The sequence below is a fragment of the Erythrolamprus reginae genome, chromosome Z (genome assembly GCF_031021105.1).
Source record: "Erythrolamprus reginae isolate rEryReg1 chromosome Z, rEryReg1.hap1, whole genome shotgun sequence".
Taxonomy (NCBI): Eukaryota; Metazoa; Chordata; class Lepidosauria; order Squamata; family Dipsadidae; genus Erythrolamprus; species Erythrolamprus reginae.
This window is the reverse complement of record NC_091963.1, coordinates 100,720,423-100,792,511: the sequence shown is the minus strand read 5'-3', so window position 1 is coordinate 100,792,511 and position 72,089 is coordinate 100,720,423. Positions and strand designations below refer to the sequence as shown.

Here is a 72,089-nt window from a genome sequence, read left to right as displayed (position 1 = left end):
CCTGAATACCCTGCCCTTGCCAAGAAATCGAATGCCAATTATATAATATTCCAAAAAGTGATAATTAAATAAGCATTTATAGCAGGGAATTCTAATTAGTGGACTCTGCAGAAATTTAGATTTTATGCTCCAATTTCGATGCCTAATTTCATAACTTTTTCCTATTGTCAGGTAATATATATTTTACATTACTCAGTAAAACGTCTATGCACACATACATATTTTATGTACAACTGATTTTTTTGAATATAAAATGAGTAAAACAGTGCAAAAGAGAAAGATAAGATTTTTGTGAAATGCTTTTTCCTTTTTTGTGGGGGGGGGGGAAACTTAAAAAAGGAAATAAAAAGTCAGCCCAGTCAATATAAAAATGATGCTTCCATTTTGATAGAGGCAGAATAGAAAATCTAGTAATGCATCACTGTATCAGCACAATCTGTTTTCTCTAAGAAAAAGAGAGTGTGAATACCAGCCAAAGTTGAGACATTTCTGACTCCAGCAATTGCTTAACAGCCAATTCCATTCAAGAGTAGTTCTAAGTTGCAAATCTAATTTTAGGGCAGGAGTAAAATCATATTCTTCTCAATGGTAGAATTTAAATTTTTTTACTATCAGTTCTGTGGGCATGGCTTGGTGGGCATGGCAGAGGAAGGATACTATAAAATCTCCATTCCCACTCCACTCCAGGGGAAGGTTACTGCAAAATCCCCATTTAGATGTTCTTATGTCTGCTACATGAGTAACCATCTTTCCATTGCCTGATAATTGTTCTTTCTGTGATTTTCAATTTGTACACTGTTTATCTTTGAGAAATTGGGCAACTTTAGAATTATGAATGATAAACAAAGGCATAAATAATTTTTCGATAAGGATGCAAAATATTTGTATCTGTAAGACTGTCTTTAAAGGAAATTTTATTGCCAAAGTAATAAAACAAAGTAAGCATAGTTTATAAAATAAAAGGGTCCCTTATTTTTTAAAAAGGAAAGAAAATATTTGTGATAATTGCTGGATGTTTACATTATGTTTGCTGTTAATATTTAGAACATGTAACTTTTTTTCTTAATTCCTTAAAGCAGAGAAGTTCTGTAAGTTCTCACTCACTAATTGGGTTTACACTGCTCTGGGAACCTTTTGGCTGAAGCTTGGGATAAACTTCTTCTTTTCATAAAGCATAAGCCAGTCTCATTTTGGGGTTCACTGTAGCTCTAAGGATATACTACAATATTTTGCAACAATTCCTAGATTTTTATTAACCAGAAATCATACATTTTTGGTAGATTTTAAAAGGTGTTGTAAAAGATGATTTGAGATTATAGTGTTCCCTCGATTTTCACGGGTTTGAACTTCATGAAAAGTCTACCACGGTTTTTCAAAAATATTAATTTAAAAATACTTTGCGGTTTCCCCACCTATACAACGGTTTTTCCTGCCCGATGATGTCATATGTCATCGCCAAACTTTCATCCGTCTTTAATAAATATTTTTTAATAAACTTTAATAAATAAACATGGTGAGTTATAATCTAAATGGTTGCTAAGGGAATGTGAAATTGTAATTTAAAGGGAAGGCTTGTGATACCGTTCATAGCCAAAAATAGTGTATTTACTTCCGCATCTCTACTTCGCAGAAATTCAACTTTCGTGGGCGGTCTTGGAACACATCCCCCACGAAAATTGAGGGAACACTGTACTAAGTAGCTACTTAGATATCATGTTGTGTTTTCTGCTACAAGACAATATGTTCTCCAGTATAGTTGTGGGAGAGTCCTAGAATGAATGGGTTAATAGTCCTTTCTTGCCCAGGGACTGAGTCATCAAATTGCAGCCACGTCCCCTTGCTGCTCTCTCTGGCTCCAGTTTTCGACCCAATCTAGCCCAAGAGATTGTGGCTAGTCAATCATCTACACATTCTTGGACTCTCCAGAACGTTATCAGGTTTTTTTCTCTCCATCATTTAAATCGTGATCATGGAAGAAGTGGCAGCTGCTGCCCCGTGTTTCTCATCTGCTGGAACAGCGAATGCCTCGACAGATTGAGCTGTCTACTCCAGGCTCTCTGGCAGAGCCACTGACTGTCTGTAGGCTCTAGACAACAATGCCTTGGCTGGCTCCCCTGGGTCTGTCCCAGAATAACTGCCTGAGTCCACGAGCTTCCTTTTGAAGCCACCGCTTGTGTGTTGGCTCACCCAGTTTCATCCAGTGAGCTGCCACTGCTAACAGCCCCCCTGCCACCTCTGTGACCGTTAAAGCAGTGAGAGTCCCTGCCTTGGAGTTCCTAGGCGTACTCCTCATTCTGCAGCAATAGCATTCTTGTTGAGATCGTGCTGCTTGTAAGGGGCTGCAACAAAAAATGGCGGACCATTCTGAGTCTTCAGGGGAAACCCCAAAATGGTCAGAAATGACTAGCAAACAAACCTGCAGCCAAGAAACAGGTCTCAAAGAAATTTTCCAAAGTGGAAGAAAAGGGTGCCAAGAGAAGACAAAAAGCCCTGGAAAAACAGGTGAGCATGACTGAGGTGGAGTGGAGGAGATTATCAGATCCCTCCTTATGAGTCCCAGGATTTCCCACCCTTTATTGCCTGAACCATTGGTTCATTCCAGTTATGTAATTCCACAGGCCTGGTTATCAAAGGATGCTGGTGAGTTATCTCCCCAATTAGCTTTGCATTGGGAGTAGATTTATTATCATTTCTCTTGCCTAGCTCCAGCAAGATGGCAGCAGCCTACTTCTAGTGGCAATTATGCTCCTGTGGCCATATTTATACCCATGGCGGTGACTCTGCCCAAGTGAGAACCTTGAGGTTCAGTTACTGGAGAACATGAAACATTTTATTTCACAGGCATTTAAAAATGCATTGACACTGGGTTACAACAAAGACACCAACCTGCATCCTTGGCATCCGAACCATCTATATTTCTGCACCAGCAAATCCAAATTCCTGCAGATCTGTCAATGTTGCAGACGCATCGTTCTCCCAGCCCGTCATCAAGGTGCGAAGAATTGCTCTTAGGTGATGATGGTCAGAGGAAGTTAGACCTCTCCGATGATGAAGGAATGACTCCGGACCCCCAGCCTTTACTGACCTGTTCACTCCTGTTTATTTAAGTCATAGATAGATAGATAGATAGATAGATAGATAGATAGATAGATAGATAGATAGATAGATAGAGTCATTTGAGAGAAGAGACATCTCCTTCAGAAATTCCCTTGGGGCTCCATAATTCCAATGAAAGTCTATTGTCCAAAGTCGCAAAGCAGGAGATCCCCTAAACTATCCCTGGATATGGTCCAGAAACAATGGACCTACCTGGTGTCATTTACCACTGCTGGTGGGAAAGACAGATCTTTCTGACTTCTCCGAGACATTTCAGCTGCCAACTATGAATAGGCCGATGGTGGCTTCCCCCTCTTCCTCTACCCTCTTGTCAGGAGACATAGCAGAGGGATTGAAGGCTGAGGATAAAACCTCCAAATTATCTATGCACAAAATGCACCAAGCAGCTGCTTGCCTTTGTTAGATACAATTGAGAATACCCCCACAAGAGAGCTCCACTAGGATGTGGAGCAGCAACTCAATTCTCGGCAGACACCACCTTAAATGCTAAAAATGCCTCCAGAGCCCTCTCATCCGCAGTAACATTTAGACAGATGCTGTGGCTCTGCCAGTGGCAAGCTGATGCATGAGCCAAATGGAGGCTACCCTCTGCCCTTACTCAGAAGGCACACTATTTGGGGAGGCCCTGGAGCCTATCCTTGTTGAAAACAAGGAGTGAAAGAAGGTTTTGCCTTCCACACTCAGGCAGGTGGATCGTCGCCTGTCGCCTTACTACCATAGATCTTCATTTTGGTCTAATGAATCTGAGCCGGGTTTCATGACTGACCCACTTTCAGACCAGACAGCCATATCGTGGAACAGGAAGTCATTCTTCATGTAAATCAAAGTGGCGGTCAATCTGATCCTCCCATTGGCTGTCTTAGCTCTCTTTGCAGACCAGTGGGAGGAAATCACTATGGACAATTGAGTACTCAACATAGTGAGACTAGGCCTCACACTGGAATTCTTCTCCACATCCCCAAATCACTTTGTTTGTTGTCCTGTCTCCAAGAATAAGGTAAAAGGTGCCTCATGGAGTGAGTCATCCGACATCTGATCAATATTCAGGACATAGAGCCAGTCTCAGAGGACCAAAAGAGATAGGGATTTTATTCCATGATTCCATGGAGTGGAGGGTGATTCTAAATCTAAAATCTCTGAACACTCATTTGGCCTACAAGAAATTCAAGATGCGCTCCCTTCAATCCATCCTTAAGGGCATCTGGGAGGGTGGCTTCCTTGCATCCATCAATTTTGACAGAGGCATACCTCTGTATACTGATTCTACTAGCTCATTGTCAATTCCTGTGCTTTTTTTTTTTTAACAGGGATTCATTACCAGTATAGGGTGTTGCCCTTTGTTCTGGCCTTGGCACCCAGATCCTTCACCAAGGTACTGGCCACATTGGCAGTACACATCAGCACACTGTAAGACTCTAATGTTATTTAGACCAAAGGTCTCCAACCTTGGCAACTTTAAGACTTGTGGACTTCAACTCCCAGAATTCCTCAGCCCAGCTTTATTGGCTGAGGAATTCTATAAGTTGAAGACCACAAGTCTTAAGGTTGCCAAGGTTGGAGACCCCTGATTTAGCCGACATCATTATACAAGCCTCCTCTGCCTCACAAGCGACAGAAGACCTGCAAATGACAATTTGAGCCCTGAAGAGCCATGGCTTTTCAATGAACTTCAAAAAAAAAGCCACCTGATTCCATCCACTCGACTATTGCACTAGGAGCAATTGACATCGGGTTGGGCAAGGTGTACCTGTGCCAGGAACCGTCAGGACAGCCTAGTGGCCCTTATGGATATAATCCAAGAGGAATGCAATGTACCCCTAGCTCTCCTATCACAGCTACTGTGAAACTGATAGTGTGTGTCAGTCAATCCAAATCAGCCTGGCATCGTTATGGTACAGAGTCCAGAAGCACTAATGGCCCAGAAAGACTTCATATTTCATAGCCGCCCCTAGTTCTCGGAGAGGGGCAGCATACAAATCCAATTGATAGTAGTAGTAGTAGTAGTAGTAGTAGTAGTAGTAGTAGTAGTTAAAAACGAGCCAGAGAGAGGGGCAACGGGGCATGTTTACAATTTGATGACTCAGTCTCTGTGCAGGAAAGGACTGTTAACCCATTCTTGGACTCTCCTCGAACTCACAGAGAAAGAGAGTATCAGGTAAGACCAACATCCCTTTTCTTCAAGAAAAAGCACTTTCCATTGTCCAATATAGAAAGAGTAGACATCAATACCCACGAGCTCTATCAGAACCAATGCTTAAAAATGGACATCTAATGTTCTTTTCCTGGGTTTGTCTTTTAGTAACACACAAAAAATAAGAGATGGCAGTAATAGAAATAGCTTGCCAGGACCGTACAGATCCACCTCCTGGATCTCCAAAGGATCTCCCAATGGGCAAAGGGCCAGAAGAAGTAGTGAGTGAAAAGAAAAGCAGCATTTGCAAAGTAGAAGAACCAGATGAAAAGCTATTCCATGAATCATGGAAGATCCTGAATGATGTGATTGCTAAAGGAACTGCCAAGGAAAACAGTGGACAAGGGAGCTTAACCTCAATCTCCACCATTGCCCAGGCAGAATGTAAGTAGAAAATGATATATTAATGAAAGGAGGAGGAACTGAAGATGTGTGTGAGAGAGGGGGGGAGGGGGGAATGTAAGTATAACTTTCTGTTCTGGAAAGATATTGGTAGCCTTCCAATAGATTTTCAGTCTTAATAAGGACATTCAATTGGATACCATGACAATTAAAGTAGGAGTGCTTCCTGATTATTAACTTCTCTTAATTCACCTTTCTTTTCCATTTCTCCTGTCATTTCCATCTCTCTCTGTCATTATAAGTCTTACTTCTGGTAGAAACCTCAAAGTTTGAAAGTGTAAGTCACATAGAGTAAATACCATATTTTTTCGCATATTAGACACACCAGAGCCTTCTCTGTGGCGGCCCCGACTCTCTGGGACCAGCTCCCCCCAGAGATTAGAACTGCCCATACCCTCCTTGCCTTTCGCAAACTCCTCAAAACCCACCTTTGTCGTCAGGCATGGGGGAACTGAGATATCTCCCCCGGGCCTATATAATTTATGTATGGTATGTTTGTATGTATGTCTGCTTAATAATGGAGTTTTTAAAATATTTTAAATTGTAAATTATTAGATTTGTCATGAACTGTTTTATTGTGTTGTGAGCCGCCCCGAGTCTACGGAGAGGGGCGGCATACAAATCTAATAATAATAATAATAATTTTTTTAAAATAATAAATCTCGAATGTGTTGGGCCTTGTTGACAACAGACCTGGCATTAAACAGCAGCAGCCTGAGGCCAGGGCCCTGACATCTCATGTCACCAGATATATTACTACTACTACTACTACTACTATTATTATTATTATTATTATTATTATTATTATTATTATTATTATTATTATTATATTATTATTTATTAGATTTGTATGCCGCCCCTCTCTGTAGACTCGGGGCGGCTTACAGCAATGATAAAAACAATATATAATGACAAATCTAATAGTTAGAATCTAAAATAACAATAATACATTTAAAAATTCTAAAAAAAACAAGAAACCCCAATATATGAAAAGATACATACAATCATATCATACACAAAAAAACTACATAGGCAGGGGGAGATGTTTCAGTTCCCCCACGCCTGACGACAGAGGTGGGTTTTAAGGAGTTTACGAAAGGCAGGAGGGTGGGGGCAGTTCTGATCTCTGGAGGGAGCTGATTCCAGAGGGTCGGAGCCGCCACAGAGTTGAGCCCAATGAACCAGAATCAGAGGGGTCAGAACAAGTAATCACTCTGAGAGTGATTCCTTGAGAGCCACCTACCCATTAAAAAGTGGTACCTAGTTCCAGGCTTTGGTTAACGCCTCCTTGAGTAAGGGGTTCCTCCCACAATCATTAAAGGAAAGGGTCCCCTCAAGAAGCCTTCCCTGGATCCAGAAGAATTAAAGAGCTTTTGTCCAGTCAACACCCTACCCTTTGTGGGAAAGGTTGTAGAGAAAGTGGTTGCACTCCAGCTCCTACGGTCATTGATGAAACAGATTATGTAGACCAGTGATGGCGAGGGGAGGGAACTCCACTTCTCTCTTACAGCTGCTTCTGCCCGGTTCCATCTTCTCTGCTCACCCGCCTATCAACACTTCCATCAATGTGGAAAATGAAATCTTTCTTCAAAAGACAAACACTTATCAATATTGGGCAATATTTTTGTTTATGAAGCGATCCCCACTATAAAGGACAGCAGACAGCTCCTGACACCAGGATGAGATAGTTTATGATCTTCACACAGAAATCATTGTACTCACATCTACACCAAAATCACAGAAGTTGTTTACATCTGTTGCAAATTCATAAACTGCATTTGGTCGTTACTGAGTAACCACAACATTTTTAGATATTCATTCATCTTTAGCCAAAATTCTGAAGAGAAACAGTAGAAAAAAAATCTAGCCAAAGAAATAGACACCACCAAAATACGAGCTTAAAGGCACTGTGATTTAACTTCCTTGATTGAAAAGGTACACTTAAGCTTCATTAGAGTTACAACTTCATTGACAGTTAAAAATAACACCAGTCATTCTTAATCTGCATAGAATCGCAGATGATATATATTGTGCTTGCATCACATCATTATTTATTTATTTATTTGATTTTTATGCCGCCCTTCTCCTTAGGCTCAGGGCGGCTTACAACATGTTAGCAATAGCACTTTTTTTAACAGAGCTAGGCTATTGCCCCCACAATCCGGGTCCTCATTTTACCCACCTCGGAAGGATGGAAGGCTGAGTCAACCTTGAGCCGGTGATGAGATTTGAACCACTGACCTTCAGATCTACAAGTCAGCTTCAGTGGCCTGCAGTACAGCACTCTACCTGCTGCGCTACCCTGGCTCATTATCCACAATTAATAAAATTTACTTTTCTGGACTGAAACAGCACACTGAACCATAAACTAACATAGCACACATCTTTTCAGAACCCACCAGACTAAATATAGCTGGCAAGTTTATGGTTCAGTGCATCACATGAACATAATCAGTGATTTTCATTTAAAATGTACTTATTCTTGCTTTCCCCTCTCTCCACCCTCCATCAAAATATATATTTTAAATTGAAAACACTTTTAATTGAAGTATTAAGAACACAGTCTGGAAGGATATTTAGGCCACACTGGTTACGTCCCTGATTTTGGCAAAAACAACTCCAGTCTAAAGAGCTGTTGCAAATACAGTATTACCCCTAGATACGAGCATAATTCATTCCATAAGGGAGCTTGTATCTCAAGGCAACTCGTATTCTGGAACAAATAACTTTCCCCCCCTCTGAGATAACCAAAAGCAAGGATTCTTGCGCCACCTAGTGGACGCTCGGCTCGTATCCCGAATTTCAGCTCGGGAGTAGAACAGAAATGTCTCTCCCCTCCTAGCTCGTATCTGGAAATACTCGCATGTAGAGCAGCTTGTATCTAGATGTACTACTATAATTATTTCATTCCATTAATTTTAAAAGGCTTTGTGGCATTTTTGAAGTTGGACTGGAAGGGAAAGAATCTAAGACAACAAGTTGAAGGGTTTCTAGTGTTCTATTTCTTGGCTTTTTTCAAAACCAATATAATTTTAACATTGAAAAAAATGGACAAACTTTTAAGCTCATTTTTGCAAGCAAATTGGTTAACAATTTAAACACTGAAAGCAAGGAAATTAATAAATTCTCCACACAGAAAGCTCACATAGAAAGCTAATATTTTAGTCTAAATTCTCTAGAGTTAAAAAAAAAAGTTCATATATTGCTCCTAAACACTATGGCCAAATGATTTTCATCATTTGTTCAATATGCCATTGGGGCGTGACTTGATGCTACACAGAGTTGATTTATATATCACAGTAAAAAAAGAAATCAAATTAAATTTGCAAAAAAAATTACTGATTGGTATATATGCTCCAAATGATAACCAAGAACCTTTTTATTTAAAACTACACAAGAAAATTAACGAATTAAACTATGAGAATTTTTGCATATTGGGGGCTTTCAATGCGAAAGTGAAACCTGACTTGGACTATATGACTAACAAAGGAAATAGACAAAAAAAGAAGACATTGCCTAAATCATTCTTCAATATGGCTGATGAATGGAGTTTGATAGACGTTTGGAGATATAGATATTTGAACAAGAAACAGTATGCTTTCTATTCAGCGAGACATGCTTCTTGGACCAGAATTGATATGGTTTGGGCTACTCTAGACCTACTTAACTGAATTCAAAAAGTTGACATTGAAACTAATGTCTGGGCAGATCATAATCCTATAATGATGCAATGGAAAGGGAAAGTAGAAAATTTAGATGGATATTAAGACGGGAAATATTACTAGAAAAGACCTTGAACTATATGTAAAAAAAAGAAATGGCTTTTTTCTTTCAAGAAAATAAAAGAGAATATATTTCCTTGCAAATACTTTGGGACACATCTAAAGCTTATTTTAGAGGCTTGGTTTCTTCATATACGAATGTTGTGGTTGGCTCTGGCCCAGCTCCTGCCCCAGGGAATGGGGAGGTGGATGCAGGGGAAAATTCAACATATCACAGGCCTGTGTTATTGCCGACAGAATCAGTTCAGAGTTTAGTTTCCTCAACGAAGAAGGTGGGAGTGACTCGGCAGAGGGGGGCTTGGCACACAGCCCAGGCAGTCAATCTCCCTTATCTTCTGTTGATTCAGATGATGACATTTTAGACCCACGCAACTGCAGAATTATGCATAGAAGAGACCAAATAAGAACATATTACAGGAAATAAGGGAGGCCACCTGTGTTTGGGTGGGGCTCCAGAAATTAGGGCTGCTGCTATGTGGGTATGGCCGTTGTGGAAGAATATATGATCGGAGTTCATCAGGAATCTTGTGTTGCTGGACTTCGTTGCTCTTTCACGCCTTTGAAACCAAAGCAGAGCAACGTGTGTGTGTGTCTCACTTCGTTGGAAGAAGGGGTGTGAAGTTTCTTCACAGCTGCTAGCTAAGTTTAATGACTGCTTAAGGGAAATTGTACAGACTGCCCGGTTGTTTTGGGAAGAGTGCTCTTTGCAATACAAAATGTGCTTTGTTTATTTTGAATTTTGTGATAAAGAACATTGTTTTTGAATTTTCAAACATCTGTGTGTCTGTAATTTGTACCCTTGAATTTTCAGGATGCTCCTATCAGAGAGCCCGGCAGAACAACGAATAAGAGGAATAGACTAAAAATCATCTGCAAAAAAGAGCTTGAGCTGAAACATAAAAAATTGAAACAACAATTGCAGTTGAATCCAGCTGATGCAAAAATTCAAAAAATGTTGGATCTAACCAAACATAAACTAAATCTATCAGAGGATGAAGAAGTAGTTAGGAAAATGAAATAAAACTTTTTGAACTGGCTAATAAACCCGGAAGATGGTTGACATACAAAATACGAAAAGATAAAAAGGAAAAATTGATAAAACAACTACAAAATGTCAAAGGCGAGTTGCAACATAAGAGGATAAGAGACAAATTGTCTGAAATTATTATAGGGATTTATATAAGGAGGAAGTAGTAGATGATAAAGAAATTTGTGACTATTTGGAGAAAGCAAATTTACCAAAAATTCCAGAGACTTTCAGGGAAAGTCTTGATGCTAGAATTTATTTATTATTTATTATTTAGATTTGTATGCCGCCCCTCTCCGCAGACTCGATGGGGTTATTGGAGGCTATTAAAAAAAAAAAAAATTAAAAAGCCCCTGGGCCTGATGGATTACCAGCCAAAGTGTATAAAACTTTCTAGGAAGTATTTGGATTTTTCATGCTGGATATATTTAATGAAGTTTTGACTGAAGCTAAGATACCCGACTCATGAACACAGGCTTTTATTTCCCTGATACCAAAAAAAAGGGGTAGATATTCTGAAAGTGAAAAATTATAGACCTATTTCACTTTTAAATGTCGATTATAAAATATTTGTATCCATAATAGGAAATAGACTGAAAAAAGTATCAATTTATTCATACAGATCAAAGATAAAAGACAAATAAAAGATAATATGCGGATAATTTTAAATACTATTGAATATTATGAACAGCATCCTGAGAAGCAAATGGCATTGATGTTTTTAGATGCTCAGTAGGCATTTGACAATGTAAACTGGCAATTTTTGAACAGGCAACTACAATATATGAATTTTGGTAGAAGATTTCTTCATGTTATTGAAGCAATCTATTAAAAAACAATCAGTTGAGATGTTGATTAATGGAGAATTCACTCAAAAGATGGAAATTACAAAGAGTACGAAGCAAGGATGTCCTTTATCTCCATTGATATTTATTCTGACTTTGGAAACTTTAAATAGAAATATTTGACAGGATCATGAGATCAGAGGACTAAAGACAAGGAATCAAGAATACAAACTGCAAGCTTTTGCATATGATTTGATATTTATACTTGAGAATCCACTAATATCAGGATCAAAGCTTTTATCACAAATTGAAAGATATGGAGAAACAGGACTTAAAATTAATAAAGATAAAACTAAATTGATTACAAAGAACATGACAGAAAAACAGAAAACACAGTTAAAAAGACAGTTAGATGTCCAGATTGTAAAAGAAGTAAAATATTTGGTGTTGTGGTTAGCTCTGCCCCAGCTCCTGCCCAAAGGAATGTGGAGGTGGATGCAGGGGAAACGTCAACATGTCATAGGCCTGTTTTATTGCTGACAGAGTGAAGTTTCCTCGGAAGAAAGTGGGGGTGACTTGGAAGAGGGGGGCTTGGCAGACAGCCCAGGAAGCCAATCTCCATTATCTTCGGTAGATTCGGATGACGAATTGCTAGACCCACGCATGCAAAGAGTTATGCAGAGGAGAGAACAACTGAAGAACTATTACAGGCAATAGAGAATCCACCTGTGAATGGGTGGGGCTCACATAATTATAGCAGCTGTTATATTGGCAGCCAGGTGCCTTGGAAGTTCACTAGAGCAGTGTGTCAACTCTTTCTTTCCACTTGTGCCCACAATGCTGCTGCCCACAATGAAGTAATGCCAAGTAAGTTTCTTATACCAATTCTTATTCTCTATAATGAAGAGTTGCATTTAACTCTATCAGCTACTGAGAAAATACGGTACCAAATGATTTTACAGATGGCAGTCCCAAACAACAATACTTATAAATTTACCGTATTTTTGGAATATAAGATGCACCGGAGTATAAGATGCACCTTAGTTTTAAGGAAGGAATTCATCTGGCTAGCATCCTTAGTCTGGTCAGCTTCAGCACATTATTTTATCCCCTAGTTAGGGCTTTAAAAAAACTTTATTTGGAGAGAGTAACAATGAAAGAGCTTGCAAGCCAATAAGTGATGGGAACATCATTAGCATCTGGAAAGAAACATTCTGAGCAAGTAGAGCAATGGAAAAAACCCTGCAAAGACTTAGGGCTTGGAAAACATTCTTCGCAGAGAGTAACAATGAAAGAGTTTGCAACCTGGTAAGAACCGGGAATATTGTTAGCATCTACTTAGGGCTGGAAGGAAATATTTGGAGCAAGTAATGAACCCCCCCCCCAAAAGATAGGGTTTTGAAAACATTCTTCACAGAGAGTAACAATGAAAGAGCTTGCAAGCCAGTAAGAGCTGGGAATATTGTTGTCACCTGGTTAAGGCTGGAAAAAAACTTATTCTGAGCAAGTTAAGAGCTAGAAAGATCGTTAGCAGCTAATTAGTGCTGGAGGGAGGGGGAAGCTACATTAAGAGTATAGGATGCACCCAAATTATCAGCCTCTTTTAGGGAGAAAAATGGTATGTCTTATACTCCAAAAATACAGTACGTTTTCAATGGCAAAATGGCCCTTTTCATCAACTATCATGGTCCTGAGGAGATATTTAAACCATAGTGTCTCCCAATACTTGTAATAATTTTGTAAAGCATGAAATTCAAAAAGTTCATTAGGTTACTGAATTGCAAGAGCTGGGACTGTTTGTTGCAAAAATGGGATGGACAGAGGGTCTGAGAAGCCTAGAGAGAGCTCCCGGGTGCTTGCAAAAATACCTCAATTTTGTGAAAAAACAGGCAAAAAGCGGCCCGTTTGTCATAAAAACAGGGTCATTTTTGCCATTCCACAGAACCCTGGAGCTCCCTGCAGGCTTCTGAGACCCCTTTGCCTATCCCATTTTTGCAAAAAAAAAAAAAAAAAGTGTGTTTTTGCCTTCTAATTACTTCATCTAGCATGACTGGGGAAGGAATTCCAGGAGTTGAAGTCCACTAGTCTTAATGTGCCAAGTTTGAAGACCCCTGGGTTAGGGGTGCAAGGGTCTTCAAACCTGGCAAGTTTAAGACTTGTGGACTTCAACTCTCATTCCTGAGCTAGCATGACTGGAGAAGGAATTCTGGGAGTTGAAGTCCACAAGTCTTAAACCTGTCAAGTTTGAAGTTTGTAAAAAGCATACTTGTTTTTAAAAAGTATTCTGCTACTCTGGTATTTTATTAAATAATATATTACACCACCATTTGCTTCAGAATACTATTTTCCTTGTTTTCCACCTCTAAAATCTAGGTGCGTCTTATACTCAGTGCATCTTATAGTCCAAAAAATAAGATAAATAGGGAGCACAACATGGATTTCAGACAACTGAAATGATATACTATCATAAACACTCAGTGGCCTATTTAGCTTTCTGTTGTACCAACTGGGAAGATATTGCCTCTTAGAGCAGGGGTCTCCAACCGCCGGTCCGCGGACCGGCACCGGGCCGCTGGGGGTTTTCAGCCGGTCCGCGGTGCCAGGGCCCCCTCGGCCTTTCCGCGCTGCCCACCGCCCGCCCGATTTGCCCCCTCTGCTCCTCTGCCACCTCCTGCCTTTCACCGCAGCTCCTCCCGCACCCGGAACGCACGCCCTGCCCGCCTCACATTTGCCGAGAGGACTTTCGCCCCGGGCTCTCAGCAAGGGGGCTGCATGAGAGGCGGGGCCGGCGGAAGGTGATATTCAATGTCGGGGGCGCACGGGCGGTCTTGCGCGCGCTCCCTATCTCCCTGCTAGCCCACTCGGAATACTGTATTCAAAATAAGAAAAGCCTTCGCCGGCAAAGGCTTTTCTTATTTTGAATACGTATTCCGAGTGGGCTAGCAGGGAGATAGGGAGCGCGCGCAAGACCGCCCGTGCGCCCCCGACATTGAATATCACCTTCCGCCGGCCCCGCCTCTCATGCAAACCCCCTTGCTGAGAGCCCGGGGCGAAAGTCCTCTCGGCAAATGTGAGGCGGGCAGGGCGTGCGCGCGTCACCGCTGAGAAGAACGGAGAGAGAACGAGAGTGAGTGAAAGCAACAGACAGCAAGATAGAGAGAAAGTGAGAAAGAGAGAGTGAGAGAAAGGGGGGAGAGAAAGAGATAGCAAGAGAGAGAGAACAAGAGAGAGAAAGAGCGTGAGAAACAAAACAAGAGAGAAAGAGAGAGAGAGAGAAAGCAAAAGAGACAGAAAGAAAACAAGAGAGAGAAAGTGAGAAGAAGAGAGAGAAAGAGGGGGAGAGAGAGAGAAAGAGAGAGGGGGGAGAGAGAGAAAGAGAGGGAGAAAGAGAGGGAAAGGGGGGAGAGATAGCAAGAGAGGGAGAGAGAAAGAGAGAGGGAAAGGGGGAGAGAGGGGGGAGAGAAAGAGGAGATAAAGGAAGAGGAGAGAGAGAAAGGAAGAGAAAGAAAGAAAGAGGGATAGAAAGAGAGAGAGAGTGAGAGATGCTCAGTGAGCCTTTCTTTGAAGTTGCCTTTCTTTCTTTCTTTCTTTCTTTCTTTCTTTCTTGCTCTTTTTCTTTCTCTCTTTTACCTTTCCTTCCTCTATTTCTTTTCTTTCTCCTTCCTACCTTCTTCCCTCCCTCCCTCCAGTCCTTCCTCTCTTACTCTCCCCTTTCATAAGTTTCCTTGCTTCCTTCCTCTGTTCCTGTCCCTTCCCTCTTTCCTTCTTTCTTCCTTCCTTCCTTTCCTCCCTTCCTTTCCTCCCTCCATTTCTTGCTTTCCTTTTCCTTCCTCCCTTCTTTCCTCCCTCATTCCCTTCTTTCACTCCTTCCTCTCTTACTCTCCCCTTTCACACCTTTCTTTGCTTCTTTGCACCCTTCTTCTGTTCCTGTACCTTCCCTCTTTCCTTCCTTCCTTCCCACCCTCCGTCCATTCATTCACCCATTCCTCTCTTGATCGCCCCTTTTACGGCGCCGCTGACAGCTAGCTCCCCCCCCCCCCACCGGGCCATGGAAAACTGGTCTAGTTGAAAGCCGGTCCCTGGTGCAAAAAAGGTTGGGGACCTCTGTCTTAGAGCACAACTACAATTGCAGGACATCCAAGCAAGATTTCAAATGCAACTTAACTCAGGTTGGTCTACTGCCCTAAAACACAAATGTCATTTTCCTTGAGAGAGGAATAACAATCACACATTTTAAACCCCACACCCCAATTTTGTCAACTGGATATTTTTTTTCCCATATAATTTCAACAAAAAACAATTATGAGTGAACATACTCTAGATATAACTCAGAACATGCTAGATAAGGTTTTGTGAACGTGTGTGTTTGTGAGTGTGTGTGTGTAAAATATATAAAATATGAGTCACTGTAAATTGTACAGGAATAAAATTAAATAACATATGGTAAAAGAGTTTCTGTGTGAGTGATGAAGATGTTGGTTATGCACTCATTGCACACTGGCTATTATATCTGGAGGTCATATATTCCTCTAAGGAATTCAAAAGCTGTATTCAGTGTTCAAACTGAAAAGGGCACTTTAAAAGATGATCACCCCAAAAATGCACCATTGGGATAGTCCTTGTTAGTGGGATTACGGAAGAATGTTTCCAAACTTCTGAGGTTGATTGCAGTTCAACCTTTCAATTCTGCATAGACGTTTATCCCACAACACCTTCCGTAGGCATTGGATGTGGCAAGCAAGGAACCTATAATCTCCTTTAGCAACCAGCTGTCACCAATCAAATTTCTTGATTGATTTTTCGTCAGAGTCACATTTGCTTCAATATAAGTCGCTTCTCTAACTGACCATGTTTGACCCTCCACTTCCAGCCAGAACTGCAATCAGGAGCCAAAGTGCACTGAAGCTCAATGCCTGAGTCAGGGACCACCATATCACAATGAACGGGATCACCTTCTTTTGTGAAGAAGCTGAATGCAGGGGCTGGTATCTAAGAAAACAAAACAAAACAAAAAGCCGGTAAACGAAACCCACTCTACTATAGGGATGTATTACTATATACCCAATTATACTATAATTATACTATATATACCTAATTAAATCTGCTAAATCATCCTGTGAACCCACCAGATCCCTGTTTTGTGACCCATGGCACACCTCTGGATTATTACATATCTAGGCCTGGAATGGGTTTAAGGATGAAATAATTCATGTACTATGTTTTAATAAAGTAGTAAATAGGATAGTAAAAATACGAATAAATGGGCATTTTAAATATTTCAGAGGCATCCTGCCCCTCCCCAATCAAGACTAATTTTCCCAATTGGGGCCGAGCTACGGCATCTCAAATCCTCAGATTGGACAGAAAACTGTAGTCCCACCCACTTCAAAATATCTAAGAAATAAAAAATATTACTGAGTACCCTCTGACATGGAAAAGTTGCTCGCCTTTGCAAAATTTAAATTTCCTTCACCAAAAGCTGTTTTAATAGATAAACACTGTTCAGCGCAACACCCACCTGGCTGCTGATTCCAGTGGCAACGTCTCCCACCTTAGTTCCACGGAATTCTCTGATGTGGAGGCTTTCCCCACTAAGCAAGCAGATCTCAATTTTCACCCCTGAGAGCAAATAAAATAGAGAGAGAAAAGAACTTTTTGTTCAGATTTTATTGCAAAGAACCTATTCTGTAGAGATTAATAGCTCTCAATTTTCCTTCTACCCATCCTTGGATTAAACTCCCTTCATTAAATATAAGATGCTCCTCAGCCCAGAGAATACTAGTGCAAAAAGATGTGGCTCTCAAATCACAGCATGATGGCTGGAAAATCCTGCAATTCGAACTCCAAACATGTTTAAAGTTGGTAAGACTGAGAAATATGGATTTAGACTATAGTGTTCCACCGTTTCTGGCTTCTCTGAATTGTACCTAGTGAAGATGAATTTTAGGCCATGCTTAAGATATATAATATAGTTAATGTATATATTGTAAGTAACAAACTTCCTTTATTTTTTATTATCTCCTGGGGCTGCATTACTAGCTGTCCAGGGCTGAATTCAGATCATGGGTTGGGCAAACCTGATTCAAATCACCTGGTCCAAATCCTGGTTAGTGTAAGAATGAGAATCTAAAGAGGTTGAAAGCCACAAATATATTTTGAGCAACTCATTTCATTTCATTAACTTTTGTTGTGGCATTTTTTAAATTCTGCTAAACATACAAATTTTACAATTATTTTGAAAATGCACAGTATGCGCAATTTATAGGCAAGTGAGTATTTTGATATTATCATTTTTATGTATATTTTCCACTTCCAAGCTGTATAAACTAGAATACTTAGTGGATATAAACATATTAGGTGATGTGTTTTTGTGTAATGAGGGAGGGTGTGGCGTAAGGAGATCAACACCCTATATCAAAGTATACATAATTATTAGGCAGCTTCTTTTCCTCAGGCAAATAGATACACACACACACACACACACACACACACACACAAGAGATTTAACTGATTCTGAAAAGTCAAAAAACTGAAAAGAGTCTTTCAGAGGAATGTAGCACTCTTGAAATGTCTAAGATATTGGGGTGTGATCACAGAACCATCAAACATTTTGTTGCAAATAGTCAACAGGGTTGCAAGAAATGTGTTGAGAAAAAAAAAGATGCACATTAATTGCCAACAATATGAGAAGAATCAAATGTGAAGCTACCAGGAATCCATTATCCTCCAGTGCTGTCATATTCCAAAACTGCAACCCATCTTGAATGCTCATCAATACAAAGTATTCAGTGCTCAGGGATATGGCCATGGGAAGGGAGGCTGAAACCTGACCATCACTGAATAAAACACCTAAGTTGAAATGGCAAGTCTGGGCCAAGACAAAATTTTCAAAGGTTTTATAGATTGATGAGATGAGAGTGATTGGACAGATCAGATGGATGGGCCTGTAACTGGATCAATAACAGAGAACTCCATTTCTACTCAGATACTGGCAACTGGATGTGAAACACTGGTATGGGCTGGTATTATGAAAGATGAGCTAGTTGGGCCTTTTGGGGTTGAAGATAGATTCAAAATCTACTCCCAAATCTACTGCCAGCTTTTAGAAGATACTTTCTTCAAGCAGTAATACAGGAAAAAGTCTGCATCTTTTAAAAAGACCATGATTTTTATGCAGGACAATGTTCCATTACATACATTCAAATGCTCCACTGGGTGGCTAGCTAGTAAAGGCCTTAAAGGTGAATGAATAATGACCTGCCTCCCTCCCACTTCCTCGCCTGACCTGCAACCTATTGAGAACTTGTGGGCCCTTTTTAAATGGGAGATTTACAGTGAAGGAAAACAGTACACCTCTCTGAATAGTGTCTGGGAGGCTGTGGTTACTGCTGCACAAAATGATGGTCATCAACAGATCAAGAAACTGACAGACTCCATGAATAGAAGGCTTATGACGGCTTACTGAAAAGAAAGATGGCTGCATGAGTCACTAATATTTTTTGTGAACTATCAGAAATGTTTATTTGCACATTCTGAGTTGTTTATTATTCTCACTCTAGCAGATGCAAATAAACAAATGAGATGGGCAAATTTTCATTCTTCTTTAGTTGCATAATAATTCTGCACACTAATCATTTCCCAATAATTGTGCACGCATAGATATTCTCCTAAGAAAGCCAAAATCTCACTTTTACTTATGTTCAGGCATGAGGTTTATTAACGTACTGGATTGACCAGGAATATTGTAATTGTTCTATAATCAAATTAATCCTCCAAAATACAACTTGTGTAATAATGGTGCAGAGTGTAACTGAACATACGACTTTACCAGATATATCTTTGAAAGCTCATGGTGCATTTTTAAAATGTCTTTCAAACAGCCAAATTCTTAACCATTTAACTTTATCAAATAAACATTTTCCAGAAACATAAGTTAGATTGTTACTAGAAAAAAATTGTAAATATTAGGAAAGAATAATTATCTTCCAAGCTGCTATCCTATTGTTCTAGCTCATAATTCAAGTAGTAACTAGTTTGATTTTTTAAACAATCATATTTGACAAAGTCTATTCAATAATTTATGGCTATCATCCTATAACCATATCTTACCGTTAACATAAGTGGGCATATCTGTATTCCTGCTACGATTCAGCCAGCTGTTCCAGCTGGTGCTCTGGTCATCTGCTTGGCTGTTCCAGGAATGTACACCTGAACTCATGGTGTCCTTCAGACTGTGGGACATTTTCAATGAACCCTAAAGAATCAAAAAGGAGGAGCAACTACAGTTTTGGGGGTCTTGGCTACCAGAGGTATCTCTTTGTTACATTCTCTCTCTCTTTTTTGCATTCCTTTCTTCAATCTGTATTCCCCCCCCCCCCCCTTGCAATAACTCCAAACACACACATAAACTTCTCAAGAAACGCTAGAGATTGGAAATCTGTACATGGGCTTGCATTTGACACCTAATATATGGAGTAAAAAGGAAATGTGAATACTTTTAAGCATGAGAAGGAATGTATTCTGCTGAAGAAAAACTATGTGTGAGAGACACACAAGCAGAGAGAGGACAAAGGTTTTATTTCAGTATGCACGTGTGTTTTGTTATAGTTATGGCTAATGGAACATTTAACCAATTGTTCATGAAGTTGATCATATGTCCAAGTGCCGGGCCATGCCTCAATACTGAAACATTCTAAATGAGAAAGATGCACCAGCCAACATTTATGCATAGGCAGAGGAGAAGGGGGGCATACAAAGAAGAATAGCTCGGTTTTGTTTGTAAGATTCTGGGGTAACCAGCTCAACGATTGAAGGGTGATGTGATATAAAAGAAAAAATGTGAACATTCCCTAGGAACATCTATACCTTTTTATTATAGGATACTATTTGTTATATTTGGTTATACAGTGATCCCCCGAGTTTCGCGATCTCGATCTTTGCAAAAGGCTATATCGCGATTTTTCCACCCGATGATGTCACTCCCTTCCTTTCTCATCTTTCTTTCTCTCTCTCTTTCTCTATCTTGCTTCTTCCTCTCTCACACTCTCTTCCTCCCTCTCTCATCTCTTTCTTTCCTTCTCTCTCTTTCTCTATCTCTCCCCCTCTTGCTCTCGAGCGGCAAGCGAGCAGCCGGGCGGGCGGGTGAACGGGCAAGCGGCAAGCGAGCGGCTGGGTGGGCGGGTGACGGGCAAGCGGCAAGCGAGCAGCCGGGCGGGCGGGCGGCCGAACGGGCAAGCGGCAAGCGAGCGGCTGGGTGGGCGGGTGACGGGCAAGCGGCAAGCGAGCAGCCGGGCGGGCGGCCGAACGGGCAAGCGGCAAGCGATCTTGGGGTTTCCCCTTTGCCTGGGCGGCGGGAAGACCCAGGGAAGGTTCCTTCGGCCGCCCAACAGCTGATCTGCTCCGCAGCGCGGCAGCAGCGAGGAGCCGAAGATGGGGTTTCCCCGTTGCCTGGGCAACGGGGAAACCCCATCTTCGGCTCCTCGCTGCTGCCGCGCTGCGGAGCAGATCAGCTGTTGGGCGGCCCTGGGTCTTCCCCGCCGCCCACACGCAAACTCCACCATCTGCGCATGTGCGGCCATGGAAAAAGGGGCGCGCATGCGCAGATGGTGTTTTTACTTCCGCACCACTACATCCCGAAAAATTGATTATTGCGAGGGGTCTTGGAACGGAACCCTCGCGATAATCGGGGGATCACTGTATTTAGATTACAGTTATTATGGCAGATCTTTACATTTTGGCTGAGATTGAGTAACTGGCCAAAATCAACCCAGTTGATTCCACAGTTGAGGATTTGAACCCATTTTCTCTTTCCCAGTCCAACAACATAAAACTACACTGTACTGATGCAATTGAATTGCAGTGAGCAGAGCTTGTAGTTTTCCAGAAATTCACAAAGTCCTGGGAATGATCTGAAGTGAATGGGAAAGAGACTGGAAAGAAATGCTGAAGTTTATGATTATTCATTCAGTGCTCATTTGAAATTACAACACTACTGAACAAATGGACTTATGACTGTTCCCTGAAGTTATGGCCACTGCAGTATCCCATGGTCATGTGATCAGAATTTGGATTATTGGCAGCCTGCTCACACAACTCCCCACTGACTCCCACTCCTGCTTATCTCTTGCCCGTCTATTCTTTTGCCCACCTTGCACAGTACTGGGCAGAAGCATCAAAGCAGGGGCTGAAGTAAAGGCTCAGGGCCTTCAGCTAGCCAGCTACTATTATCCTCTAGGACAGTGATGGCGAACCTTTTTTCCCTTGGGTACTGAAAATGCATGCAAGCACACTATTGTGTCTGCGCGAGTGCCGACACCCATAATTCCGGTCCTAATTGTGGTTGTCAAGTCAAGGACTACTTGTCCCTTCTTTGACCTGGAAGATTAAGTGAGCAACTGAGTATATTACATCAGTCACTCATTTTATTATTTATTTCTTCTATTATCGGGTGGAGAAAATAAATATGCTTTTCTCAATAGAATCTAGATTGGCATTCTATTTTTTTTTAAAAACAGTTTTCCTTCGTAGCATGGACAGGACACAAACTTGAAGCAGGAACACACAGTGAAAGATATGAATGTACAAGGCATTCAATTATTCTCAAATTGTTCTGAATAGAAATTTTTTACAATCCGTCTTGGAATATTCTGACTTGGACAATCTGCTACAATTTCAAAACAGCAATTGTCCAATCTCATGTAAGTTACCTTTTCACTACCATCTGATGGGAGGAAGCTATCCAAGCTGAAGCATGACAACATTTGTTCCTGTTCTTCCAGTGAAAAGGGTTGAGATAGGTTGTTCAGAATCAGATCTATGGAAACAAGAATGGACTAAAATGAAGATGTTGAAAATTGTCTACAATCAGCATATATGATTACCCACACCAGGGGTAGGCAAAGTTGGCTCCTCTGCGACATGTGGACTTCAACCCCCAGAATTCCTGAGCTAATCATGCTAGCTCAGGAATTCTGGGAGTTGAAGTCCGCATGTCATAGAAGAGCCAACTTTGCCTACCCCTGCCCTAAACTGATCTCGAAAAACCATCATCTTGTTTCTGAATTCGTTACTAAAGCAGACTAGGACTGCATTATCCTCATCATTATCATTTCAAAATTACAACGATTATAGTTTTGATTCTGCTTCCAATAATAAATTATATGTAACTGAAAAAAATTGAACAATGGACATAGTATTTTTCCCATTGGCATATACTAGAGCAGAATCTGATTCTTCTGAATCCTGCTAGAACAAGACGTTAAATATAATAATAATAACAACAACAACAACAACAACAACAACAACAGAGTTGGAAGGGACCTTGGAGATCTTCTAGTCCAACACCCTGCTTAGGCAGGCAGGTGGTTATCTAACATCTGCTTAAAAACTTCCAGTGTTGGAGCATTCACAACATCTGGAGGCAAGCTGTTCCACTAGTCAACTGTTCTGACTGTCAGGAAATTTCTCCTTAGTTCTAAGCTACTTCTCTCCTTCTCTCCTGTTCAGTTTCCACCCATTGCTTCTTGTTCTTTCCTCAGGTGCTATGGCGAATAGGTTGACTCCTTCTTTGTGGCAACCCCTGAAATACTGGAACACTGCTATCATGTTTCCCCTGGTCCTTCTTTTCATTAAACTAGCCATGCCCAGTTCCTGCAACCGTTCCTCATATGTTTTAGTCCCCTAATCATCTTTGTTGCTCTTCTCTGCACTTTTTCACAGATGTTATAACTAAGAAATTCAGGTGCTTCAAAAAGACAGGCTTTAGATTTCATGCAAGCATGAGCAAAGCACCTTCCTACTATTCAATATTCTACGACATTGAAACTTAAAAATCAAAGATATGTTTTAATGAAAAGTAAGAAGGTATTATGCCAAAGCAAAGTGTGAAACACTTCTTCCAAATAATTTCTGAAACACTGAGTTACTTTAATCATGAATCCTTTTCTCAACTTAAATAAAAGAGTGAAAATAGATTACCAATTTTTCTTATTGACTCATCTAAAGAATATTTTGCTTACGCTAACTTTTTTTAACAGAGATTCTAGCCCAAGGTTTTCAAAGGATCCTTTCATTTCCTGATTCTACTATTAAATTTACATATGCCCACTCTATAAAAAGCCTACCATAAGAAGTCCCTTGCTACTTTCACATTCCAACATACTCCATTTCCTTCATGGAAGTCTGGGTATTTGCAGGTTCCTTTTATTCTGCTACTGTCATTACCCTTTCCTTCCTTTAAACTCACAAGTATTATATGGCTTCTTCAACTAAATTAATAACAAACTGGTAGAAATGCTATATACAGCATCATTCAGAAAAAGCTTCTATGATGTGGGCAGCTGTACAAAAAGCTTGGGGAAAAAGAAAGGTCAGTAAAATAGATAGCAAACCAAAAAGCAGTTTTAATTATAAGACAGCCAGTTTGGTCTGCTGATTAAAGTATCAGGCTAGAAAACAGGAGATTGTGAATTCTAGTCCCACGAGCCATGAAAGCCAACTTGGGCTGGTCACTCTCTCTCTCTCTCTCCTTCCTTCTCCTATTTTGGGAAAATAGGAGGAGGAGGAAGTATTAGATATGTTTGCTACCTTGAGTTATATAAAAAAACAACAAAGGAAATGAATGAATTACCAAACTCCAGCTGCTGAAGGTCATGGTCAATGCTTGGAGTCCTCCATTCTGTCATGCTGTATTTCCTAGTACTGGCTGGTACCAGGAAGGATGGTAGAAGGGAGTCACATGGTGGTAGTAATTCCTTGCACACATCTGGGTTAATTAACTGCTTTCTCTCAGTCAGGTCCTGACATGGCAGTGGAGGTTTAGGGCTTCTAGACAACACCCTTTGGCTATCCGGGAGTTCAGGTATGGATAACTGTAGTTCTGCAAGAATAGCTTTCTGTGTTGACTGCAGGCATCTAGGTTCTCTGTATTCCTCGCTCCAAGAACTCTTCAGTCCTCCCACTACAAACCAAAAGCAAAATCTGTGATAAAAACACCCCAAGAACACTGGGACTCCTGTTCAACCACCAGTACACATTTAACACAAGGTATGATGGCTCCAAATTTCAGGTGATATATCTAAATGTTCTTAGTTCTTTTAAATTCCCTGCAGCAATCCATTATAGCTTAGAAACATAGAAACATAGACCTCATGATCCATCTAGTCTGCCCTTATACTATTTTCTGTATTTTATCTTAGGATGGATATATGTTTATCCCAGGCATGTTTAAATTCAATTACTGTGGATTTATCAACCACGTCTGTTGGAAGTTTGTTCCAAGGATCTACTACTCTTTCAGTAAAATAATATTTTATCATGTTGCTTTTGATCTTTCTCCCAACTAACTTCAGATTGTGTCCCCTTGTTCTTGTGTTCACTTTCCTATTAAAAACACTTCCCTCCTGAACCTTATTTAACCCTTTAACATATTTAAATGTTTCGATCAGGTCCCCCCTTTTCCTTCTGTCCTCCAGACTATATAGCAATAGTACTTAGATTTATATACCGCTTCACAGTGCTTTACATCCCTCTCAAAGTGGTTTACAGAATCAGCCTATTGCCCCCAACAATCTGGGTCCTCATTTTATCCACCTCAGAAGAATGGAAGGCTGAGTCAACCTTGAGTCAACGTTGAGCCTGATTAGATTTGATCTGCCAAACTGCTGGCAGCCACTGCACTGTACTGCGCCACTGTGGCGCTTCCCTCTTATAAAGAGGGAAAGCTTAAGTACATTCTAAAATAAATATACTGATTAAATGATGACTACTCTGATATAGTTTCACTTTCTACAGTACAGCAGAATAGCAGCAGGGCCTCGGCAGTGCAGTGGTTAGAGTGCAGTACTGCAAGCTACTTCTGCTTTTTACCGGCTGCCAGCAGTTTGGCAGATCAGTAGGCTCAAGGTTGACTCAGCCTTCCACCCTTCCAAGGTTGGTAAAATGAGAAAATGAGGTTGTTGGAGGCAATATGCTTACTCTCTGTAAAGTGCTTAGAGGGGGCTGTAAAACACTGTGAAGTGGCATATAAGTCTAAATGCTAATGCTAATTCTAAAGTGTTTTATTATATTTTCAAACAAAACAAAACCAGAAGGCCATAAATAAATCACTTGGTCTTATTTGTCAAAAGACATAGCATATATAGATGGAAATCAGGAATGAGTTTGACTATTCATCTCAGTGCTATATCACTAAGCTCAGGAAGACCCATGGTGCTTTCTAAAATACTACCAAAATTGTTGCCAACAGGAACAACTGGAAAGGCTATTCCACAGGGTACAGACCACTACCATGAGCTAAATCATTTTGTGCTTTTATCAGGGCAAATACAGGCCTTTCTTTGATTTGTAGCCAGAAACCTGCTGATAACCAGCCCCCTGCTCACAGTACAGGAATTACCCAACTATAATGATTCTTATTTGTCATCTTGAAGGGGACTTTATCTTGATCTGCTTTATTAACCAGCCATAGGACTATTTTTTTGCCAGCACTAAGTAATACATTTCCTAATATGCAACTTCAGAATTTTGCACTTAGATGTAAGGGCAAAATAAACAAAAAAGATTCTGCCCATTGCTTTTTAAGCTATCTCACCAAAGTGGCGACATACTAAAAGAATGAAAAGAATATTTGAAGTGTCTGGGAAAGTGGGAAATATTCTTTAGGGTTCTACCAAATACACTGAATTACAATGTTTTCTACCCAGTTTCAGTGTGTGTGTGTGTGAGAGAGAGACAGAGAGAGACAGAGAGAGAAAGAGACAGAGAGAGAGACAGAGAAAGAGAGACACACACACACGAGAGAGAGAGAGAGAGAGAGAGAGAGAGAGAGAGAGAGAGAGAGAGAGAGAGAGAGAGATACCAGAAATATTATGCGGAGAACAAATTAGCCGAATTTTATGTGACTAGGTAAAAGGATTGGAAGAGCCAAAGGGAGGTAAAACAAAGAATTAGATTAGAATCATTATGTAGTGACAAACAAGATACGTCCAACCCACTTTGAACCTTATCTAGTTCTAATCAGGTACTGATTGTTAATTGAGAAGATCCCAGAGAACTCTGGAAGTTGAAGTCCACAAATCTTAAAGTTGCCAAGGTTGGAGACCCCTGAGTTAAATTGAACCTTTACATGTGAACCTGATTTTCATATATGGCACTAGTGAAGGTAATGCATTTACAGACAATGCATTTACAGACAATGTTTGCCCTGGGACCTGCTGTACTTTCATTTTCTTCCAATTTATAGCACACACATTACTAAACAAAACCTGACTTCCATGTTTTCTCTAACACAACCAAATGTGACAATCATTCATGGAAGCAACATAAAGAGAAATGTCAGGAACAAAATAAAAGAGCCAGGGGACTGTAGGGACAGATGCAAGAAAGGAAGAAATTGCCAGCCAAGCGCATGTTCTGACAGGCAAAGCAATCTCACCTTGCTTAAGTGCTATGCTGGCTTTCTTCCTTAGCTCTGCTGCAGAAGCTCGTTCTGTAGGATCTTTCTCAAGGCCAGAGGTAAGGACCTGAACAGTGGATGGGTGACAGGAGGGGGGAATTTCTCTCAGAGGAGGCAGTTCTTTGGCTATCTGCAATGCAGAGACACAGAACAATTAATACTGATCAAAAGCAATCAGAAAGCTACAGGCCTACATAGCAACTATTTAACAGATAATTACTACTATTGTATGTGTATGAAATAGAAATCAATTTCTCGTTTTTAAAAAAATGAGGCATATAAAATACTATGTGACAGATAACTGCAATAGGAGCAAAAACCTTCAATATTCTGTTACAAAAAATATCCATGTGCGTATAAATTCTACCAGACACACACTGTAGACTGACAAGTTGCCATAAAGGCAATACTCAAAAGGTACAAAATATTGAGATGCTTGCAAATAGGGCTAGTGCTATCCAAAGATAATTTGATGTCTCAGATTTACAGAAATGTTGTTTCCTCAGACTGAACTAAGGAGACAAAAATTAGAATCCTTTTAGGCTCCAGAGAAAAGATGAAATAATTATTTTCTTTGAGAAACTAAAAGAGAAACTTACACTACATTTTAATTGTTTAAAAAAAATTTTTTTGCATTTATAATAGCCAACTATAACCTAAGTAGTATGCAACTTATACAACAAAAATTATTTTTATTTATTTATTTATTCATTCATTCATTCATTCATTCATCCATTCATTCATTCATTCATTTCAATTTTTATGCCGCCCTTCTCCTTAGACTCAGGGCGGTTTACAACATGTTAGCAATAGCACTTTTTAAAAAATCCTATTTAAAAAATCACAAGCATTAAAATTTCCTCCAAACAATTTATCTACAGAGTATTATTCAAAAAAATCCAACATTCATTTGGTTCATAAGCATTGTTATCTGCAACATTTTCAATAATTTTCATTCCTTTCATTCCAATAGTTGTTTCTATCACATGTAATTTAGAGTAAAAATGGGTCATGAAACAAATGGGAACATCCAACACATCAGTAAAACAGTTAGCAATTAAACTATCATGCTACAAAACTAAGTTACTAACATAGCATGATAGTGTGTCACAGCAGGGCAGGTACAGTCCATGAACCATCTGCAATGCCCCATCCACCTATGCACAAATATAATATACACACAGGTGGAATATTGATAAATTATTGAAGATATTTGTTTGGACTGGATAAGCTGTAGCCACAATCACAGCATCATTACAATTCTATATATTTTTAATTGCTTTCTATCAGTGAATCCTTCTGGAATATCAATCCTTCAGAATTATAGACAAAAATAGTTTCAAAATGAATCAGAAACCCCTTTTTATAGACTGTTGTTCATTTTGAATTTATCATTATGATAAAAATCTTACCATTTAGCAAATATTGCTGATTTCTTGCAATCAATTAAGACACAGATTGTGTATTTTGTTATAAACTGCAAATTCTAGAGATCTGAAAAAATCGAAGTAATCCTGAGGTGGGACCCGTAACTTCTTGTACCAACAGTTAATCTAAAATAAGTACATTGTGTTGAATGGTAACCTTTTTGGATTTTATCCAACAAAAATATGTACAGTGTTCCCTCGATTTTCACGGGGGATGCGTTCCGAGACCGCCCGCAAAAGTCGAATTTCCGCGAAGTAGAGATGCGGAAGTAAATACACTATTTTTGGCTATGAACAGTATCACAAGCCTTCCCTTAACACTTTAAACCCCTAAATTACAATTTCCCATTCCCTTAGCAACCACTTAGATTATTACTCACCATGTTTATTTATTAAAGTTTATTTTTAAAAAATATTTATTAAAGGTGGACGAAAGTTTGGCGATGACATATGATGTCATCAGGTGAGAAAAACCATGGTATTGGGGGGGGGGGACGCGAAGTATTTTTTAATTAATATTTTTGAAAAACCGTGGTATAGACTTCGCGAAGTTCGAACCCGCGAAAATCGAGGGAACACAGTATTTACTAACCAAAGATACATTTCTTAGATTGGGGGAGCATTTCATGCCACAATCTGTTTTGTCTTTCAGATAAAGCAACCAACAATTTTCCCATTTACTAATGGGTGACTTACTTTGAGGCACAGAGGGTGATTATAGTACTTGATCCAAGGATGGTACCCATTCAGCAGGTGCAGCATCATACAGCAACTACTCCAGATGTCTATCTTGAAATCACAGTGCTTTCCCATTATGATTTCAGGAGCCAAGTGTGTCTCAGTGCCTGGGACATAATCCCCTAAATTGGAATAGAGGAAACTGGTTCTTTAAGGTACCGCTGGGCCCTGTTCCACACAAGCAACCATGCTGAGACATTCTTAAATTAATAAATGCTAGAGCCCAAGAGCCCTTCAAGTAGAAGACCAGACGCTACACAAAAAAGTTAATATCGGAGTATTACAATTGAGGAGCAGGGTCAGGCTTCAGAAAACTCTAATTCAGATTCACCCTGTTAGAAACTCTCTTGAGAAATATCACTTGGGGAATAGGGGCACCTAAAATGTTTTGAATTCACAAAGTGTCAAATCTGAAAGAGGTATTCTCCAAGCTGGGTGGAGCTAGCTTCATAATCTAATCAGCACATCTCTGAAATATTGTTGCTTCTTTCCCTTCATCTTGCCATCCAGTTGAAAGGGACCTTTTAGGTCATCTAGTCCAACCCCCCCACTCAAGCAGGAGACCCTACACCATTTCTGACAAATGGCAATTCAATCTCTTCTTGAAAGTCTCAAGTGATGAAGCTTCCACAACTTCTGAAGGCAAGCTGTTCCACTGATTGATTGTTCTCAGTGTCAGAAAGTTCATCCTTATTTCCAGGTTGAATCTCTCCTTGATGAGTTTCCATCCATTATTCCATGTCTGGCCTTCAGGTGCTTTGGAAAATAGCTTAACCCCTTCCTTTCTGTGGCAGCCAACAGGGTAGTTAGCACTATTGCTGCTGCAAAATTATCCTTTTATGTTGACCCATATGCATTCTAGGAGTTTTCATTTTTGGTTTCATGCAACTCTAGAAATATAATGGTCCTTTGCATACAGTGGATGGGGTGTTTTTTTTAAAGAATTTGTATCTTTCCAACAATATGTTCTAGTATGTTCCAGTTGTAGGTTACATCCCATCTATTATTCCAACTATGTTGTATCTATCTTCATGTATTAATAGTTCAAATTCACCCTGTTTGCTCCCCAGACTTTCAGCATTTGTATATAGGCACTTGAGATCTTTATGCCTAACTCTGGATATGCTTCCTTTGTCTCCTATTTGGTGTTTGAGTTTGTCTTTCTTCCCATCCCTCCTTACTTTGCTATTTGCCTTGTTTCCTAGAGGTTTTTGCTTGGAATTAGGTCCTGGAGATCCTAAAGACTGGAAATCCTAAAGACTGGTCACCTTCCAGCCCTCAATTTTGGTTTAAAGTTTAGTTGAGCCAGTTGTTTTCCGAAAACATTCTTTCCAGTCTTTGTGAAGTACAACCCATCCCTTGCCTGTTCCAAACTTGAAATAAAGCACTTGTAACTTGAACAGTTTTATATTCAAAATTGTTAGAAACTTCTCTTGGGAAAATTATACTGTAATATCTACAATTATTTTATAATGTGATTGCAATGTATAACAATTTCAAACTGAGCAAAAAATAAATGGTGATAGGTAAGGGAGAGATGTTAGGATATATTGTACATACTACATATATTAACTTACATATGAATAATTTCACCAAAAAACAGTTACCTTAATAACTTTTTTAAAAGAAAAAATATATACTCAGTTAGGCTTTTTGCCTAGTATTTTCTTGCAGGTGCAGGCTCTACTTATTTTGGTTGAAACAGAAATTATTTCAACCAAACAATTTCAATCAGCTTGTTGTCCAAGCCTTACATTGTGGGCTGAAAGTGACTGGACTAAAGTTACCCAACTGGCTTTTATGTCTAAGCTGGATCTAGAACTCCCAGGCTCCTGGTTTCTAGCTTAGTGCCTTAAAAAGTGAACCACTGTACTGGTAAACATCAAACAGCTAATACTTTCTACAATTTGTTTACCAAAAAAGCATACAGGTAATCCTTGCAGGAGCCTGTCATTATAATGGAAGGTCGAGAGGGCATTAAATGAACCATCTCACCTAACAAATCCCCATCCCTGCTCCCAACACATTCGTTAAATATGGGTTAGTGCAGTACATGGTATCTCAGGAATCTCCCCCCATTCTGATATCCCATGTCCCACTTTCCATCCTTTGGGGTCCCTGCAGTTCCTTGGGTCTCCTCCTCACTGCATCCTTGTCACTGATTGATCATTCATTTTTTTAAGATCTCAGGAGTTCAAGAAGTTGAGGTAGGGATGACAAGCTTGTCTATCACTGGGCCATGTGGCAGAATTCCACAACGAGCAGCAGTCTATTTGGGAGATGCTTGTGAAGCTCTTAAGCTTTCCTTTCCTTGCTAACTTTAACCTTCCTTCCCAAGGCATTAGCTTACAGGCACTCAATCGTGAAGGGGATTGATCGCTCCGTTGATCGGGCTGCCGCCTCGCGATCGAACTAGCGTCACCCCCAATCCGTCAGACCCCTGACCGCAGGGTCTGTGGCCCTCAAGGGACCAAAGAGAACCTATAAAAACGGAGGTGTATAACAGAGCCCAACTCCACACCGTCCGTTTAGCTCCTCCGCTGGCTCCGCCTTCGCTTTAGCCTTCCTTCTCAAGGCATTAACAGCATCAAGGCAAAATTTTCTTTGCCTTGAGGCATTAACAGCATCAAGGCAAAGAAAATTTTATCTCCAGTCTATATTACCTAGGATTTTTGATATGATTTTATAAATTAATAAAATTTTATAATTTTATTTTCCCTCCAATTTGAGGCAGTTTTCTTTTTGGTAAAGTACCCTGAGTAGCTCAATTTGCATAATATATAAAATTGTTGGATAAAGATTATGGGCAGAAGATAGTTTGCATATGTTACCATATAACATTTAAAAAAAATAGATGATACCCTAAAAATTATGCCTAAAATACTGAGTCAGAAATAAAGATACATCTTTATATCTGATACTAGAGTTTGGTAAAACAAACACCTCTAAGGTATTTGTTTTCAGGGCTGAGTTGCAAATTTAGAACATGAAGGAAAAAGCCACCCAATGCTCCTATATCAACAGCATCTTCAGAACCTGCCGTGTTACCTGTCATTAAATAGTTCCTTATGCCATCTGGATGAAGTTGAGCTGCATGACCAAAATCACAAAGAACAGCATGGCTTCTGTCACCAGATAAAAGGACATTGTCAGCTGCCAAAAGAAAAAAATGCAAGGTTTTTAGGCCATCAATACTTATATATAATATTATAACAAGACCACCTAGTTCTTCTCACCTGACATTTTGACTTTACTACTGAGAACCAGAAGTGCAGATTTATATATATTATAATATATATATTATATACATAATATATAATTATATAATGCTTTGCTACTTGGAGTTGGCTGTTTAATGATAATCTTACCTTTTACATCTCCATGGAGAATATTGTGGGCGTGGAGGTATTCCAAGGCCTCCAATGTTTGGTTGAGATAATAAAGAGCTCTGTCTTCAGGTAGGTATCCACACTGCTTAACTAGCTGGCCGAGTGACCCACCTAGAAGGAAAGATTCCCATCATTCAGAGAAAATTATTCCTGTTATTAGCCAATCACCAAGAAGTACATTAGCGTCTTCAGTCTATAGAAAAAATATTGTGGCATAATAGTCAATAAATCTGCAATTGTGGATCCTTTATTTAAAGGACAACAATGTACAATTGTTGTGAAAAAATAAGGTTCTACATTTAAGCACAGGTATAGTATATGTGCTATTTCGCTCAACAGTACAACTGTGAGAGGGTTCTTGGAGTCCTAGAGGACAACCATTTAAATATTCCTAATATCTTATCTCTGTTCTTGATCACCTACCTTCCATCAGTTTCATAAAGATGGTAACCCACTGGCCTTCTTTCACTGCTCCATATAATGGAAGGACGTTGACATGTGTCACTCCAGCACACGTTGACAACTCTTCAGCCCGAAAATGTTCAACTTGTACCTAGATAGAGAAGTATGAGAAAAAATGGTTCAAACAATATTGACTTTAAATAGAAAAATGATGGCTTTCACATAAAATTAAAATAAAGTAATATCATCTAGTCCAGTATATTGTTTCTTCAAATGAATTAAACATGAGTTGAGTGGAGAAAGAAACTCAGGACCTGGAAAGTTCAGAGTATATCTGAGAAAGCAGAAGATGGAGCAAGTTGGGGTATTTGGATGTCTTATTTTTAAGGAAATAGAGGCAAACAGACCACTTGGTACCTATACCTACTTGACCTTAATTACAAAGGATTATGATTCTCAGCTGCTTAACTGAACAAGAGATGAGAATGAGAGGCAGAAAAAAATTGAAATGGAAGAGACAGATCCTAACAAAATTGACTGTACAATTGCTCAGCTCATAAAACACATAATGCCACATTTCATTTTATCAAACAAACTGCAGTAATGAAATGATTGAGGATGGTTATCAGTCCCATATAATATGTTTATTCCCAGCTATTTACTGTCCCAATTTGCAGTAGAAAATGCTGTCCCATCATCAGTACTGAAACTAAACTGATCGACATCCCTATCTCACCCATCATCTTAAGCAACAAGATTTATTTAATTGTAGTCAAAATTGAACCTTATCTCTTTTTAACTTGCCAATGAACTAGGAGGGGGGAAGGATGGAATGATGTGCTGAGAATTTGTACATGGACCGTGAGAACCTGGAAACCCTCAAGGTCATGACTGCAGGTGCTTTGGAAAGAAGGTGGACTGTTCAAGAACAAAAGGACATCACATAATTGGACAATATAATCACCCGGGGTGGGGACAAAGGGACACTATTTTTTAACAAGGAAAGCATTTGCTTGGAAAAACCAGAGCTGTTTTTGATTCTTCAGTACCAAAATGGTGTCTCCAATAAAGTTTTGCTTTTGAAAATCCAAATCTCCCAAAAGTGTTTACTTGTTTTGGGAAGGCTAGTAAGACAGTTGGCATTTGGTCCCACTGAAGCTGCATTTTCAATATTGAAGTTACAGAAAGCAGAATAACAAAACAAAAACCAAAAGATCCGGGCATGAGCAGAGGTCTTGATAACAAAATTGATATAAAAATATGACCAGCTCCAAAATGAGTAAGAAGCAGCAAGGGATGGTGGGGGGAGAGCAAACAAGAGCAGTTTCAATCGAAAAGTATTTCTTTTTCATGGCTTTTAATTCACATCTCTGTGGCCTACTGAACAGATAAGACAAACAAGCAAGAACAAATCAAAATTGTGCTTCAATATAGTGATACAGTGATCCCTCTATTATCGCGAGGGTTCCGTTCCAAGACCCCTCGCGATAATCGATTATTCACGATGTAGGGTTGCAGAAGTAAAAACACCATCTGCGCATGCGCGCCCTTTTTTTCTATGGCCGCGCATGCGTAGATGGTGGAGTTTGCGTTCCCTGCCGCCCACGCAAAGGGGAAACCCCGATTCGGCTCCTCGCTGCTGCTGCGCTACCGAGCAGATCAGCTGCTGGGCGGCCGAAGGAACCTTCCCTGGGTCTTCCCGGCCGCCCACGCAAAGGGGAAACCCCAGCTCCTCACTGATGCCCCCGCTCGCCCGCCCGCCGCCCGCCGCCCGCCAGCAAGAGGGGGAGAGATAGAGAAAGAGAGAGAAGGAAAGAAAGAAATGAGAGAGGGAGGAAGAGAGTGTGAGAGAGGAAGAAGCAAGATAGAGAAAGAGAGAGAGAAAGAAAGATGAGAAAGGAAGGAAGAGAGTGATGTCATCGGGTGGGAAAAAATCGCGATATAGCGTTTCGCGAAGCTCGAGATCGCGAAAATCGAGGGATCACTGTATTGGGATCTGAAAGCTAAATCACATTGTGCTTTCCGTTCAAAAATAAACTAAAGGTATTATAGTAGGGTTTTTTTTTGGTATGAATGAAGCTAAATAAATATTCTTTTTCCGGCTTGCTTTTTCAACCCAGACATTAAAATATAGTCTGCCCCGTGTTACAGAGAAGAGAAAAGCTAAAATGAGAACTGGTTATATATAGTCTGGTAAAACAAAAAGACTGTAAAGGAAAATAGTCACCAAAGAGAAGGAAAATATTAATCATTAACGTGGTAGTTGCTGGCAATTGATGGATCAGAAAATGAAACAAGGAATGGAAATTCAGAACAAAGGAGGAAAAAAGGGATTACAAATAACAACCTCAGGATTTCTGCACACAGTCACACATCAGAGAAAATTCCAGGCATATGAGCTTCCCAATTAGTTAACTTAGCTCCCCCTTGTGTCTTAAACACAATAACAGCATTAAACATGAGAAAATGCACTGGAAGTAGGAAGTCTAGACTGCTGCTGAAGATGCCAGCAAAGCACACTTTGTGTCACAAAAAGGATTAGACACCTACAAATCAGTTCCAGCTACTAGCTTAAAGCTACAGCTTTGTCTTATAAAACTGCATAAAAGTTGTGACTTATACCGCAGCACCATATTTTGTCCTCAAATATAGAGATTGTTGGTATTTTTAAGACTAATACTTCAATTACATCATGAACTGACGTGGCTGAAGTCCATTTCATTGGATGAGGAGTAAACGACAATTATATCATAGAAGAAGAAACCCAAGACAAATTGCCAGGATTCAATGATCAGAATAAAGAATCTTCTATTATTATTATTATTATCTGAACTTGTTACAAACTGTACAAATGATTTCTGCCATGCAAGAAAGCAGCTAAGGTTGCCTCAACAGGACAATATTTTCACCACTACATAATAGTGATCCTTCCCTGGCAGCCCATTACACCCACAACCAGCTGGATATTCCACTGTTTGGTGTCACCATGGCAATGCCTTCAGCCTTGACCTTGCGGATGTGAGAAATAAGTTTCCGCAAAGCATCACTGCTGTGACGGCTCCAGCCTTCAGCAGTTCCACTGAAAAGGGAAGCAACCTTCATTTCCTCTTTTTGGTGCTGCTTTCCCTCCCTTGGAGGCAACAGATTTGCATAATGTACCACTGTACCTTTTTGGCTGCGCACTGAAAGCCGGTCTGTTTGTCCTCCACTTTGTACACTTCTCCAAAAGAGCCTGTGCCGAGCAAACCTTGAGATTTAGTCCAGTGAACCTCTTCTCGGTACTCATAATCGACTGCTTTGAGTTTCTGTAGATTAGCAACCAGGAAACAAAAAAGGAAAAGAGCCCTTGAGGAGAGGATGAATTAGCTCCCTGCCAAAATTATTGTCAAGAACAGGAGAAAAAAAAACATTTCAGAGCTTGCCTTTTAAAGCCAAATAATCCTGCCATGTTTATTGATTCTTCTCTCTCCTTGAGCCTTAGACATTTCCTTTGAACAAATTCCTTTTGTTTAATTTTTATGGAAGACTAGTTCTCCCCAATCTAGTGGGTTTTCTCTTTCTCTCTCTCTCTCTCTCCAACTGCAACTCACATAATTGTAGCTATTCTAGTTTTAGTGCCCAGAATCAGCAGTGAGAAAGTTGGATGGTTTACCTATGTGTTTCTCCTACCCCTAGGAAGAATAGTACCTGTCTTTTGCTTCAAAGGAACCTTACGTAATCCTAGGAAGCAGCACAATTTGGAGAGAGAAGAAAGATACATCACAAAATGAGATCCGCAAACAGGGAGTGACAAAGTATCACGAATTCAGGAGACACACCAGTTATTGCAAAGGGCAATAAGGAGCAGATCTTTCACAGAAAGAAATCCTCTCTGTATCCCTTCCACCTTTGACTCTATAAGAAACCTAGGATTTCTATTAGCAGTTTCATGCAATAAAAATCTAGGATAAATGCATATCTTGCATGGAAACATTTTAAACTCTTCCAATTAATTTACTTTCAAAAAATAAATACACATAGGAAATGCTCTTTAAACATCATGACCATCAAAAACCAAGATACAGCATCATGCTCACAAAGCCTTAACAAAACAGCAGAACAAGAGTCTTCCAAACTGTATACACAATAGTGACCGGGATCAAGGGTATTCTTACTGCTATACTGTACTGTATTACTCATACATTATAGCTTCATAGGGTTACAGTCATGAATTCGTGTAATGCTTTCCAACATTGCTAGAAACTAGTGTTCATCTCCTTTTCTATTGGCAATAAATTTCATGGGGTGGGGGGGTGGGGGTCAAAAATGTTATGTCATGATATATTTCTTCCTGCCTGTCCAGAGTCTAGAACCAATCTATCTACCTAAATGTCCAGTTTTATTATTGGGAGCCAAATAGTAAGCCAAATATTAATTTGTTGAATAAAAATGTCCTAGTTCTCACACAAACCTTAAAAACACCATCTGCATTTCAATACCAAAACCAAATGGAGCCATTATGGCATGTTGTGTGAATCACCAGTGACTGTGTCTACTGTGGGTTGTTGAGTAAGGTATAATAGGATGGAATTATATCATGTAAATGATAAACTTGATAAATTACGAGTTTATAAAGAACAGCAATTTTGTTCACATATCATACTACAGTAAAGCAAAAGCAAACACATTAAGGTTTAACATAAAGAGTGAACTCAGCAATTTCTTCTGGTAATATTCAAACATGAACAAATAGGATGTAAACACAGAGTCAACAAGACTCAAATGTCTATACACCAGTGGATAAAGCAGTGGATAGGAGGAATAAACAGGGTGAATTAGAAATTCAAATAAATGAGGGCAAATATGATATTGTTGTCATTACGGAAACTTAGTGGGATGAAACCTACAAATTGGAATATACAGCTAGAGGGATTTAAATTATTTAAAAGAAATAGATCAAATAAAAAAGATGGAGTTGCCCTATACTGTATATAAGAAAAAACTTATCTCTAGAGAAATAGAGCACAACAATGATGAAAATTATCTTGAATGCATTTGGGTAAATATTAAGGGGGTGGAGGTGACATTGCTCTAAGTCTATACCAGTGATGGTGAGCCTTTTTTCCCTTGGGTGCCGAAGGCTTGTGTGCACACACTATCGCACCCGTGTGAGTGCCCACACCCATAATTCAATGCCCGCGGGGGGCAAAAATTGCTTCCTCTGCCCCTCCGGAGGGCCTCTGGAGGCCAGAAACAGCCCATTTCCCAACTTCTGGTGGATCCGGCAGGCCTATTTTTCACCCTCCCTAGGCTCCAGAGGCTTCCCTTAAGCTTGAGGAGAGCAAAATGCCCTCTCCCATCTCCCCGGAGGGCCTCCGTGCGAGCCGAAAATCAGCTGGCCGGTGTGCACATGTGTGCTGGAGCTAAGCTAGGGCAACAGCTCGTGTGCCGGCAGTTAGGGCTCCACGTGCCACCTGTGGCACCTGTGCCATAGCTTCGCCATCACTGGTCTATACTATACGCCACCCAACCAAACAGAGGAAATAGATCAACCCTGCACCAGTTTCAAGTTATTTTCAATAAATGAAGTTCAGTAAAATGAACTTTCACTCTAAGATCATAATAGTCATTTCTTTCTTATACCAGCACAAGACAAAAAGAAATAGATAATTGAATTGGTTTGTTAAAAGCTCTTTTTTTTTTAGAAAGCTAGCCCATTGGAGAGGAAAACTGCAGTTTCATATTTTCTTTCTATGCCAGATTTTTAGGACTTATCCCACTTAAGGAAATATAGAAAGCTACAATACAGGTTCAAATATTGTAATTCAAATATCCTGTCGTGTAATAAATTGTATGTTTTGTCTTTGATCAAGCTTATAGGAACAAGGCTCCCTATCTTTACTTTGCGTAATACAAATGATCTATCAAAAAGTGTACAGAGCTACCCTGTTAACAGTTTTCAAAAGCTCACCTCTGTAAGCAACACTCCTTCGTTTTCATTGATTTCCTGTAGGCACGCTTTTGAATTTGATCCATCTTTCCAAGTCTTGGCCAAACAAGCTAGATTTCTTGGTTCTCCAAGAGTAACATTTCCCTTCAAGGCATCTACTAGAAATTCATCCATAGAAAAAGTATCTGAAGTGTTTTTTGAAGACTGATGACATTTGGAAAAGCTATGCGCCAGATTCAAGTCTGAAAGGTAACGTTCATCATCTACATTTGAAAGATCTTCAAAAAGACAAGTCTTCAGAGGGCCAGATTTTAAAGCAGGAAGCAAATAGCTATGCCCATACAAATAAGGAGGAAATTTGTTTGAAGGAGAGGGATGCACAATCTCCAATTGAGAGCCCAAATTGTCCTGTGTGTAGGATTTCCAAACATGACTCAAGCACTGAGCAGGGCTGATCAACTTGTGTAACTCTAGCTTTGCTTGGTTCTTTATCACATGCAACTTGGTAGGAGATAAAACTTGGGTTGGTTTCTCAAAGGAATTGAAATCAGAACCAAAATCCTTACGTAGTTCTGAATGTCTTGAAGCTATATTGAAGAGAGTGCCCAAATGAGAGTCATCTTCCTGGAAGAAAAATAAACTAGTCAGCTACCCAGGAAAGCTAGCCAATAGGATTGCACTCTTAACCCCACAAAGAATTAGGAAAGCTATTTTTTCAACTGTCCAATTTCAATTAGTTAAAAGCAAAATAACTAACTGATGAGAATCACGGACATGAATTTCTAACATTTCAGAGGGATGATTTTACATGAAATTTATCTATAAATAAATTTGAACCAATAACTTACAGATAACCCTGGACTCACCATCATTCCTTTAATAATGTTCAATGCTACAATGGATTTGAAAAAAAGTAATTTATAATCTGTATTTGTCTTTATGAGTTATACCAGTTGATCACAGTTTGGCTATTGTCTCTTTAAGACCACTTGCAGTATTCTGCAGTGATATGGTTGTATTTTTATCACTTTCTAGAAAGAATGCCCACTAAGGAAGCTGAATTAACTTAATGACATGTGATTCACTTAATGACTACTGTAAAAATGATAATACACTCACATCCGAGCCAACTTACAACTGCAACAATTTACAATGGAAACTCCAGTCCCATAAGACAAAGACTACCTGTATCTAGAATTGTAAATATCCACTCTTATTTTTTAATATTATTATTATTACAGGGAGTTCCACAATTTCTGCCTGGCTTTTATAACTATAATCTCTATTTGATCAAACTAGAACACTTTTTGGTAAGGGACCCTTCCTGCATCGGGTTTAGTCAATGCTCTATCATTATAAAAAAAAAACAATCTTTGAAACTCTTCTAAATCTGAAGAAAAGAAGGTTGGTGGAAAATTGCTATTTTGGGCCTAATTTGCTAAGGCTTCCTGGGTATTGTCATCATGTGCTAGTTAAACAGACCTGCTTATTGGACAAGTTTAGGAATTATCTCCAGAACGTAAAGAGGCAAAGTGGTTGCCCATCATATGTATTAATGGGGTACAGAATGTGCTTCATGACAAGCAATTTTCCGTATTTAAGAACTTATTAAGGAAAAGATTTGAGTGCTTTTAAAATAGAAGAGTATCATAAATAAAAATATTTGTGTATTTATCCCCTCTAGTATGGTGGATCTTAATTTCAATATTGTCTGGGATTAATAGAAGTTAAAGTCCTGAATATTTCAGGGATGATAAATCATGCTCCTAAGCTACCATTAGTGATCTGTGTCCTCTTCTATATTGTCATCATACATTTCACCTAATGTAGATTGTAATTTTAAAAATTTCCCCTCAAAATTGTCTCCCCCCTTGTATTATAACATATTCTGCAACAGGACAATTTTCATAAAGATGAAAAATGGTATTTGAGCTGTTGTTCATTTGAACATTGTTAATTCAAGTACAAATACATATATGCACCTGAGAAAGATAACAGGCACTGCTGAGATTTCATTATGCCCATCATTAATACTATATTCAAACATGACTTGAGGCAGTGTGGAATATGCCCTACCTGCACAGGTATAGGTACACAGCTCTCCTGCTCCGGAGTCCTTGGCTTTCGAACAGGGGAGGCTGCTCTTTTTGCTGTTTTAAGGGAGGACTTTCTCTTTCGCTGTTTCTTCCGGGATTTGCCCCGATGTAAGGCCTTCCAGGAAACTGGAGCCATTTTTCCTTCAGTTGCATGAGCCACATTATTGGGGATTTGATCAAGGCTATAAGAGCGGCTGACAGAAAGTAGTATTAGATATATTTTAGCTTAATCCACAAAAACCATGGCCATTTACCAGATCTGAAAGCTGCACACTTGAGAACATTTGGAATAATCATAATAAATAAGTTGGCAAACTAAAGAATGAATACATTTGTGAAAAATATTCTTTTAAATCTTCTAATATCCTTCATCTTCAATTTACAATAAAATATAACCATAAAATTATATAATTTTTAAATCATACATTGAAGCACTATGGACATATATTTTATCAGATGTTTCCTTGTCAACTATATTTTAATATGAATGTCAAAAGTGACCCTGTATCAAAGTATTTGGCCTTATGAGAATGAAAGCAAGGCCATGCCAGGCACCGGATTTATTTGTTCCCAGCAGTATTGAAACATTCATTGTACGAACCTTACTGGTTAGACTTCCTGAATGATTGATATTTTGGGGTGGTGAGGGAAAGAGGCAAACTTAGGCATGACAGAAAAGAAAATGACTGTGAATAACAAGAAATAAAATATATGGCATGGGGGGCTGTCTGAGAAACATTTTATTCTGCTGGTATTATTGCTTCATGTCACAATCAAAATATTTTATTTTTTTCAAAATACAAAACCCAAGAAGGAGTCATGGAATGCCTCCATTTCATACATAATATTGATTCTTTCTTCATCTTTTCCTTCTTTTAAAACATTTATTCTAAACTTTTACAATTGCAAAATGATTTACTTGAATGTTGCTTATAAAACTTAACCGTGGCCCTCCACTCTTGCTGAAAATCTGTAAGACCACTCTGTAGCTATACCATCGGAACTAAGACCTTACGTAAATAATATATCTGCAATGGTATACAATATGATTTAACAGGAATATATACTTGCCAAGTCCTGACAATCTCTAATGAACAATTTCAAAGATAGCATTTTAAATAAAAAATTCTGTCTTGTAATGCAGAAAATTCTGAAGTATGAAACTTGTCATTCTAGCACAATGGTTTTGATACTGGTCTATGATAAAAAGTGAAATTAAGTGCAACACAACGGCCTCTGCTGAATGGGGTGCATGAATCAAAGCAGGCAAGATGGCAGTCATCAAACTATGGTTGAAGAGCCCTGCCCTTGACTATTATGATGCTCCTCCGGGCCTCCAATCTGGATATGGAATACTCTTTCCAACATGATGATTCAAAAGATCCTTCTCTTTTTATGCAAGTGAATTGGGGGTAAGGGGCAAGGGAGAGCATTGTGGTTTTGCATTTTATGAAGGAGAACTTACCTATATTGTTTTGTGTGAGCAATAAAAGGCCTCTCTGAATAAGTAGGACTGAACTCCTGGCTTATCTCACCTAAAGAAAGTTTTTTTAAAAAAGTTCAGATATGCCACAATGAAACAAGAAATATCAAAATCACATACATTGACAGAATTCAGTTTCACTGAAGTGTGAAGGCAATTATTATTATTATTATTGTGTTAAATTTATACTCACATTTCTAACCAGAGAATAACATATTAGAGAGTTAACATTTGATAAAATATTAAGAAAATATAAAGGAAGACCACAGATACATTTTAAAATATTGAGAAGGGAAGGAAGTCAAATATTTTGTTAAAATAATCCATCTAGAATTTGTTTCAAATATCCAATGCAAATCTAGACTTATATGTGCATGTAATATCACAGTCACGGAGGAAATTTATTTAGTATCTATGAGTCAAAAACAAATTGATGGTAAATATCAATTAATTCAGGCCACTTCTGAATTTAAAAGACTTTTTTTTTTAGACATGCCCAAATTATATTAAAATATCAGTTTATCAGATCTTAGTAAAGTGGAATTCAGATGCAAGATCTGTTTAGAATTTTAACATGTACAGTGATCCCTTGATTATCGCGAGGGTTCTGTTCCAAGACCCCTCGCGATAATCGATTTTTTGCGATGTAGTGGTGCGGAAGTAAAAACACCATCTGCGCATGCGCGCCCTTTTTCCATGGCCGCGCATGCGCAGATGGTGGAGTTTGCGTGGGCGGCGGGGAAGACCCAGGGAAGGTTCCTTCGGCCGCCCAGCAGCTGATCTGATCGGCAGCACGGCAGCAGCGAGGAGCCGAAGATCAGGGTTTCCCCGCCGCCCACGCAAAGGGGAAACCCCGATCTTCGGCTCCTCGCTGCTGCGGCGCTGCGGAGCAGATCAGCTGCTGGGCGGCCGAAGGAACCTTCCCTGGGTCTTCCCCGCCGCCCACGCAAAGGGGAAACCCCGATCTTCGGCTCCTTGCTGCTGCGGCGCTGCGGAGCAGATCAGCTGCTGGGCGGCCGAAGGAACCTTCCCTGGGTCTTCCCCGCCGCCCACGCAAAGGGGAAACCCCGATCTTCGGCTCCTCGCTGCTGCCCGCCCGCCGCTCGCCTGCCCACCCGCCGCTCGAGAGCAAGAGGGGGAGAGATAGAGAAAGAGAGAGAAGGAAAGAAAGAGATGAGAGAGGGAGGAAGAGAGTGTGAGAGAGGAAGAAGCAAGATAGAGAAAGAGAGAGAGAAAGAAAGATGAGAAAGGAAGAGAGTGACGTCATCGTGTGGGAAAATATTTTTAATTAATATTTTTTGAAAAATCGCGATATAGCGTTTCGCGAAGATCGAGATCGCGAAAATCGAGGGATCACTGTAATGCCATATTGTGTATGCAATGAATTTCATTTGACATTAGTTGTTAAATAACAATAATTTATGTTTATATATAATGATATAACATATGTGTTTTCGTAGATTTTCACGGGTACAGGTATGAAGGTCTTGGCATATTTGGGATTCTTCCCGTGTAGGATAAAGAGATTTCTGGTGATGTTTTGACGAGGTCCCACTCGTCATCTTCAGGCTGGTGCTTCTGTCCTTGTTCTAGGGGGTTCGCCCTAGAACAAGGACAGAAGCACCAGCCTGAAGATGACGAGTGAGACCTCATCGAAATGTCGCCAGAAATCTCTGAATCCTACACGGGAAGAAACTCAAATATGCCAAGACCTTGCTATAACATATGTATACATTCCCTTTCAACATTTCATAAGCATTTAGATATAGATCTTCCTGTCCCCAGCGCTCTGTACAAAGGTTTATTGTAATTTTATTCTAAGTACCATATTTTTTGGAGTATAAGATGCACCGTTTTCCTCCCCAAAAGAGGCTGAAAATTTAGGTGGGTTTTATACTCTGAACGTAGCTTTTTCGAAGCTTCCCCCACCCCCACCCCACCCCTAAATAGGTGCTTAATGATCTTCCTTTGAAGAAGGTTTTTTCCTGCCCTAAGTCTTTGCAGGTTTGTTTTCATTCTTACTTCCTCTGAAAAAAGGCTTGTTCAGCCCTAATATGGTGATAACGATCTTCCTGGCTTATAGCACTATTTGTTTTATCCCTACTCCCCCTGAAGCAGTTTTTCCTGCCTTAAGTCTTTGCAAGCTTTTCGTTCCTACTCCCTCTGAAAAAGGCTTTTTCAGCACTAACCAGGAGATAAAATAATGTGCTCAAGCTGAACAGACTAAAGATGCTAGCCAGGTGAATACCTGGTAGGTAATCCCCCCCCCCCAATTTTCCTCTCCCAAAACTAAAGTGCATCTTATACTCTGGTGTGTCTAATATGCGAATAAATATGGTATTTACTCTATGTGACTTACACTTTCAAACTTAGAGAGATGGAAATGACAGGAGAAATGGAAAAGAAAAGTGAATTAAGAGCAGTTAATAATCAGGAAGCACTCCTACTTTAATTGTCATGGTATCCAATTGAATGTCCTTATTAAGACTGAAAATCTATTGGAAGGCTACCAATATATTTCCAGAACAGAAAGTTATACTTACATTCCCCCCTCCCCCACTCTCTCGCACACACCTTCAGTTCCTCCTCCTTTCATTAATATATCATTTTCTACTTACATTCTGCCTGGGCAATGATGGAGATTGAGGTTAAGCTCCCTTGTCCACTGTCTTCCTTGGCAGTTCCTTTAGCAATCACATCATTCAGGATCTTCCAGGATTCATGGAATAGCTTTTCACCTGGCTCTTCTACTTTGCAAATGCTGCTTTTCTTTTCACTCACTACTTCTTCTGGCCCTTTGGCCATTGGGAGATCCTTTGGAGATCCAGGAGCTGGATCTGTGCGGTCCTGGCAAGCTATTTCTATTACTGCCATCTCTTATTTTTTGTGTGTTACTAAAAGACAAACCCAGGAAAAGAACATTAGATGTCCATTTTTAAGCATTTTATAGTATCCTTCCTCTGCCATGCCCACCAAGCCATGCCCACAGAACTGATAGTAAAAAAATTTAAATTCTACCATTGAGAAGAATATGATTTTACTGCTGCCCAAAAATTAGATTTGCAACTTAGAACTACTCTTGAATGGAATTGGCTGTTAAGCAATTGCTGGAGTCAGAAATGTCTCAACTTTGGTTGGTATTCACACTCTCTTTTTCTTAGAGAAAACAGATTGTGCTGATACAGTGATGCATTAATAGATTTTCTATTCTGCCTCTATCAAAATGGAAGCATCATTTTTATATTGACTGGGCTGACTTTTTATTTCCTTTTTTAAGTTTGCCCCCCAACAAAAAAGGAAAAAGCATTTCACAAAAATCTTATCTTTCTCTTTTGCACTGTTTTACTCATTTTATATTCAAAAAAATCAGTTGTACATAAAATATGTATGTGTGCATAGAAGTTTTACTGAGTAATGTAAAATATATATTTACCTGACAATAGGAAAAAGTTATGAAATTAGGCATCGAAACTGGAGCATAAAATCTAAATTTCTGCAGAGTCCACTAATTAGAATTCCCTGCTATAAATGCTTATTTAATTATCACTTTTTGGAATATTATATAATTGCATTCAATTTCTTGGCAAGTGCAGGGTATTCAGGGCCAAATGAATTTGTCGTTATATTTTTACAGAGATGCATTACGCCAAAATAAGGAGAGCTTGCCCATAACAGTGTCTCTTTCAAAAGTGATTAAAAGTAACTGGGAATGAGGCTAAATGGCAATGTATATATTTTTATACTATTTTATATTCACAAACACAAAAATATGAGTTTCCGTTTTTGGTGGAATTTTTTTTTTTAAAGTAATTAGGAAATCTTTGTGACAATTAAAAATGAATATTAAAAATTGTTTTAGTATAAAAACAGAATCCCTTTTTTACTTATACTGTACATATTACAGTATAGTATAATGACCTAGGAGGGCATGGATTTTTAACTATAGCTAAATGGGATTGCCTAAGTGCTTAGGCTCCAGTATCTTTCTATGGCAAGGATCCTCTTTCTATTTTGCAAGGTTAGAAGCTAAGAAAGAAACTTTGCTTCTCTTTTGATCATGGCATCTTGAAACTTTCGGGAAACCAGAAATGTTGGACTTTAAACTCTGCTGGAGTGAGGCATACAAGGTAAAGTTTCCTGTCGCCTGGGCGAGGTAGATGAGAAATTGTTTGCTGTACTTGAAAGAAGTGTAGAGATCTCCAGAAATATTGGCTAGCCAGGAAGGGTGGGGCTACACTGAAACTCATTTAAAAGGTTTTGACTAGCAGTGATGGTGAACCTTTTTGGCAATCAGTGCCGAAAAGGAGGAGGGGGCGAGCGCGCCCGTTGCGGACATTTGTTGGGGCCACAACCCAAAAGAGGAGCTGCCCAGGGGGCATGTGCACACCGAGAAAACAACTTCCGGTTTCCAATGTGCACTGGCCAGATGGTCTTCTAGTTTCTGGTGTGGATGCGAACATAACGATAAGCTAGTCAGCGTGCATGCGCATTACGGAAATCGGAAGATGAGCTCTTCCTGTTTCCGGAACTGCCACATGCATGAAGTCAGTAGAAACCCGGAAGAGGAACATGCAACACTGTGCATGCCAGGCAACATGGGTCTGCGTGCCACTTCAGGCACATGTGCCATAGGTTCGCCATCACGGGCCTAGCATATAGTACAGTGATCCCTCGATTTTCGCGGGTTCAAACTTCGCGAAACGGCTATACCACGGTTTTTCAAAAAATATTAATTAAAAAATACTCCGCGGTTTTTTCTCTATACCATGGTTTTTCCCACCCGATGACGTCATACGTCATCACCAAGAGTCACTTCTCTCTCTCTTTCTCTTTCTTTCCTGTCATTCTCTGCTTCAATCATTTTCTCATTTCTCTTTTTTCTCCCTTTTTCTATCATTTTTCTCCCCTCTTGCTCTCTCTCTCTTTCTCCCCCTCTCTCTCCCTCTCTGTGAGAACGCCTGCCCCCACCTCTCCTGCAGCCCCCTCGCTGATAGCTGGGACGAAAGTGCTCTCAGCTAAGGGACTGTGAGAGGGGCGAGGCAGGCGTTCTCAAAGCGCTCAGAGCGGCTACCGGCCGAATGAGGAGGATGAGAAGCCGTAGCCGCCAGCGCTGCTTCAGGAGGACCTGTGTCCGAAGAAAGCCGGTGAGAGGGGTGGATCGGGCGGGCGGTAGCGGCGAGGGGGCCGGAGGCGCTGGGGGGGTGGGGGCAGCCGACATTCAAAGCAATCTTTGCTGGCCTCCGCACTTTCGTCGCTCCCTGCCCTAATTTCAAGCCCGGCTCCTTGCGCTGCCTTGGGGGGGTAGGGGTGGGGGTAGTTTTTGGTTGTCCATAGCCAAAAATGGTGTTTTTACTTCCGCACCGCTACTTTGCAGAAAATCGACTTTCGCGGGAGGTCTTGGAACGTAACCCTCGCGAAAATCGAGGGAACGCTGTATATGTTTCATTCCCCTTCTACTTTCTTCCACGCAAAAATGCTTCTATTTATTTTAGGCTATTTTGTCTAAAGCTGTTTTGTTTTTAAATAGTTGTGACATACACAAATCTTGAATCTTTTCCAAGCACTCCCATATTTATATGGTCCTCCTTCTGTCAATACAGCTGCCCACGCAGAGGGAAGGGCCTATCATTAAAAGATATGATAATCACTGTTTCAATTGTTTATTATTGGTCTGAGAATAACAGGCAATGAGCACATATTCCATATGCAAAAGAAAATATTGTTGGACTCATCTAAGCATATGAGAAGAACCAAAGTGGCGTAGTAATTAAAGGTGCCAAGCTAGAAATTGGGAGCCTGTGAATTCTAGTCCTGCCTTAGTTGTGTCCTAGAAAGAAAGTAAGGCAAACCACTAACGCCTAACTAATCAGTATAGATTAGCTCTATATAACTCTATATAACTGGGAAGCTCTATATAACTGGGAAGCTCTATATAACTGGGAAGCTCTATATAACTGGGAAGCTCTATATAACTGGGAAGCTCTATATAACTCAATTTAGTCAAGGAAGGTCTTACGCATAAAACGTATCAGGAAAGACTTAATGAACTCAATCTGTATAGTCTGGAGGGCAGAAGGAAAAGGGGGGACATGATCGAAACATTTAAATATGTTAAAGGGTTAAATAAGGTCCAGGAGGGAAGTGTTTTTAATAGGAAAGTGAACACAAGAACAAGGGGACACAATCTGAAGTTAGTTGGACAAAAGATCAAAAGCGACATGAGAAAATATTATTTCACTGAAAGAGTAGTAGATCCTTGGAACAAACTTCCAGCAGACGTGGTTGGTAAATCCACAGTAACTGAATTTAAACATGCCTGGGATAAACATATATCCATTGTAAGATAAAATACAGGAAATAGTATAAGGGCAGACTAGATGGACCATGAGGTCTTTTTCTGCCGTCAGTCTTCTATGTTTCTAAGGAATTTATAATTGTAACCTTCCTCTTTGGAACTAAAGAAGTCCTTTCTAATTAAGATCCCATCTTATCTTTTCTACCTAGGAACTTTTTATATTTTGATAGGTCTCCTTCTCTAAAGTTACTTTTGCCATTTTTAAAAATTAATCAAAATGGTATGTTGCAGCAGGTAAAACAAATATTCAGATAACTCACTTCAGACCCAGATCACAGAAGATCCTTGCCAAAACCCACCCCCCTTATCTCTATCCTTTAGCAGGAAAATAGCACCTATATGCTTTCCTATCTTTCTCACCACACTGACTTTGTTAAACTTATTATTTTATGGACACTACTCTTAGTCTCCTTTTTTGCATTGGCTTGAGCAGGTTTGACCTTGCATATAGTAGCTGCACTCTTGGCTGAGGGCTTGCTTCTGCCTGTTTCAGCTGCCAACCATTTTCTCGTAAAGAACTCCCACGTCCGGGATCCCACATAAACAACGCTCTCAGTAGTTTAAGTGACTTCCCCCCTCTCCAGCTTCAGCTGGCTGCTTAGAAAGCCTTTTTAACATTTAGAAGCCGCACTTTTCAGCCACACGTTGCAGATACATTCTATTCTTAAAGAACAGGAGAATGTTGCATCTCAAAAACAAAACCAGTTTGTGATATTGTCCCGTTAGGCTCATGATCTCCAGGGATTTGCTTCAATTAGGCAAGCGATGCTCATTTTTCTGAAGCAACACAGGAAGGAGAAAATAATTTTTAACTGAATTCATTTATGGGGGAGCCACAAATGGTGGGCTTTCTTGATTTCCACAGACCCAAAGTTGGTACTTTCAAGTTCCTCTTGGTTTTTATGAATCATTTGAGCCTTTGGAAGTTCTCTATAAGCATTATCTGCGTTCCCTGAGAGAAACATATATTCCATGTTTGCTTGGCATTATTATAATTCCAATCACAGGTATGCATCAGAAGTATAATGGATGATACTCCCCATCATACCTTTCTAATTTCCCCAAACTGAAGATAGAATATTTGCCTGTATCAGGAAATACAGTCTGCAGAGAGGGGCAGCATACAAATCTAATAAATTATTATTATTATTATTATTATTATTAATAATAATAATAATAATAATAATAATAAGCAGCCTTACTGGGTCCATTCTGTTTCTGATACACCTCAAAGGTCTACCCTAAAAGTGTTTAGATTAGTCCAAATGAAGTCCTTGGCAGTGTCATACTACATAAATCCTACCTTAAGATTAACTTTAAAAACACAAATTCTGCAAAATGCATTTTTGTTAATTTTGCCAAAGGGCATTTTTGTAGTAATTTTTTGAGGTGAAAAAGATATCACGCAACCAGATCATTAGTGTCTTTTTTAACCTCAAAAAACCCCTTTAGTAGTGGCATCCCCACTCAAAAAACCTCCACAAGTGGCATATGGAGTCATATTGGTGGGGATGTGAGCTCAGGTCAGCTGATTTTTGGGCCTTCTAGGCCCACTAGGAGTTGGGAAATATTTTCAGCCTACGGAGGGGTTGGGGAAACCCAGTTTTTGCTCTCCCCAAATTCCAGAGCCTTTCTGGGAACCTAGGGAAGGCAAAAACACCCCTGAGGCTATTTTCTGCCTATGGAGGGTTTCCGAGGGAGTAGAGGAGGTCGTTATCACCCCCCCCCCACCAGGCTTCTAGAAAGGCTCGGAAGAAGCCTGGGGAAAGCAAAAATGGGCATGCCATTGCGTGCTGGGAGTGGGGGGTAATGCGTGCTGGGAGTGGGGGGGGGCTACATGGAATTATGGGTGTGGGCATGCATGTGCGCGACCTCCCTGCACTTCCCCAGTTTTGACATGCGAATCAAAAAATATTCACCCTAGCATATCGTCCTATTTTTATCTTAAAAATAATAAATGGTAGGTTAGTATCTTTCACTTCTTAAGTATTGATCTAAAATAATTAGGAATCAAGATAAGCATATAGTACTTAGAATTAAGGAATAAAATGTCTTTCAGCAACATCAAAAGTAACAGCAAATTTTACACACCTAAATCTTTGATATCAAAATACAACCACAATTTACCTTCATGCTTATGTTTTAGGAAGTCTATGTACAGTTGCTGATGTTAAAAATGTGCCCAATCTAGTATAATTAAACAGTACATTTCTGCAATATCCCCAAGTTGTTATATTCTGGGAATAAATAATTAGGTACCGGTATATTAATTTGATTGTGATGATATTCTGTTGGACCGTGCAGAAACAAGCAGGCTTACTATAGAATTGCATAACGATCAACGAAAAGAATTTTATACTGTGTGGGGAAAATGATATATATGGCTTGAAAATAATAAACAAACAAACAAACAAATAAATATATAAATAACCAGTAATTAGTAGTTGTAAATACTAATACGGTATAAAATAATTAACTAATATAAAAGGTAAATACTAATGAGAAAAGATTATTGATAAGATAGTTGGATAATAATGTATTGAAACTGACATGCAGATGCTACAGAAATTGAAATGAATAGTTATTCAGATGATTTGTTAATGTCTTTTATGTGTTTGCATTATTTTTAAAAACCTAATAAAATTATTTTTAAAAAAGAAAATGTATGGACAATTACAATGAAATATGCTCATCCTTTATTAATATTTATTGAGATCATCCAGCACCATGGGTTGAAATATCTACAGTATGCACTTGGCCCTGGTGAGACAAGTGATGCTGTTTTTGCCTTTTTGCAGTGCCTGGAGGCTGTGATGGCCTGCATGCACCACAACAGACTTTAGCTGAACCCTTGGCAAGACCAAATGACTCTGAATGCATAGACCCCCAAAATCCAGGACGCTGACATATTTAATGCTGGATGAAGTGGAACTAATCCAGTTGGCTTCAACTTGACTCCTGGACTCCTGTTCAAAGAGCAGGTGACAGTCATGGCAAGACAGCCTTTGCACATCTTCATGTTGTAGGTCAATTGTGGCCACTCCTGCATTAGGAGTCCTTGTGCTCACTCATTCAAGCCTAGTCATCTCGTGGTTGGACTATTGCAATACGCTCTACAAGGAGCAATCCTTGAAGAGCCTTTACAAGCTACACCTGGTGCAGAATGCAACAGTGCGGGCAGTTCCTGGGGTCCCAAGAGTGGCCCATTTAACACCACAGCTCTGTGAGTTGCATTGGCTGCCAGTTTACTTCTGGGTATAATTCAGCATGTAGATAATCACATTTAAAGGCAAAGAAAGCATGCTGCAGGCCCCATTGGTTTTCCAGCTGGTGGGTATTCCAGCTGGGAGTCCAGGAGGAAATCCTTTTCTGCTGTCACTTCTGTCCTTTGGAACCTGCCTGCCCCCCAAACTAGGAGTGAGATTAGCTCCAACCCACTTGGCTTTCTGTTATTTTCAACATTGCTCAAAAACATTCTATACCTTAATTCTACACATACTTTGTGTAGAATTTGTACTTTGATTCCTAACAATTTTGTATCAGCCTTAAGTGTTAAGAATTGCAAAAAATAAATAAGATTCTGTCTACTGTACCTATGCTTATGTAGACAACCATGTCAGCAAAGCAGATGTGAAATAAAATCTTCCAAAAACCTTTTTAAGCAAACTGCCCAATCACTGAATTGGTAATCTAGTTAACCCAAAAGCTAAGCATTTCAGAAAGTGTTTTAAGACAGGTGAATTTTTTTTTCCTTTTGAACTCAGTTTTGAAGTAAGTGAAGAAAATGTGTTTAAAAAGAACTATTTTAAAAATGATGAAACGGTTGCCAGGATTCTTTGATCGTATTAATGAGAAAAATACGTTATGTGCCAAGGGGAGGCCGATACCATTCAAGAAACCACTACAGAGAAACCAGCCCAGTTTAAGAGGTGCCCAAAGAAGTTAATCCTCAGTTAAATGTATCCTATGACTCCACAGCTGCAAATATGCTGTATAAAGATCCTCATGGAACTTGGCAAGCCATCGAGCCAGACAGGATGAATCACCAGAGATGATTAGATATCTGAACTTTAAAATGCAGCATGCACAGCCTTGCAGCAAATGCTACAGGCCAGTTCTCAACAGAGTTTAGTACTTCCTCTGCACCCACGCTTTCATACACAGCCTTTTGCAATTCCTGCTGCTATTTAAATGTAACTTGAAAAGAAAAAAAAAGTGAGCAACTAATGACTCATCCGAAAATATATCTACAACATCCTGCACCCAAAGCATACCTGCTACTATGTCAAGAATTGGGAATGACTGCAGAATCTAATACATGGGAAAACAGCCTTTTAATTTAATTTTAATTTAATTTTTAAAAATGTTTAATTAAAAGCCTTTTAATTTCTATGAGTATAAACAAAATTAAAATCTCCAAAACAAAACCCAGGCCAAGTTTTACTGTAAATTTATTGCAAACACTGTTACAGAAGTACAGTGGTACCTCATGATACGAACCCCTCGTGATACGAACCCGGGGTTTGGAAATTTTTTGCCTCTTCTTACGAACTTTTTTCGGCTTACGAACCCACCGCAGATCACAAAATGGCACTCCACTGGGCGGCGGCGCCCGGCTGTCACCTTTTAAAACAGCCGGGGGGCTTCTCGGCGTTCTCCTGAACGCCGAACCCGGAAGTTCCGGTTCCGGAGGCCACCGAGAAGCACCCAGCTGTTTCAGAAGGTTACAGCCGGGCGCCGCCGCTCGCCGGAGTGCCGTTTTTGGGTTCGGGAGGCCACCGAGAAGCGCCGCCGCCCGGCTGTCACCTTCTGAAACAGCCGGGGGACTTCTCAGCGTTCTCCTGAACGCCGAACCCGGAAGTTCCGGTTCCGGAGGCCACTGAGAAGCACCCAGCTGTTTCAGAAGGTTACAGCCGGGCGCCGCCGCTCGCCGGAGTGCCATTTTTGCGATCAGCGGCGGCGTTTTCGGCCGATCTGGAGGCTAGAAAGGAGGTGGGGAATCCCAATAGGGAATTCCATGGGCAGACTTTAACTATTGCTGGTCTGTGACTCTAATAAAAGTTTTTGATGATGATGATGCTGTGCTAGCTGTCTAAATAATCATGCAGGATAATTCAAGTTGTCCTCAACTTATACATGCAGGATAATTGAACCCAAAATTTCTGTGGCTAAGCGAGAGTTGTTAATTGAATTTTGTCCCATTTTATAACCCTTCTTGATATAATTGTTAAGCTAGCAACACAGATGTTAAATGAATCTGGCTTCCCGACTGACTTTGCTTGTCACAATGTCCCAAAAGATGCAACCGTCATAAATATTAGTCAGCTGCCAAGTGGCTGAATTTTGACCATGTGACCAAGGGGATTCTGCAATGGTCTTAAATGTGAAAAATGGTCAGAAGTAACGTTTTATACTGCCACTATAACTTTAAACTAAATAAACTGTTGTTAAGTCAAGGGCAACCTGTACTATACCAACTACAAGGAAAAATGTTTAATAAAGGCTACTATAACTCTGGAGAATCATAAAGCCAGAACTTATATTGTTAAAAACTATAAATTAGTATCACAGGATGAGATAAGTCTGCTATAGCAAACAAGAAAGGCGGATTTTTGATTAAACTGAGGAAAAGCTCGATTACCACAAAGGAAGAGGAGGACGTAATAAATGACTCTTCTAGTCATAAAGTGGTTTAATCCAACAAGTTTAAAATATTTTGAATCTCTAACATCAGCTCACAGATGTGTATTGAATTACAAGTCCAACTGAGGAGTGGGAAATAACTCTTAAAGGGTCCGCAACTTGGGAGTCCTCCTGGATCTACAGCTGAACATTGACTACCATCTCTTGGCTGTGGCCAGGGGGACCTTTGCCCAGGTTCGCCTGGTATACAAGTTGTGGCCCTATTTAGACCAGGGGGCTTTGCGCAGAGTCACTCAGACCCTCATCACCTCTTATCTTGATTATTGCAACATGTTCTACTTGGGGCTACCCTTGAAGAGTGTTCGGAGAATGCAGATAGTCTAGAATGCAGCTGCACGAGCCTTCATTGGTGTACCTTGATACACCCATATAATACCGACGCTCCGCATGCTGTACTGGCTACCAATCCGTCTCCAGTCACAATTCAAGGTGTTGGTTATCATCTATAAAGCCCTATATGGCTTAGGACCAGATTATTTATGGGACCGTTTCCTGCCTCATACCTCCCAGAGACCTATAAGATCTCTGAAGGGTTGGCCTTCTCCGGGTCCCGTCAACTAAGCAATGCAGATTGGAGGGACCTCAGGGGAGGGCCTTCTCTGTTGCTGCCCTGGCTCCATGGAATCAACTCCACTCCCAATGTCCAGACTGTTTCCACCCTACTAGCTGTGAAGACCTGGCTTTGCTGGTAGGCCTGGGGGCCGTGAATGCTACTATCTTGTCATGGCTGAATTATGATGGGTTTGGTACGTATGTTTATTTGATTTGATAGTATGGGGTTTTACCTTTTTTTTAGCATTTAATATTGGCCTTTTTATTATTGTATTGTATTTTATATTGTTGTAAGCCGCCCTCAGTCCCATGGGATTGGGCGGCATAGAAGTCAATTAAATTAATTAAATTAACCTCAGACCTGAGAACAGAGCCAGTCATATGTTTATTTAAAAGCTTTGTATAGCTGCCCATCTTAAACAACCCTGGGTGGCTCAGAAAAACATTAATACCAGTAACTATTAAACAACTGATTTTGTTAAAAACAACAACAACAACCCTGAGCCTTAATCATCCTGTTAGGATGCCTTGCCTTAAGCTCCAATTACTACCTTCATTCTATTTCTCCTACTTTAGTCTATTTTCCCAAACACTAAAAGGTTTATAGTCCCGCCAAATTGCTGGAAGGAGACTATCCTGTGAGTTATTAAAGAGGTTTATGAAATATTTGAAGGGAGAGAACTATAGTTATCTTGAGGGGAAACATATGCTTTTCAGAGACCAGAGACCATATCAGAGACAATGGGCATCCCTGCATTTATGTACTTGTTGCAAGAAGTTGAATTTAATAATCCAAAACTGAAATCTTATATAAGAGGAAGATATTTTGTCACCTATAAAAGATGAGGATGTACTTTGTTCTACAATAAAAAGATTCAGGTTTATATGGCTCTAACTTCCGTTAACAAAATACACACTGCTCCTTTTATACAACCCTAATATTATCTTCCAGATATCTGGGATAAATGCTTTATGGTTTTTTTTTCCTTTCTTATCCTATGCAACTACCTTTCCCCCGCTTTATCTATGAGAAGATGGGGTGGGATGGGATGAGAGTAGGTGGTCTTGGAATTATGGAAAGAAAAACAAGGTGTGCAAGCAATTAAAGCAATGTCGACTCAGGATCACCAATTGCTGAAGGCTATAATCAACTTTGTAATTATGAATAGCCAATTTTTCTTTCTGACATCAGGACTCAGTTTGTAGACATCAGTTAGCATTGGATGATAGCTAAGAACTAAGATTTTTCTTCATCTCTGTAGCAGAAAGTAAATGATTATCTGGTAAACTGTGTCAGTAAATTAAATACAGATAGTCCTCAACTTATGATCACAATTGAACCTAAAATTTATGTTACTAAGAGAGAAATTTGCTAAGGGAGCTTTGTTCCATTTTACAAATTCTTACCATATTTGTTAAGTAAATCACTGCAATTCCTAAAGTAACACAGTTGTTAAGTGAATCTGGCTTTCCCATTGACTTTGCTTGGGACAATATCCCAAAAGATGACCAGGTCTCTGGGACAGTGAGGCATCTGAATTAAGATCATATGACTATGGAGATACTGCAATCTTCAGAAATGTGAAAAACGGTCATGTCCCCTTTTCAGTGTTGTTGTGACTTCAAGAGGTAACTAAACGAACTGTTGTAAATCGAGGACTACCTTTATTTACTCAAAAGTAGGTCAAATTATATTCAGGGAATCTTACTGTCAGATATTTGTATACAGAATCATAGTCTTTACCACTGAATTCACATTGTGGTTGCAGTTATATTGTACTAAACCATTGTTTACTGAATAAGCCACAGCTGGTTGAATTTTGGCAAATTCAGCCCAAATCAAATGAATATTATATTTTATCATGCTATGTCAACTAGTCCCCGTGAGGCCAATTAAAAATTTCATGTTTTTGTTCCAATTCTAAATCTGTAAAGAGAGACCAAGAAGGACATCTTTCTTCTTTAAATATGAACTTAAAAGAATGAAATGGACAGAAATCATCTCCTTCATACACAAGGGACTATTTTTGGCCAATACAGTGGTACCTCATGATACGAACCCCTCGTCATACGAACTTTTCAAGATACGAACCCAGGGTTCGGAATATTTTTGCCTCTTCTTACGAACTTTTTTCACCTTACAAACCTGCCGCCGGCCGCTGGGATGCCCCACCTCCAGACTTGAGTTCCTCCCAGTTTTTCCCCACCCTGTCCTGCCCCATTCTCCCCTCTGGATCTCCATGGGTTTCCTCCGTTTTTCTGCACTCTTTCCTGCCCCATTCTCCCCTCTGGATCTCCATGGGTTTCCTCCGTTTTTCTGCACTCTTTCCTGCCCCATTCTCCCCTCTGGATCTCCATGGGTTTCCTCCGTTTTTCTGCACTCTTTCCTGCCCCATTCTCCCCTCTGGATCTCCATGGGTTTCCTCCGTTTTTCTGCACTCTTTCCTGCCCCATTCTCCCCTCTGGATCTCCATGGGTTTCCTCCGTTTTTCTGCACTCTTTCCTGCCCCATTCTCCCCTCTGGATCTCCATGGGTTTCCTCCGTTTTTCTGCACTCTTTCCTGCCCCATTCTCCCCTCTGGATCTCCATGGGTTTCCTCCGTTTTTCTCCACTCTTTCCTGCCCCATTCTCCCCTCTGGATCTCCATGGATTTCCTCCGTTTTTCTGCACTCTTTCCTGCCCCATTCTCCCCTCTGGATCTCCATGGGTTTCCTCCGTTTTTCTGCACTCTTTCCTGCCCCATTCTCCCCTCTGGATCTCCATGGGTTTCCTCCGTTTTTCTCCACTCTTTCCTGCCCCATTCTCCCCTCTGGATCTCCATGGGTTTCCTCCGTTTTTCTCCACTCTTTCCTGCCCCATTCTCCCCCCTGGATCTCCATGGGTTTCCTCCGTTTTTCTCCACTCTTTCCTGCCCCATTCTCCCCCCTGAATCTCCATGGGTTTCCTCCGTTTTTCTGCACTCTTTCCTGCCCCATTCTCCCCTCTGGATCTCCATGGGTTTCCTCCATTTTTCTGCACTCTTTCCTGCCCCATTCTCCCCTCTGGATCTCCATGGGTTTCCTCTGTTTTTCTGCACTCTTTCCTGCCCCATTCTCCCCTCTGGATCTCCATGGGTTTCCTCCGTTTTCCTGCATTCTTTCCTGCCCCATTCTCCCCTCTGGATCTCCATGGGTTTCCTCCGTTTTTCTCCACTCTTTCCTGCCCCATTCTCCCCTCTGGATCTCCATGGGTTTCCTCCGTTTTTCTGCACTCTTTCCTGCCCCATTCTCCCCTCTGGATCTCCATGGGTTTCCTCCGTTTTTCTCCACTCTTTCCTGCCCCATTCTCCCCTCTGGATCTCCATGGGTTTCCCTCCCCCCACTCCGTTCGCCTCAGCTTCGTCTGCCGGCAGCTTTTTTTTTTAAAGCCTTAATGTTTTGGATTTTCCTAATCGGCTTGCACGCATTATTGGCTTTTCCATTGATTCCTATGGGAAACGTTTCATCTTACGAACTTTTCACCTTACGAACCTCGTCCTGGAACCAATTAAGTTCGTAAGATGTGGTATTAATGTAATAAATAAAATATTTGTCACCAATAGCAGAAATGTAAAACTGTGACCTAATCCATTTATCTTCTCTTCAATTTGTTTGTACAGAAACTGAAAACATTCTCTTGGTAGGCTTTTCTATATTTCAGAATGTTTTTAAAAATGATTTTCACGAAGTTTTAATTAATGGCTTTTCCGGGGGGGGGAGGGCGCTTCAAGTGGAACTCTTGTAAATGAAACTGGAGTCTGAGGTGTAAATGTCTTCATAAATATTAAATCTCAGTGTCTGGGAATAAATATGTTTATTACCTGAAAGCTTATCAGAAACTATTGTATTGGACCAAGGCAGATAACTGAGGAAGATATAAAGATTTGACAAACTAGTCAAGATATGTGAAAGGAATCTGGGAATGTACTGTAATTGCAGTAAATAAATATAGTGCCACAGAAGTTTCAAGATAGGAATACTCTATCATTGAAGAGAAGTGTGTATGTGTGTGCATGTGCATATGCATGCACACAAATATCCAAGAAAAGTTAGCCTAATACACACTGGGGTAGAAAGACATATATTAATTACTTGTACAGGTTTTGTTGCCACATCTTGTTCTTACAGTCTTCTAGATCAGTGTTTCCCAACCTTTTTTGAGCCGCGGCACATTATTCATATTTTCAAAATCCTGGGGAACATTGAAAGGGGGGGGGGGGGCAGGCTAAAGAAAAGTTTGGACAAAAAACCCTCTCTCTTCCTCCCTTTCGCTCTATTTCTCCCTCTTTCTCTCTTTTCCTTCCTTCCCTTCTTTCTCTCTCCATCCCTCTTTCTTTCTTTCTTCCTCTTTTTTGCTCTCTTTCTCTCTCCCTCCTTCCCTTCCTCTATGTCTTTCTCTCTCCCTTGCTCTCTCTCTCTCTCTCTGTGTCTCTCTTGCTATCTCTTTCTTGCTTTTTTCTCTCTTTCTTGCTCTCGCTCTCTCTTTCATTGTCTCTTGCTATATGTCTCTTTCTTTCTCTTTGCCTCTCTTGCTATCTCTTTCTTTCTCTCTCTTTCTCTCTCTCTCTTTCTCTGCCTCTCTTGCTGTCTCTCTTTCTCGCTCTGTCTCTCTTGCTATGTCTCTCTTTCTCTCTCTCTCTCTCTCCCTCTCTTATATGTCTCTCTTTCTTTCTTTCTCTCTCTCTCTCAGCTGACTGCAAGCGGGAGCCCTGACGGCGGCAGCTGGACGTGCTGCTGGACGCCGTATATGCCAGGCCCGCAGCGCTAGCATGTACGGCGTCCAGCAGCACGTCCAACCGCCACCGTCAGGGCTCCCGCTTGCAGTCAGCTGAGAGAGAGAGAGAGAGAGAGCCCCTCTCGCCGCCGCCTGGAGCTCCCTCTCGCCGCCGCCATCTCCCCGCGACTGCCTGCGGCCGCTTCAGCCACCACCACCCCACTCCCACCGCCAGTGCCCTCCCGCCGGGCCCCAAAGGACACTTGCCGCCGACGCCAGAGAAGCTCCAGCTGGCCGGGGCGCTGCCGGTGCCTCCGATCTGGGGCTCCCACTCGCAGCTGTCCCTCGGCTCCTGCCTGATGCCGCGGTTTCTGGCGCTCTCCTGCTGGGCCCCAAAGAAGGAAGGCGAGAAAAAGGCGCGAAGAATGAAGCTCTCCTTCTTCCTGCCTTCCTTCTTTGGGGCCCAGCAGGAGAGCGCCGAAAACCGCGGCATCGAGCAGGAGCCGGGGGACAGCTGCGAGCGGGAGCTCCAAGTCGGCACCGGCAGCGCCCCGCCCAGCTGGAGCTTCTCTGGCTTCCTTAGGAGCTTCGCGGCACACCTGGCCGTGTCTCGCGGCACACTAGTGTGCCGCGGCACACCGGTTGGGAAACGCTGTTCTAGATGACATAGTACAAACACTACTTTCATGGAAAATGTACAACTTTAGCCCAAAAGCATTGTCCTTTTTTAGATATAGTTCCTTTTATACTAAAGCTGTTGATTTCATAGCCTGATTTTACTTTATATTCAACTAGAACAGAACATCATAATAGAGTTGGAAGAGACCTTGGAGGTCTTCCAACCCTTTCAGACAATTGGTTGTCCAATCTCTTCATACTCAAAAGATATTACCTGTTCTGCCGGACTCTCTGGTAGAAGCCTCCCAAAAATTCAAAGGTACAAATTTCAGACACACACACATTTGAAAATTCAAAACAATGTTCTTTATCACAAAATTCAAAAATAAACTAAGCACTCTTTTTGTATTGCAAAGAGCACTCGTCCCAAAACAACCTGGCAGTTTGTACTAGTCCCTTATCAGTTCGTAAGTACTTAGCCTGCAGCTGTGAAGAAAGTCACAGCCCTTCTTCTTCCATGAAGTGAAACACACTTTGCTCTGCTTTGGTTTCAAAGTAGTGAAAAGTCAACAAAGACCGGAGTCAGCCAGACATTCATGAAACACAAGGATCAGATAATTCTCCACAATGGCCAAACCCACACGCTACTATTTATAGCAGCAGCACTAATTATAGCAGCCCCACCCAATCACAGGTGGCCTCATTTTCTCTTGTAATACTCCTTTAGTTGTTGCTTCCAAAGCATCACTCTATGCATGCATGCATGTGTCATTAATTCTTGTTCAGAATCCAGAGATGATACAGATGATTGATCTCCTCCTGGGCTGTCTGCCAAACTCTCCTCCTCCCTGTCACTCAGGCCTCCTTGGTCAGAGGAGACTTCATCGGCAGATTCCACTGGGAGCAAAACAGGCTTGCAGCATGTGGATGTCTCCCCCACATCCACCTGCACATTCCTTGGGGCAAGAGCTGGGCCAGAGCTAACCACAACATTACCCATCCCCTATACCAGTGATGGAGAATATATGGCACGCCATATCTGAGGTCATGCAATGTGTTGCCCTATGTCAACTCCAGCGCACATATGCATACTGGCAAGCTGATTTTTTTGCCTTCTCTTCAGCTGTTTTCGCTCTTCCTAGGTTTCAGGAAAGCCTCATGAAACTTGGGGGCGGCAAAAAATGGCCCAATGCGAAGTTTGTTTCCGAATTTCTGTTTGGCCCATTTGGCCTTTTTTCACTCTCCTTAGGCTTCACGCTATTGTTTGTGTGTGTGTACCCTTTTGGAACCCAAGTCAAAAAAGGTTCACCATCACTGCCCATTACCAGTGATGGTTAACTTTGTTGGCAGCAAATGCCAAAACTGAAGTGCGTGCACATGCATGCACCAGAGTGCCAGAACTTGGAAGAGAGCATCACTTCTGGGTTCCATCGCACGCCTGCACACACTGGAACCTGGAAGAGTATAGCTGTCCGATGCGCATCCATGTAATTGAACCTGGAAGAGTAGCTGGCAACAGTGTGCATGCTCACAGAAAGGGCTCTGCGTGTCACCTGTAGCATGTGTACCATAGGTTTGCCATCATAGCCCTATATATTATATTATTTTAATGCTACATATAGTTCTTAACTTACAACAGTTCACTAGTGACCATTTAGTTACAACTGCACTGAAAAAAGTGAGTTATGACCATTTTTCACACTTGTGACCTTTGCAGCATCCTGATGGCCATGTGATTTATATTCAGATGCTTGATGACTGATTCACATTTAGGACGGCTGTATTGTCCAAGGATCATCTTCTGACCATCAAAGTCAATGGGGATTTGCTTAAACCACATTCACTTAACAACCATTTTACTAACGATTGTAGTGATTAACAAATGTGGCAAGAAAACTTGTAAAATGGGGCAAAAATCACTTAGCAACATAAATTTTGGGCACAATTGTGGTCATAAGTTGAGGACTACCTATACAATGCATAGTCTCAGAGATTGCCAGATTCAAGAGCCTGACCGCATATTTAAGACGACGTGGGAATCTGAATCTAATGTCAACACTTTAGCCAATCCATCATTTGTACCAGAAAACACACACAGCACCATTAACTATAACGGAGTTCAGTTCTTTGCTGGTTCCGCCAAAATGAGAGACAATGTTCCGGGAGACATTCTTGAAGACATCCTTGAATACAGTTCATCTGTCTGGAACCCATATCGCATCTCAGACATCAACACCCTCGAAAATGTCCAAAGATACTTCACCAGAAGAGCCCTTCACTCCTCCACCTGAAACAGAATACCCTACGAAACTAGACTCACTTATCCTGGGTCTAGAAAGCTTAGAACTACGACGCCTAAAACACGATCTAAGTATTGCCCACAAGATCATATGCTGCAACGTCCTGCCTGTCAATGACTACTTCAGCTTCAATCGCAACAACACAAGAGCACGCAACAGATTCAAACTTAATATTAACCGCTCCAAACTTGACTGTAAAAAATATGACTTCAGCAATCGAGTTGTCGAAGCGTGGAACTCATTACCGGACTCAATAGTGTCATCCCCTAACCCCCAACATTTTTCCCTTAGACTATCCACGATTGACCTCTCCAGGTTCCTAAGAGGTCAGTAAGGGGCATACATAAGTGCACTAGTGTGCCTTCCGTTCCCTGTCCAATTGTCTCTCCTTTATCTCTATTATTATTATTATTATTATTATTATTATTATTATTATTAATTAGATTTGTATGCCGCCCCCCTCCATAGACTCAGGGCCTTTTATCTTTTCTTCCTTTCATATATCTTCTCTATTTTTATATCTTTTCTTCTATCCTTTTCTTTATATATATATTACTACTTGTCTGTTTTCTTCAATGTGTATTGGACTAACTAACTAAATAAATAAATAAATGAAAGTTAGTGGTGCGACCACCCAAAAGGGTCACCGCGCACATATAAAACGATTTTGCCATATGAAACGGAAGGAGAAGCAAAGGGAAAATGAAAGTGTTACGAATGAAATACTACTTCGGGAACTCCCATAAATACAATATCACGAACAGTTCTTTTCTTTTTTTTCGTTCCGCGGGGAGGAACATGCTAAAGATCAGACACAATTCAGGACAGAAAACTTGCGGGGGCGGAAGGCAGGGCTACGGCATCGGGTTGCAGCAACTGCAACGCCCGGGAGTTTAGGAAGAGAGGACCAAGGAAACAGCAAAACCTCCCCAAAGAAGCAGAAAGCGGGCCGGTTCTCAGACGCCGTTCATTTCCCTTCGTATTTTAACTCCTCCTCCCGGGGCGTTCAGTGTGGGGAGGCGAATTAATAAACGCAAGGAACGGTTCAGGCATTCCGGATGGAAAAGAAACTTTACGGACAGTTAAGCGAAGCAGAAGACAAAGCAGGAGGGTGAACGAAAAATAAACGCATAAAATAAGAAGCCTCCTCTCTCTCTCTGTCTCTCTCAACTCATTTCTCACAGCAGAAACGGGGACCCGCCATAACCAGCCCTTTGAAAGGCGAGTCGGGGCGGCGCAGAGCAGAAACCCACCTGTCGGGGGGAAAAGAGAAAGAGAACCCGGGCGACCACTTGCAGCTTCCTCTGCAGTTCTGCTTCAGACTATGAAGAAAGTGAACTGGGACGGAGAGGGCAGGAAGACAGCCGGTTACGCCCCCGCCTCGCCCGTCGCGCAATCACATCCTCCCATTCGCCTGAAATCCCGCCTCTTACGACGTCTCCCGCTCGAGGGGAAGGCCAATCCCCAAATCTTCTCGAGGAAGCCGGTCGGCCATTTGCCTGTTAAGTGCAGTTAAACGTCACTCTCATAGAATCTCCTTGGCGTGGCCTGTCCCTCAAAGTCCTTCCCAACCCCGCCTCTTTTCAGAGAGGTGCCTGGAAGCGATCGTGGTTTCTTTTAAATCATTCGGGCTGTAGAGAAATGCTAGCCTGTCTCCTGGTTTTATTTTTTGGACGTTTTGGTCTTCTTCCTCCTCCTCCCTAAACGGAAGTGAAAACCGCTTGACGTGTCTATAACATCCATGTTAGAAACATGCATGCAATGATTTTATGTGTCATAAACCCTCAAAGATGATGATGATGATGATGATGATGATGATGATGATGATGATGATAATAATAATAATAATAATAATAATAATAATAATAATGGAACTTATGTTGGAAGTACCATTTACCAGTGGCAAAGAACTGGTGGGATCATAAGCCCGAAAAAGTGGTCGAAAATGAGCAAGCAAAACTCCTGTGGGACTTCCGACTTCAGACTGATCGAATTCTGAAGCATAGCACACCAGACATCCTGATTGTGGAGAAAAAGAAAGTAGGGATCATCAACATCGCAATCCCAGGGGACAGCAGAATTGAGGAGAAGCAGCTAGAGAAATTAGTGAAATATGAAGATCTGAAAATCAAGCTGCAACGACTCTGGCATAAGCCAGTGAAAGTGGTCCCAGTGGTACTTGGCACGCTGGGCGCAGTGCCAAAGGATCTCAGCGGACATTTGAAAACCATTGGAATGGACAAAATCTCCATCTGTCAATTGCAAAAGGCCGCTTTACTGGGATCGGCAAACATAATTCGCCGCTACATCAAGCAGCCCTAGGTGCTTGGGAAGTGCCCGACTGGTGATGAAATACGAAATCCAGCATAGTGATTTCATTTGCTGTATTGTACTGACATAATAATAATAATAATAATAATAATAATAATAATAATAATAATAATATAAAAATAAGAGTATTGACATTTTGGAAATTTAATATTAGAGAAAACTAAAAATACCAAGGGTAAGTAAACAAATAGATCGTGTAACCGATCCAGTCACAGTTCACACCTGAGGCACACATAATCTGGTCCAAATTATAGTTTGGACACATTACATGAAGACTTTGCTTTCTAGAGAAGTCCATTATGCTGGGAACAAAGGAAAGAAAGCAAATACAACAATAAGATATAAAAGTCAATTACAGCAATGATGGGTGTGCTGTTAAAAGGTCTGAAGAGGCAAATTAGGGACAGATCATCCCCCTACTGTGGGGTTGCTAAAAGTCAATGCAGACTTAATATGAAATAATCAAGAGTTATGTGCAGTGGTGATCTGTGAATATGCTCCTATTAAAAGTATCATATAAAGAAAACCATTCTCCACATTGGTAGCATGTTAAAAACATCAACCAATCATAGAGCTGCAGCAGGAACTGAGCAAATTTCTTGCCAGGTCTGGGTTGCTTCTCTCCTTGCGTACTTTCCATCCATTCTTTCTTGTCTTACTGTTAAGTGCTTGGAAAATAGTTTGATCATCTCATTTTTGTAGGAGCCCCTCAAATATTGGAATATTGCCTGACATATCCATTAGTTCTTCTTTTATTAGATTACCCAATTCCTGTATCCATTTTTGTATGATTTGGCTTCCAGCCACCTCATTATTGTTGTTGTTCTCTGCACTTTTCCCAAAGTCTCAATATCTTTTTTTATATAGTGGTGATTAGAACTGGATGCAGTATTCCAAGCATTACTACAGCTTTGTAAAGTGGTACTAGAACATCAGATGATGTTCTACAACCACAACAGATTCTATCCCTGTTGGATGCAGTCCAATGCAGGGATTGCATTGACTTTTTTGGTGGCTCCCCACACTATTGGCTCATTTAAATGATCATTCATTAGGACTCCAGGATCCTTCTCACAGTTATTGGCATTAAGCCAAGTTTCACCTACTCTGTATTATATAGTTGGTTTTTCTTCCTTATATGTAAAATTTAATTAAATTTCCTTTTGTTAGACAAGGTCCTGTGTTCAAGTCTCTCAGTATCTTTTTAGAGCTTGATTTTGTCTTCGGATATGTTGGCTATTCCTGTCAACTTAGTTTTATCTGCAAATTTGTCACCTTCTATTCCCTCACCTAGATTGTTTATGAAGATACTAAAAAGTATTTGGCCCCAAATGGAACCCTGGGGTATCCCATTATTTACTTCCCACCATGTAGATGTCATTCAATTGAGTACTACATGCTGAGTATGATTTTTAGCCAGTTCCAAACCCATTTAGTGGTGATGCTGTGTATCCCACATTTTGCTAGTTTGCCAAGAGGTAGGTTGTGGTCTACTTTATCAAATGCTTTCAAATCAGCCAAGGACATTGAGACATGGAACCAATCTTACACCAGCCAAAGCATTATTGTGGAGCCAAGATGCTGCAATCTGTTTTACTTGCAGACTCCCTGGTGTTCTCCATTTAACACATTTCAGACCCAAACTGTTTCTCAACAGATTCTTTTATAACAATAATGTTATAATAATAATGTTATAATAATGCATTAAGACAGCCCAGTGTTTGAGGAGCATAACACAATAATTCATCAGTTATCAAGCATGCTTTTAGGGAGGAAAGTGAACTGAGACTAGTATCACTATATGCAAATCTGTTAAATATATGCAAATCTGCATGTATAACACATATACACATTCATTGAGTCTAGCTGCAACTTCCTTCATTTTAGAAAAGGCTAATAGTAATCTGCAGTGAGGTCAGATAGTTTTTAACTCAGACTGTTATATGAACTGTGGCAATTGAGATAATTTAGTAAACAGTTCATTAACTATGAGCTAATGTACTATAGAAAGATAGTAATGAAGTCCTAAGGATGCACTCTCCTGAGTTGAACACGACTCTTATTGACTCAGTTTTCTTGGCAACAATACAAAAGTACTATACCATTGCCTTACAGCATTTTCAACTTTCTAAGCTACCCTATAAGCCCAGGCGTGAAGTTTCCAAAAGATGCCCTAATTAATGAGCTATGAGCCAAACTTCAAAAGAAACATAGTCATTTATTACGAGCAACATTTTGGCAATATTCCGATATAGTCAGAACTGAGCTGTGTCCCCATTGCCCTTTCTCCCCCCTTCTCTCTCGGCATGTCATAAATCACATTCTCCAATGAACCATGTTGGAGGGCTGTGAAACCTACACCCCACTTACTGACTCCGGTAATGTAGGACACAATCAGTGAAAAAGCATTTGTGGAATTGTAGTTTTAGTTAGTACAAGTAGCAACCCCATCAATTCTCCCCTCCCCCCTGCTTATGGCAACTTGAAAGCTTTGCAAGTTGACATTTGACTCCCCTCACTTTCCAAAGACAACCTGCACAAAGCAGAACAATTTGAGTACAGGTATAGAATTTAAGACGTGACCCCCCCCCTGGCTTGTTTTGATTTTCTGATTTAGATCTGGCTATAAGGTGATCAGCCTGGATTTACCCAAGATGCCTCTGATAAGAAGTAACCCTTCCACTTGATCAATATGTGTCCAATGGCACCTCAAATCCAGAATTTGCTGTACCTCATAATGGATTTGGCCACAGGGTCTGGGGGCTCAAAGGGTAGTGGCCTCAGGGTTGATCCAACCACTGGTTTTAAGAGAACTAGGCCCAAACAAGCAGTTCCCCCAATTTGCAGACTCTTCTCATCTTGACTTCTGGGCTTTTTGCAGGCCTAGGAAAGATAAATATAATGTTGCAATATTTTGTTTACCATTATGATCTCTAAACATAATGCAAATGTTTAGAATTGGCTTTTGAGGTGTCCTTGATGCTCTCTGGGCTTGGTTGATTTCTTGCAGACATTCTTTACCCAAAATAGGAAACATCATTGATAATGGCTTTTGAAAAACTAATTGGGGCTGATGCCAAGATTGATTTTAAGTCTTTCCAGCATTGCAATGACTTTTTATCCTTTATTCTCCTTTTTAACACCATTTTTTATTTTGATATAATTAGGAAACAACAGAGTGTCAGTAAGACCTCGGGGGAGAGCCTTCTCTGTTGCTACTCTGGCTCTTTGGAGTCAACTCCCACACGATGTCCGCACTGCTCCTATACTTGCTAGTTTTGCGTAAGGGCACAAAGATCTGGCAGGCTTGGGGACTCTAAATTAACACCAACTGACCACCTGTATGAATATGACTCTGCATGAATGACGTGAACCTGTGTTGTTGAGATGCTCTGTTATGAGTTTTAATTAAGGTTTTAGATTTCTTGATTTCTTTATTATTATTTGTAATTCTATATAGTAATTTTCTATTGTTGTAACTCACCCTGAGTCCTTCAGGATTGGGCGGCATAGAAGTCTAAATAAATAAATAAATAAATAAAATAAACAAATAAATAAACAAACAAATTTAGATTTATGAAGAATGAAATTTTGACTTTTCCCTCTTCTAACTCCCACCTTCATCATCATTACCTTCCAATTTTCTTCCTCTGTGTAACTTTGAAAATACATTTTAAAAACATGAAGAAGAAAAAGAAAATGCACAGGAGAAGAATATGCTTATCTTTCCCTGTAGTAGATGTGCCCTTTACAGGAATTACTGAATGTCCTTTTAATTTGATTATTTTCAATGAATGCAGAAACGAGCATTTTAGCCTAAATTAGTAGAAATAGTTGAAAAATAATTGAATTCTTGTTCTTACTGTTATGCCGGGCTTCATGTTATGAGCCCCAATTAAGTCCGAAGTATAAATTCAAACACACACACTGTTGTAAAGTAAACAAAGAGTCGGTTAATCAAAAGAAAAATATTGTACACAAGCACTTTAATCAGCCAAAGTGCTCTCCAACAAACCACAAGCCTGGAATGCTGTGAAAAGCAAAAACAAAAGTAGAGCAGATAAAGGCAGCTGTGAAGACATCACAGCCACCCCCCTTCAAGTGTCCTCAAGCTTTACTTAACTCTGAAATATTCAAAAAGTCCTGGTAAATCCTGGAGCAGTCCAAAATCAAACAGCACTCGTCTCTCATCAAACGGATAATCTCCCACACACGCTCTCAGCGATGCTGGCAATTTATCAGCAGTCCCATTAGCCTAATTGCCCCAGCCAAAGGTGTACTCTCTTATCTTCTTTAATATTTGCCAGTTGTTCCCTTCTTGTCATTAACCTGCGCCTGCGAGCATCTATTAATCCCTCTTCGTCCGAGTTTAATGGTGATGACTCACTAATGGGGTAACTAGCTAATGGGCTGCCTGTAACTACCTCATCATGCGATCCTGCTTCACTCCCAGAATCTGCCCTTGACAGAATCCTCACTGTCCGAAGCTGTTGGCAGCAAAACCTGATAATGTGAGGATTCTCCCAAACCAACACCCACAGTCCTCGGAGCAGGAACTGGCCCAGAGCCAACCACAACACTTACTATTTTGGGGGATAATGGTAGAATAAAATCTAAGTAAAGTAATTGTTAATTTTAAAAAGAATATACTATGGGATAAGTAAGTAGCATCAAGTTCTCCATAGAACTGAGGAGAGAAGCCAGGAATGGGTCTTGCTCTATTCCTCTGCCTGGAGACTGAGCATGTGTTCTTTCTGGTCACACCTTCCTTGCCTGGCAACCTTCCCAGTTTGGCTCACTCTTCAGCCAGATGTGTCGTGAAATTTGAATGGCTTCACTATCGATTTCCAGAGTTCAACCAAACCATGAGGCTAAAAAAGAAAAAAAAAAGGAAAGGAAAGTAACTTACAAAAATTACTTTGGCAATCAGGTCGGCTAACCAGTTTGCTGATTAGCCACCATTTCTGGCTTCGGACAGCCGAGGTCCCTGACATGAGAACGGCAGGGCTCCACCCAGCTCTTAATCACTGAGTGAGGTCCAAGGCTTACCACTAGTGGGCAGAGGGGACTCAGTCACTGCCCAGCTTTGACTGGGCACACTGAAAGCGGCAAGTATGTGTCTAATGCAGGGGAAAGCTGCAGCAGCAACAGCTCATTGCAGGCCAGATCTGCTTCAATGCGGTGGAAAATGATGGCTCCAACACTTTCCACCAGCCTGCAGCCTTATGAAGAGGACAATAGAGTTTGCCCTAAAGCTTTCCCAAGCTACAGACAAGAGCTTTCAAGCCAAGGCAACCACAGGCAGACGCCATAAGGCAACCACTAAGAGTGGCAGAGGTGCCTAAAAGCTATTGAAAAACAACTGGCCAAAGCCCAAAAAGGCTAGAAAAAGCCAATGCCTGGGGAGCCCTCCCAGGGAAAGAGTGGATGTTTCCCGCCTTCCGGAGGAATGACCATTGGGTTCTATTGACCCAAATAGCTTGCAATCTGCAAGCTATCGTGCTGGTCACCAGATGGTGCCAGAGAGCTGTTTTCTCCAACTCAAATTCAACCAATTGATAGACCTGAGTTTTTTGCTACCGCAAATCAACAAATCAACTCAACTACAAATCAACTCAATCTACAAATCAACTCCAACTCAAATTCAACCAATTGATAGACCTGAGTTTTTTGCTACCGCGGTCTACAAATCTAATAAATAAATAAGTAAGTAAGTAAGTAAGTAAGTAAGTAAGTAAGTAAGTAAGTAAATAAGTAAACAAACAAACAAACAAAAATAAATAAATAAAATATATATATATGTATATATAAAAAAAATAAAAATAAAAAAATAAAATAAAATAAATAAAATAAAATAAATCCCAGTCTGTAACAGGATCAGAGAGGCAAATTCCTCCTTCAAGATCAATACCCGTCACTTTTAGCTGCGGTGGGGCTCTGGCCAGAGAATAATGATGATGGCTCAGAATTACCTGACCATTCTTTCCCAGGCAATATCACAGGGAATAGCTGCAGGCCTGCAGCAAAGGAGCCAACCTCCTCAAAGTTTCTCTCAGTTCCAGGACTGGCAACTGGCACCCATCACACAGGAATCCTGGGTGGATTCACGTGGCCTTTCCTCTGTAGCTTCTTTCATTAGGAGTGAGGATTCCTCTGCTGAGGAGGAGTTCATGGCTCTTTTGAAGGTTGAGAGAATGACCCCAGATCCTTAGCTTTTCACAGGCCTTTTCCGACCTGACTTATTCAAGTCCTTGTTATGCAAGGCCAAGGCCATAACTAATCTGGGGCCTGACACAGTGCCAGAGCTAGTTCTGAACTTCTGAGTACAGTACAGTACTGTGGAATCCAGTCATAGAGTCATATGCTCTTTTCAGAGCCAATTGTTGAAACTGAGGTATTTCTGGACATAGTTCATAGACAGTGGGCCAATCCAGGGGCTGATCCTCCCCTTACAGGCACTGAGAGGAAACTTTACAATGCGGCCAGTGGCCACAAAACTCCTTTATTATTATTATTATTATTATTATTATTATTATTATTATTATTATTATTAAGTTTTATTTACAAACATATATACACAAGTCCATAGTGAGGCCACTTTCTGAGTTGGGATGACTTGGGAGAGACCTATGGAGGCCATGAATTCCTAAACCCTTTGAAAGTCACTAAACAACCATTTGTTTAGTGACTGTTCAAAATTACAGTGCCATTGAAAAGTGACTTGCATTTGTGCCAGTCCTTGCATTTCTGATTGTCACAACATCCAAGTCATGTGATCAAAATTCATATGCTTGGCAATCAGGATGTACAGTATTTATAATAGTTGCAGTATCCTGAGGTCATATGATTGTTGTTTACAGCCTTTCCAGCTGGTTTCTGACAAATTCAATGGGAAAATCTGGATTTGCTTAATGACCATGATTCACAACAACGGCAATGATTCAGTTAACAATTCTGGGGGGGGGGAGATCAAAAAATTGGATGTGACTCATTTAACGCTTGCTTTGCTTAGCAATGGAAATTCTGGGCCTACTTGTGGCAGTAAGTTGAAGACTATCTGAATGTAAAATGAGATGGAAATGGGGTAAGTGAGAACAAAGCCTTTTATCGCTCCATCTCTATCAGATTCATCGATATTATCAGTTGGTAATAATCTTTATTGCTTATCGCTTAAAAAACCTTCACATGTTTTCAAATGTCCCTTTTTCTTCTTACCCTTGAATTTATAACCTTGATGACACTTCTGTTATTCACACATATTAACTAGGCAATGAAA

At 40.5% G+C, this 72,089-nt stretch overlaps 1 protein-coding gene across 1 annotated transcript; it reads right to left on the bottom strand.

Annotated features, from left to right (window-relative positions):
- Window positions 1-14,477: 14,477 nt before the first annotated feature.
- On the bottom strand, window positions 14,478-45,096 carry MAP3K14 (mitogen-activated protein kinase kinase kinase 14). The gene is made up of 15 exons (XM_070729698.1): window positions 44,841-45,096; window positions 42,205-42,274; window positions 40,720-40,933; window positions 38,665-39,267; window positions 35,882-36,019; window positions 32,736-32,865; window positions 32,292-32,423; window positions 31,972-32,076; window positions 28,882-29,045; window positions 26,738-26,888; window positions 23,933-24,262; window positions 22,011-22,117; window positions 19,414-19,558; window positions 16,823-16,923; window positions 14,478-16,293 (listed from the first exon to the last, which is right to left on the bottom strand). The coding sequence occupies exons 1-15, from the start codon at window positions 45,094-45,096 to the stop codon at window positions 16,114-16,116; spliced, it is 2,826 nt and encodes a 941-aa protein (XP_070585799.1). The 3' UTR covers window positions 14,478-16,113.
- Window positions 45,097-72,089: the final 26,993 nt, after the last annotated feature.

What these genes read in the sequence shown, in the direction of transcription:
- MAP3K14 (XM_070729698.1), bottom strand. Translation starts at nt 45,096, where the DNA reads ATGGCAGTAATAGAAATAGCTTGCCAGGACCGCACAGATCCAGCTCCT. An exon ending in AAGGAGTGTTGCTTACAGAG is followed by an intron (nt 36,020 to 38,664) that starts GTGAGCTTTTGA and finishes GCTAATCTACAG; the next exon opens with AAACTCAAAGCAGTCGATTA. An exon ending in CAGCATAGCACTTAAGCAAG is followed by an intron (nt 24,263 to 26,737) that starts GTGAGATTGCTT and finishes TTTGGTTTGTAG; the next exon opens with TGGGAGGACTGAAGAGTTCT.